At 36.6% G+C, this 60,948-nt stretch overlaps 3 protein-coding genes and 2 long non-coding RNA genes across 6 annotated transcripts; all 5 read left to right on the plus strand.

The window, feature by feature from the left end:
• Window positions 1-6,669: 6,669 nt before the first annotated feature.
• On the plus strand, window positions 6,670-11,686 carry LOC149962859 (uncharacterized). The gene is made up of 6 exons (XM_090180231.1): window positions 6,670-6,786; window positions 7,644-8,005; window positions 9,888-10,037; window positions 10,765-10,857; window positions 11,362-11,427; window positions 11,516-11,686. Exons 1-6 carry the CDS (start codon window positions 6,735-6,737, stop codon window positions 11,570-11,572), a joined length of 780 nt encoding a protein of 259 aa, XP_090036357.1. The 5' UTR covers window positions 6,670-6,734; the 3' UTR covers window positions 11,573-11,686.
• Window positions 11,687-14,854: 3,168 nt separating this feature from the next.
• LOC149962860 (uncharacterized) lies at window positions 14,855-16,432 on the plus strand. Its single transcript, XR_016480166.1, has 2 exons — window positions 14,855-15,020; window positions 16,216-16,432. It is a non-coding gene; the product is annotated as an uncharacterized LOC149962860 (long non-coding RNA).
• A 7,591-nt stretch (window positions 16,433-24,023) lies between these two features.
• On the plus strand, window positions 24,024-38,808 carry LOC149962861 (uncharacterized). 2 transcript variants are annotated; one of them, XM_090170380.1, is made up of 7 exons: window positions 24,024-24,150; window positions 29,928-29,987; window positions 31,371-31,510; window positions 34,412-34,570; window positions 35,049-35,138; window positions 38,524-38,607; window positions 38,676-38,808. In XM_090170380.1, exons 1-7 carry the CDS (start codon window positions 24,102-24,104, stop codon window positions 38,736-38,738), a joined length of 645 nt encoding a protein of 214 aa, XP_090026506.1. In that variant the 5' UTR covers window positions 24,024-24,101; the 3' UTR covers window positions 38,739-38,808. The 2 variants fall into 2 exon arrangements, with proteins under 2 accessions (XP_090026506.1, XP_090026507.1); XM_090170381.1 differs by lacking the exon at window positions 29,928-29,987 and having other exon boundaries at window positions 24,026-24,150.
• A 3,173-nt stretch (window positions 38,809-41,981) lies between these two features.
• On the plus strand, window positions 41,982-44,157 carry LOC149962862 (uncharacterized). Its single transcript, XR_016480841.1, has 3 exons — window positions 41,982-42,078; window positions 42,154-42,186; window positions 44,111-44,157. It is a non-coding gene; the product is annotated as an uncharacterized LOC149962862 (long non-coding RNA).
• Window positions 44,158-57,562: 13,405 nt separating this feature from the next.
• On the plus strand, window positions 57,563-59,192 carry LOC149962863 (NAD-dependent deacetylase sir2B-like). Its single transcript, XM_090164464.1, has 2 exons — window positions 57,563-57,715; window positions 58,890-59,192. Exons 1-2 carry the CDS (start codon window positions 57,563-57,565, stop codon window positions 59,190-59,192), a joined length of 456 nt encoding a protein of 151 aa, XP_090020590.1.
• Window positions 59,193-60,948: the final 1,756 nt, after the last annotated feature.

Here is a 60,948-nt window from a genome sequence, read left to right on the forward strand (position 1 = left end):
CGACAAACCGAAGCGCGGGTCACTTGGCATTTGAACTCAATATGATGTTCCCTATAAACTAGTGCACAGCTCAGATATCTATTTATTTTATCAATATTCGAAAAAAAAAACTAAACTGAAGCTTAAATGTGCTTAAATTTCGATTATTCAAAATATTTGTATTGTTTACAAAATTTAGGCAATCATAAATAAAAAAATTTGGAACTTGGTCATATATACATGTTTAACATATCAGTTTTCCAGTTTTAAAATATCTGTGTATTTACTTTGAAAAACTTCAATTTTGTCACTAATTTCTATAGGCTAACAGAGAAACTTGTGAACACTTTGGTACGCAACATCTTGTTTTCGAGTCGTGAAATAAACAATGTTAAGTTAAAAGGAACCACCTATGGACTGCATTGTAAAGGATTATGTAATTAGCGAATAAGTAGATTAGTCCATTATGAAAAGGGATAATAAAGCTAAACCCTAAACAAATTTGAAGAAATTTAAAAACTTACTAATAGCTCGTACCGATAGGTCTTCGAGCCAACAAAAAGACGCGAATCTCGGACCAAATAGATCTTCGAGTGAAAAACTAAATTAGGGTCAGTCCCCCTATTATCGGACACTCCTATTATCGGACAGAATTCTTTTTAATATTATACAAAAAAATCCCGTGAAAGAAAAACCAAACAAAATACATTTTTCTATAGGTTGTATCTCCATTTATATTTCAGAATAGTTAACAGGGGCGCCGGCCCCTGTAGCAAGAAGAAAGCAGCATCGAACCGGGGTCACTAAGTTTTCTTTGTTTTAAATTAAGAAGGGGGAGAGGAAATTACTTTCCCTCCGGTTTTTGGATATTATTTTCAAGTGCTTAAGTAGTTGTTAATTATACATTCTTGGTATCAATGAAAAGACTGAATATTTCACTATAAATTTTTATAGTAAAAATGGCTTTGCGTTTTCTTATTGCAAAGAAACAATTCGATTACGTATTGTAATTAAAACCCTATTATCGGACACGTCTTACACTAATTTTCGGATTGCCTGTGAGACATCTATCATGAATATTAGTTCAGGGAAATAAGGATTTAACGTAAAAATATTATAAACAAGGGAAAATAAACGGGAACCGATTCATTAAATAAAGTTAAATAAGGGGGGAGGACATTTTCCGACGTCAGAGGGGTGAAACCCCCCAGATAACGACCTCCCTCTAGAATATTTGGTCTTTGTTTAACTTTAGGACACTACCATGGCACGAGAGATATTGAAATTCACGAAAAACCTAAACTCTTCATGTGGCATAGCTCGCTTAGGGGGGCACTGAATAACGAAAATACAATGACCTTGAACCAAGTCGTCAAGGTCATTAAAAGTTATTACTAGAACGATTAGATTAGTTACAACTGAGAAGTGTGAACCAGATCATTTTACATCGAAATACCTGTAATCCGAGGTGAATTATCGAGGCTCGATGATGTCTAGGGGCCAAAATATAGGACCGATGCCTTCTAGAGCCCGTAACGAGGTTAATTGATATCTGGGGTTGGTAATTAGGTTTGATGCTATCTGGGGCCCGTAATGAGGTTTGATGCTATCTGGGGCCCGTAATGAGGTTTGATGCTATCTGGGGCCCGTAATGAGGTTTAATGCTATGTGGGGCCCTTTACGATTTAATTGATTTCTGGGGCCCGATAACAAGGTTCGATAAAATCTGGGGCCTGCAACGATGCTTAAAGCTTTCTAGGGGCCCATAAAACGTTCTGCTGATACCGGGGCTCGTAACGAGTTCCCATGATATCGGTATGAAGAGCTATTATTAATAGGGCCCGCAGCGAAGCCCGATGTTGTACAGGGCCTTAAAGAAGCTCATTTATTAAGAGGACCCGCAATGAAACCCGGTGATGTCTAGGACCAGTATCGAAGCTCTATTATTAACAGGGCCCGAAACACGCTAGATGAAGTCAGAACCAGTGGAAATGTAGACAATGTCCGGTCTTAAGGGCCCTTTGTCCGGTTGAAAGTCACCGGTGTCCGAAACTTAAGTTCATGTGTCCGGTTCTTAGCTCCTAGTGTCAGAACCAATTTTCAACCAAACGTACATCGTCCGATAAAAGGACCAGTGGTGTCCGATTCATTATCCAAATGTCCGATAATAGGTACTCGTACTAGCCAATTAATTTTTCAATTTAGCACTAATTTACATATTTTTTTAAAAACAATTTCAAAAGCATCTAGTCAATAATGTTCCATATTCCATAGTTCTGAGGTTTAAAAAAGGCTCTCTGCTGTTTACCTTAGTTTAAAAATGAATTTTATATAAGTTGTCCGATAATAGGGGGACTGACCCTAAATTAAATTAAATAGCCAGAAATTCCACCGGTAGACCGGTTTCGTCCTATTTGGGAGTCGTCAGTACCGTGCGGGAAATCTTGCTTGCGACTTTAATACCGATATAATCATTTACAATGCAGTCCATAGGTGGTTCCTTTTAACTTAACACTGCGTATATACTAATCTCCACCACTCTCCCCCTATTCGGCTTTCCGTTGCTATGCAACTCGTTTTGAAATTTTTAATAATTAGGCTAAGTTTCTCTATTCGGTGTTATAGTCGCGAGCCAGATTTCCCGCACGGTACTGACGAGTCCCAAATAGGACGAAACCGGTCTACCGTTGGATTTTCTGGCTATTTTATTTTATTTTATTTAGTTTTTCTCTCGAAGATCTATTTGGTCCGAGTTTCGCGTCTTTTTGTTGACTCGAAGACCTATCGGTACGAGCTATTAGTAAGTTTTTAAATTTCTTCAAATTTGTTTAGGCTTTAGCTATATTATCCCTTTTAATTATGGACTAATCTACTTATTCGCTAGTGAAATAAACAAGTTAACCTAAGGGTTATATACAAAATCTGGATAAAAAAGTCGGTTTATACTCTTATAAATGTAAAATCAAAATTATCGCACTTCGGACTATATTAATTCACGCATCGAAAACAAGTTGGCCCGTTAGGGTTAATGTTTCATGCGCTGCCATAGGACCTTCCACTCAATATGTTAGTGAGATACTCTACGCTAAATTCGTTACAAGTTATTTGGAATCTCGACTCTTACTAAATGTAATCTTTTGCGTGGAATTTGAGAGAATGAGTTAAATAGATAATGTTGGAGATACAAATAGTTTTTTTAGAGATAATCATAATAATGTTTTAGTGAATAGTTCTTTCTATAGTTGGAAGTCGGAAAACTACCAGGGCTTTTTTCCCGGAAACGTTTCCGTATTTTTCCGAAAAAAGAAAAGGGTTTTTTATTCTATGATTAGCCTAATGTTGTTCTCAAATTTAAATTTCGTGGAATTTTCACCTAATTTTTTCGAATCCAAAAGATTAACTAGAAAAAAGACCCTTAAAAAGTAATATATTTTTCATTCACAGCGTGTTTCAAAAGGTTATGCAAAACGTTTAAGGAGTTGTAGGGGGTGGCTTGAGAAGTATGCATGTTTTTCCCCATTTTCCTGGGATGAGTTAAAAGAGTGCCAGAGAGCTTCAAAGTGTGGCCTACTAGCCCCTGGAAGTAGGCTGCAACAAGCGCAAAACCAAGCAGCAGGGAAATGCGGATTTCCGGGGTACGATGAATTTGTTCTGTAAAACGAACAATACGTTTGTATCGAACCAGTCGCGGAGCAGTTCAAGTAAAAAAATAAGTAACGTACCTAGATTGTGCCTGTCTCACGTAATCGAAGATGTACATTGGTAAAAGTCCGTGAGAGGCGGATGCGCCGGTTCGGGTACCTTTCCTGGTAGAGACGTTGAGCAGCCAAAGCATCTCCATCCGCTAGTCCATACACGAAATGAATATCCGCCAGTTCTTCCGAAGTGAACTAAATTGTTGCAGTTTGAAAGAACTTTAAATACTGTTTAAGTTTACTTTTTTACGCTCGATTTGTTTACAAAGTCCTTTTTTACCTATCACACGAACCCAAAACTTAATGACCGCGTTTCCCTGCTGCTTGGTTTTGCGCTTGTTGCAGCCTACTGCCAGGGGCTAGTAGGATACACTTTGAAGCTCTCTGGCGCTCTTTTAACTCATCGTAGGAAAATGGAAACAGGCATCAACTCACCCTTATAACTCCTTAAAATTTTTGCATAACCTTTTGAAACACCCTGTATGTATTATTCCTCTTTAGGATATTTGTCAAAGAACTGAAAATACAAAGGAGCTTGTTGCCCAGACGCATTTGAGTGGCATCGGGGTTGACAATCTCACTCACAATTAAAAGTGTCGTTCGAAAAGCTTCCCGCTGCGTGATACACAATTTCCAGTAACCTTCCACAATATTTTTATGTTAACACAACCAATCAACTGGTATTTAAAGGACCGTATAATCGTTTAAATTTCGGAATATAGGGCTTGAAAACTACTAAATTATCACGCGTTAGATCTGCTATCACGATGTACGAAAGGGGCGGAGTTACCTGAAATTCGGGCTGCTTTAACAAATGTTTCTGTGCCCCTTTAACTTACTCCTTATTAGAATTGTGTTAAAAAGTGGAACATAGTTTTTTACTGTAATACTCATTGTTACTCCTGTTGAACTAAAACCATAAGTTTATAGTTATGTTTCACCCAAGTGTTAAGTTTTTACAACGACCACACACTTTCGATGAGACTAACAAGGAGACATCCCGAGGTGTTTCTCCCCGATTTCTTTCAAACTCGGGGGTTGAGTAGACCTTCATGTATGTACCTTGAAAGCTCCTAAAGGGAAAAGTTTTAATGGCCATTCGGTTTTTCCATGCCAACCAAAATGCTTTTTCACAACTCAAGTTAAACTTTATCTACGTAAAAACAAGGATTGTAAACCCTTACGATTTTATCGATTCTACCCATTTTTTTATCGATTTTAACCAATTTTATCAATTTTACCCAATTGTTTTGCCAAAGTTTTAGTATTTTAACTTTTTCGGGAGGGGGGCATGTGCCCCCTGTGCCCCCTGGCTACCTCATGGTTATGGGAATCAATTAAAGATCTATGGTAGAAACTTCTGCTGCATGTTAGTCTTACATTTTCTCTCGCATTTTCTGTACGCGAATGATATAACTTTTCCTTTTACTAACTGCGCCATTGATTTTCTTATCTCGAATGCTCAGAAATCCGATGTAAAGTTTACTATCACTAGGACGATACATTTCGATAGTATTTAAAAAGATTCAATTTCATTTGAATAAACTTCAATTGCCAGTGAGGTAATTTCTTCCGTTTTCCACGTCTATGATGATTCATTTCAATAAATAATTTACGTTTTTATTTAACTAATTCCAAGTTATACCTAAATTTACGGTTAAACGATCATTTGGTCAAGCTTTTATTTATAATAGAACGATCAGATTACTTAGATGGTGCCACCTAGGAGCAACAAACGCAAGGAGAACGCAGCTTGCCTTTAAACACGCTAACGCAGTGTTGTGTACAAATTTCATTGGACGAACCTTTACGCTGAACGTTTTACGGGTGGGGGGGGGGGGGAAGACAATTTCCGAGTTTTGCCCTTCCGACGTCAGCAGGCGCTAAAGCGTCTAACCAATGACAACTGTACACAAGAAAATGCACGATTTTTGACGGGTTGCGTTCACCTTGTGTGTGGTGCTGTGTTTGTTGCTCCTAGTTGGCACCAAGAGCAAGTGACTTTAACTCCACGTTACATAGGGCTATCAACATTAAAGGGATCAATCCCTCACAATAGGGGAAGGCACAGGGGTCACAAAAAAACTGGTTTTGAAGCATGCTGCAAGCCTGATTTTATGTTACCCCTATGCCTCCCCCTGTTGTGAGTGAGGAATCCCTTTAATATTCCTAATCTACCGCGTTCTTTTTACCAAATACTAATTTTGAACACCGTATTACGTAGCGCACCCAGAAAATATTTTCCAAGTAATAGTTTTTGTCACTATTACCATAAGTGTATAATATTTTTACTGAGAGCTTTTCACAAAACAAACTGCTCCTAGGTGCCACGTGCTCCATGGAGAAACATGATATAGTTATTTTTTCTCAGCGATAGGCATAAATCGGTCTCTGCGCATGCTCAAATACGAACCAATCCAGTGTTCCCTCCCTAGCTAGCAGTGTCAGTGACGGTTAAAAATCCCACCCCCATTTATTTTACCGTCTCACAGTGATTTCGAATTTACGGTACGAGTGCCTTATTATCTTTGATTATATTATTAATTAATATCTATGCGAAACAAAACATTTTTAATTTACATTAACAAGCGTCTTTGGTCTTGTATTAGGAAATATCACCAGCCAGATCAAACAGGCAGAAAAATCCTTGAAGCTTAGGCACTGTTAAAATTCATTTTTAAATCATCTTCGTATTTGCATTGTCCCCAATCACCGAAACATATGGCACCCAATTGTTCCGTCAATAAAATTGATAAAACTCAGGTAACGTATTTTATCGACGAAAACAACTTGGAGCGTTCTACAAAATATTTCAATGGCGCTCTGTCTATCGCAAACCAGACCTGTCGACAAAATATCAATGGGGACTGTCACTTAAATCTATGTCCAATTGCATTCGGAAAAAAGAAAAATTGACAGTAATTCGAAACACATTAGACATTTATTAATAGCCATTTCTTACATTTTTTCGTATATAAGAGGGTCCGTCGGGCATTGAAAGTTCCAAACCGAAAGTGTTCGCAGTTTCTCAGCTAATTACCTTACTGCTCTCGCTTCGAAATGCCGAGATTCACCGCAATCTTCGTTTTGGGGCTAGTGGCTTTGGCTTTGTGTGAGTAACAAATATCTATTAGCCTTTCTAGAATTGTGTAAAGTGGTTTAAATTTAAAGCTTTTCGGGTAGGTTTCAAACGAGCGGATTAGTCTGTCGTAAAACCTTTGTACAGCAGATTACTAATTTTCGAAAAATATTTGGTCGTTTTCAGTTATTTTCATAATGGAGCAGGGAAAAGTTTGAATTTTGAGGGTGGGGGTACATAATCACGTGTTTTGGGAAACTGGGGCTATGCCAGAGTTTTATTTTATGTTCGAAAGTTCTAGTATGCCTGAGTCACGTGATGGAATGGGATGGGCTATCTGAAATGCGACCCGAAATTTCCAGTGGCGTAAATAGTGCCCCCGCAGACCCCGCGGTTTAAACTGTCTGATTTGCTTTCGGTTTTAAACTGTCTAGTTTGCTTTTTAATGCATATCCACTAATCTGGTAATTTGCGGATTATCTGAAAACTGATCTATCGTAATTATATCCTCCGTTCAGATAACGGAGATCTGAGATTGGGTTCGCAGCACTAGCCCGGATATCCTAGTTTTCCCGGAAATTATCATTTGCTCATCTCAGTTTGTCGATAATATTGGTCAGGTTCGACGCATGTTTGACCAAATAACTGGAAACAAAAGATTTGCTTACTAGGAGATAAACGAAATACTAAGAAAATACATTGGATTTTGATACGCAAAATTATATTTAATCTAATGGTTACAAGGTAAATATTTTATAATAGGTGTATTTTTTGGATAGTGATTTTGAAGGTGGAGAGCACCATTTTGAAGGTCACGATCGACATTTGCTTAAGATCGACCATTTGGGCACCGTGGCTTTAAAATAACTAATAATTTCTGTTGTAATTAGGTCAAGAACCAATAAACCCGGAAACCACCCAAGCTTCATCTTCCTCGGATGCCCAGACTATCACAGCTTCATCTTCGTCGGATGCCCAGACTACCACAGCTTCATCTTCGTCGGATGCCCAGACTACCACAGCTTCATCTTCGTCAGATGCCCAGACTACCCCAGCTTCATCTTCGTCAGATGCCCAGACTACCCCAGCTTCATCTTCCTCGGATGCCCAGACTACCACAGCTTCATCTTCGTCCGATACCCAGACATCCAAATCATCAAGCAAAAGTCCTAGTACAACAGCAATCCCCGATGCCAAGAATTCAACGGAAATCTGCCAAAGGAAATACCCCAACAGCGTTGTCCGAGCAATTGTAAATAATAATAATAATAATCAGCTAAGCTAGTCCCCAAGGCACCAATTTAGGCCTAAGTCATCTAACGACTTTTAATGCTTATAAACAGGGGACCGGGTTACAATGCGTAGGAGGGTGGTGGCCAGCCCTTCATGACACGCGAGCCAACAGCTTCCTACACTAACTATTACCGTTAACCTCAACAAGTTTTTATGGAAAGGATAAACCCTTTTAACCAGTAGGGATAGAACTTGCAAACTCAACGCAGAATGAGTGGTTCCGAGTTATCACCTAGTTCCACAAGCTGGGATTGAATCCGGCTCCTCTTGCTGCCAGGCGAAAATGCTAACCACTCCGCCACCCCAACAAATACCTTTTGAAGGTTAATCGGTCATAGAGGCCGTTCAGTTTAGTTCTTGAAAACTATATGAAATTATACTAACGACCAATGTTGAGGAGCAAGCTTTTGACCCAATATTTCGCCACATTTTTCAGCCTAAATGCAATATACTGGAGTTTTATATTATATTTAAATTTAAAGCACTTTTCAAATTGAAATCTGTTGTAGAGCAATGGCGTTCAAACATTTTCTATCTGATATAAAATCCGCGTCTGGAAAACCAGTTTAAGCCAAAAACAAATGATTTATATAGGTTTGACGGATTATACAGGGTGTTTCCAAAATGGTGGTAGGACCGAGCGTCTACGGGTTCTACAGATTATTTTAAGTCGAAAATGTTCTATGGCATTTTTCCGATTTAGGCCACCGTTTCGAAGTTACGAAACAATTGATGTATGGACGACCCCTAATTTAACAATACATTTTAATACCTTAACGTAAATTAGCCGTTTCATTCATAAACATCGGCACGCGGCCGAAATTAAAAATCTTTCTCGGCGAACGTAACTTCTTATGAATGAATAAAAAATTCACGCGCTCACAGTGACTTCTAAATCATTTGATTGGGACGCGAACGCGCTATTTTTTCGTTACCATGGCAATTATCTGATTTGATATTAATAGGTTTAATAAAGTTCATTTTCAATTATTTCTTAAAAGATTACAGTTCAACAGATAGAGTTGTCCATTGTTAAATAAAAATATTGGTGCTAATATTGGTTGGGGAGTGGGCGAAAAGACGGCGGAGCAAACGATGCTATGAAGGAGGGGAAGAAGGGGAATCAATGGCGCAAATAAGGGCGCGGGTTGTTCCCCGACGAATAACGTGCCTCCAATAGATTCAGGAACAAATAGTCCTCATAACAGGAATGGACCCAGGAGAGATCCGCGGGTGGGCCTCAGAGACGGGTGTTTTCACAAGATAGATGCCATGGAATTTCAACCCACTGACCTTTGGAATCAACTTATTGATTCCAACGATTTTCGATTGCTATAGAGAGAGCAAGATAAAATGTTCCGTGGAGGAGGCTAGAAAGAAAGGGCAAGATCATTTGATCCAGGCTCCAATAGGAGGCTAGAAAGAAAGAGCAAAACCAAATGATCCCGGCCCCGAGACGAGGCTATAGGTTAAGAGCAAGATCATATGATCCAGGCCCCAATAGGAGGCTAGAAAGAAAGAATAAGATCATATGATCCAGGCCCCAAGACGAGGCTAGAGAGAAAGAGCAAGATCATATGATCCAAGCCCCTATACTGGGCTAGAGATAAAGACACAGATCAAATGATCTAGGCCCCAAGAGAGAACAAGCTCGAAAGTTCTTCCAGAGACAAGGCTAGAGGGAGCATGATCCAAAGGGTCTTAGCAAAGCCAATATGGCCCGGGTGTTAGTTAATCCGCCACTGTAACTGCCCATCAATTTTGAAAACGCTTTCTAGTCCCTTTAAGTGAAATAGGATTTGAAGTGACGATGATGTTGAGCATTTTCTATTTGCATTTAGCAAATGTCTGGATTGTTCGGAGGCAAATGTACAGCCAGATGCGCCTTAGTCAGGAAACTAAAACTCTTCAATTTTAAAATGGATTTCATCAGGTATATTGACGACGACTACTTCGCTATGTTCGATGGAGAGAGCTGCGATCCCGAAATGGTAAGTAAGACACACTTTTCGGGGTTTTAATCAGACGATCCCACCCTCTTGGAAGATTAACACACGGGAACTGAAAATTATGGTGCCATCCCTAGAGCTATTGACGAAATATTATTTTCAATTTAGCAATGCTGACAATCAGACCACGAGTATCCAACGCTGCCATGGGGAAATGCGGATAATTTTTTAAATGTCGAGTGATCTGTGGTTAATTTCATTAAGTTTTGAAAACGCTTCGTAAATTACTAATTAGTTAAAATATTTAATATTATAATTATTACTAATAAGAGCGTTTTAAGGTATTGATAAATTAAGTTTAGTTTAAGTATTAAATATTTAAGAATTATTATGCATAACTATATTAAAAATGTATCTTAAAAGCTTACGTTAACGGACAAATGATGGGGCCGCCTAAATATATCCGCTGTCGTAAGTTGACTAACAAATTTAGTGTGCCGTTACGAGTCCATTTGCATGTAAATGGTCTGAGGCTTCCAGGACACTAGAAAGAGGCGTCTGCTAGATAGTCATTCAGCAAGGAATCTCGAGATGGCAATATTGCATTTATAAAACTTTCGTCTGCTATCTGCTGTTGAATCTCTAGTAGAATTTTAGCAACCTTGTGGGGAGTGGGGTTAGCGTATTGAAAGCTATAAAATAGAAACGTGAAGCCAGTAGGTTTCAAGCTTGTTGTCGCGTAACCTTTACATTAAATTGTCCTTTACAGCAATGTTTGAATTCAAAATGCACCAGCAACCAGGACATTGAAACTTGCAAATCGAAAACTTCCAAGCCAATGTCAGAGATTAAAAAGTCAGAGGTAAATTTCCAATTAATCATCTTGTTACTTGATACTAGAAACATCGTCACTCTTGAATTTTAAAAATCTTACGAGTTATGGCTTTATACTATTTTAAAAGTTTTTAAATAAAAGTGACAAGATACTTCATGACTAAAAATTGTTTATTTAGTAAATAAACCACTTTTAGTCATGAAGTATCTTGTCACTTTAATTTAAAATCTTTTAAAATCGTCACTGTTTTAAGAGTGAGGTGATCTTCCCCACAATGCTCCCCTTTACCAAGGAAAACTTTTAAAAAACTAGGAATTTACAGACCTGGATTTAGTTAAAGATATTCTATAAAGAACCTATTGTATAACCACCACCCAGGTCAGGCGTAAAGCTCAGCGTAGCCTAAGGAATCGGTTGGTTGTTAATCGAGCTTTTTGGTAGGAGTAATTTTCAATAATGAACCAAAATAAAAAGGTTTAAAATGTAATTGAACATAATTATTAGTGATAATAATGTGTTACTCCGTTACAGTGCCAGTTGAAATGCAAAAACAAAGATGGTACGACCGACGTTGTGAACAGGAGTGGTGGATGCGGGGTAAGTGTCCCGACTCCCAAGTTGTATTAACTTTCAGTGTTACAATTTTTTTTCGCTACATTTATGACATTATTTGTTTATTTAACAGTTGCTGGGATATTGCGAAAATGGCCATTGCCAGAAGCCATTTTGGTTTAAGAAGTAAATTGTTGACTAGTCTGTCAATTCTCTAAAGTATATTTATATATAACATACATAACTATATTAATTTTTAAATGATTAAATACTGTTTCAATAAATGGAATTGTTTTGAATGAAATTTATCCGATTCATATTTTATTTCTATATTTGAAAATCATAGCTAATATTAATTACGCAATCGATTGTGGGTTCATACTCCAATAGGCTATTTCGGATTTGGTAAGTTACAGATCGAAAAGTAAATTATTAACGGTTCTGTAAATCTTAAATTACCAACTTAGGTTAGCTATATTTATGCTACAACAGGTCAGGTTAGGTTTAATTAGGTTATGGTAAAAATAAAGACATATCGTTTGTCTTCCGCGTGTAAAAATTCCTTTGCACAAAACTGTAGCGTTGGTACTTTTGAGAAAAATAAAAATTTAAATCCAAAAACGGACAAGATTTAGTATTCTTGGTATTTGGAAATTTTGTAGATGAATTTAAATTGTTAAGTAACAGAAAAATAGAAGATATTTTTGTAAGTTTCAAGTTTATTTTGATACAAATCCAATATTTCTTAAGAAAATTAAGGACCGTCAGGCGCGTAGGAACGTTTTGGATTTAGGGGGGTACAGCTTGGATGCTAAATTTGGCGCCCTCCTAATCGACCGGCTTTTTGCGCTCTTTTCCAATTTCAAGGGGATATATTGTACCCCTGTACCCCCAAGTGGCGTAGCTAGCATGGGTGACACCCGGGGCGGATATCATGGTGGGCTACGCCACTGAGGACCGTAGTTTAATAATTGCCCTATTAAGCCGTTCCTTTATTTCATAAATTTTTATTACATTAGTTTCCACCCCCAACAAATTGTTTGGGAGGGGCAATGCACCCTTGCCCCTCTCCCTGTTCCTACGCCCGTGGCACCTTGGATTAATTATTTGTTACAAATAATTAATCCAAGGTGGCACGAGAGGATGATTGACCAAGGAATATTGGGAGCCGTTGCTATTTTAAGTCATACGTCGGACTAAAGACCTCGCAGAGGACCATCAGGACCACACGTTGCCCAGTCTCTGGGACCACCGCTGATTACGTTTTATATGCTATAGTGACACTTACTCTATTAGTACTCTAGTGCACCTCGAACTAGACGGAAGCTCAACATAAAAATCGGTTGTTTGATGATATTTAACTGAATAGTTAATTAGATATGACGTCATGACTGAAGGCTATGAGACCGACATTGTAGCAGACCACGAGAGTAGTTTATTAATCAATAGACTAACGTGTGAGTTATCAGTAGCCAGATAGTCGTCAAGAGGTATACAGACTATTTAAAATTTCACAATGGTGAAAGCTTTGGGAAGTCAAAGCTACTCTCAAGAGAGAGGTTAATACGGAAACCTCCCTCCGTCTACGCTACTTTGATAATTATTTTTAATTAAACTCTGGTAGTTGGAGGTTCGCGTAACATTGAAAACAAATTTATTAAAATTAATGTATGTACAGAAACGATTAATATTTCTAATACAACCAAGGTTGCAAAACATTTAGTTAAAATTTCCATTTCTAATTTGACATGATTCGGTAAAACCTCCTTCTGGTGCGATAAAAATGAATAATTGACTTTTAGTTTAATGAAAAATATGAGTCGTTTGTCTTTTCTCAAGAATTTGCGGCTCTTTTTTTCCAATCGACTATGCCTTATTTTCTGGAACAACACGCTTTTATGTTAGAATTATTATTTTCGGATTGTAGTTGTAACCAGAGATGGGCATTTTTTGCCTTTCTATCTTTTTACCTCTCAAAATCATCGAGATGGCGCCAATATCACTATCACGATCATTTTTTTAAACCCCGCAACGTTTAAATATCATTTTAAAACCAAAGATAAAAAACGTTTTTCGAAATTTTTTTATCTCAATTTTTTTAATATAGCGACACTATCACAATTCCGATCAATTTTTCTATCAATAAAAATCCGTGGAATCACAACCAATCAATTTTTTTCCGGTATTCTGAAACCTTTCAAACTCATTTTTTTTTATAGAATTTTTTGGTTTAAAAATCGTATAAAAATTGATAGAATTATATGGTATATTTCTGAAATCGATCAAAAAAAGTGTCAGATTCAAAAAAGATATGATAGTGCGAATCTTTGGTTGTAACGCTATTCCAGTTAGGTATTTGCAAGACGCTATCGCAATAGCAGACAGACAAACAGCACCATTATACAATTAATGTCAATCCAAGGATTTGTGGTCAGGGGCATCGAAACATAGACGTGAGTACATCGTGGAGTTCCTTCGATTAGTTTATGCTTTTTTCCTGGAAAGTCATACATCGTAACAACTTCCATTTGTATGGTGCGAACCCATCATCAGGCACTTCGTGATGAAGATATTTAACGCCGATATTAATTTTGTGATTGGTTCATGTTGTGATATGCTATATCATGCTGATATCTGTACCCCTGAGGGAAGAATTATCGTACTCCATTTGTAATGGTTAATTGTTTGTTTCAATAAAATATTTTTCATAAAAAAATATTTTGTTAAACATAATAATTTGCATTTTTGTAATTTAACTTTAATTTGGGTAGTATTAACTTCTCATGTCTTAAAATTTTGGCTACCACCTGGTAAAATAAATTATCCGAAACTACGAATTGGTTACTGATTTACCTAAAATTAACCAATGAAAGAGTTCCCTTAATAATAAATATAACCTAAAAATTCCATATCTTTTGAGAAAAATGGCCGAACTTATGGGACTAGCCCAATGGTTGGTGGTTTGAATCCACCTCGAGGCAGTTGAGTGAAAAGTAGATCAAAAAGCTGATCAAATTGGTAAGTTATAGTTGAGTAGTTAAGAAGATATATAATGCCACCGAAAAATCTCGCTCGTGATCACTAACTCTTTTGATGGCATAAAAACTAATGAACTAAATTAAGTTTAAAAAATGACAGGACAATGTATTAAGATATTTTGTCTCTGCTTTATCATTATTTTTCTATGAGTATGTGAGACGGGAGCCTAATTTCAATAATTATTTAAAATAACGTTTTTCCTACAATTAACGCAAAGTGAACAAGTATATTCATTGCGTGTTTATGATAATATACGGAAGAGTATCAAAGTATAAACAATCATTAGTTACGAACAGCTTTCAATTGTCCTGTCAAAATAGTTATCCATCTCAGTAACTGACTGTGGTAGAGGGAAAATCAGTACGGGCACTTCTAGCACAAACGAATCATTTGTCATTTACAAGAAAAACTAATCAATGCTCCGAATACAGTCAAGCTGAAAAGAGACAGTTTTGTTTGCTGGGCTATTCACAGGTATCAACCATTTGGCTTCCGAGACTAACTAGAAACAAATCTAGCGGCCAAATATCCCAGAATGAGGCATCTGTGTCGTCTAATTATCCTTATGTTCGTTTTGACAGTAGTGCCTTTGTATAGAAGTGAGTAGTAACTTTTATAACAAATTTTTCGAGGGATGGATAACTTTACTCTGTGAGCGGCTCAATAATTACGATTAAAATGTTAAATGTATTAATCACTGGAATTAGGATTAACTTATCCTAATTTCGAGGCCAACATTCGTATTAAGAAATCAAACCATGTTAATAATTTTATAGCAAGGATTTTATGATTTTCTAACAATTATTTTATTATTTTCTAACAATGATTTTATGATATTCCAATAATGATTTTATCATTTTCTAACAATGATTTTATCATTTTCTAACAATGATTTTATCATTTTCTAACAATGATTTCATCATTTTCTAACAATGATTTCATCATTTTCTAACAAAGATTTAGCCGTGATTAATTATTTTTTAAAGTGTTTCCAACCGTATCTGTCATACGCCCAAACACTCTATTTATAATGTAACACCTTTGATTAGAAATTCATATTAATTTTGGCAACAGTTTTTTGCGAGGAATAGCAATTCTACTTTATGAGCGATCCAACAATTATAATTAAATGATTAAAGTTTGATAATGATTTAGTTATTATAGTTAAGATGTAATCATTCAAAATTCCGATTCCAAAATTCTAATACAAACCTCAAACCATTTTTAATTGCAATGTAACACTACTTAATAAATGATTTAATCGTTTGTGAATAATGATCAATTCAATTCAATCGTAATTTATTCCATTCAACCGTGCCAATGATAATAGTAACAAGCAATAATAACACAACTGACCGCTCGAAAGCGAAAGTTTTGGGAACCTCCAATGGGATTATTCACGTTTTTTATTCTTTATGAAATTTAGAAATTAGGTTTAGTCTGTCAATAGAATTTGGAAAACAAAAAAGGTGTTAACTGCTACTAAATATTACCAAATATTAAATACTAAGCAGACGATGGATCAACTACTTACGTGACGTCACGGAAATCCAAAATTTTATTGCTTACATTTCAAATAGACATCTCCCAAAATTATACACTCCCATAGGGATGTATGTATATACACGCAATTCCACCCATACATTTCGCCCAGGGCCGCGAGATTTCTAAGAACGACCCCGCACCTACCCGATATTAACTGTTGTTCAAACCACTTACTTAATTCCCAATTAGCTGGACAAATTTGGTGACAAACTAATTTTCTTTTAAAGGTTATATATTTTTGTTCTTCAGGGCAAGATGTTCTCGCAGAGCCCAGACGATGGATACCGCATTTGCCATGGGCGGAACCATACCCCGAACCATATCCTGAACCATATCCATGGCCCGAAGCATACCCTTGGGCGGAACCAGAACCATGGGCGGAACCTGAACCATATTACTATAAATGAATTTAATTTATTTCAAATGTATTGCGTATCAGCTTCAAAGTTGTTGGAATAAAACTGTAATTTACAACTATCGCAATCTTGTCACTAAACCAGAAAAATGTATTTGGATCAGCCCAATTAGTACCCTGCAGCTGCGAATTTGGCGCCATCCTTAGACTCATTCCTGAACTATTAATTAGCAAAGTTCCCGGGATTCTAGAAACTGGTTATTAGGGTGGTCCTTATTTTATTTATTTCTTAAATATTGAATTCTTACCCTCTAAATTAGTTTCGATATAAACCAACTTCTTGAGAAATTTGAGTTTAATTGAGCAAAATTTAGAGGTAGCTCAATGAGCATGAAAATTCCCCATATTTTAGCATTAGAAGAAATAAAGATTTTTCATTCTTATAAATATTTTGCGAGAAAGTTAGGGGTTGTCACTTGTGGCTACTTTCTCTAAAACTGATACATCCCAAGTAATTTAATATATCACTAATTTCAAACAACCTTTTTTACTTATGATAATGGGTCCAATAGACTGGATTTATTTAATAGTTGTTTAAAGCATGACTGATACTTCATGAAGTATCAGTCATGCTTTAAACAACTATTAAATTAATATTTTAAACCATGGTAAATAAAAATTTTAACTTATACAAGACTGGATTTAAATATGTAGTGATATAGGAGAAAGAGGCACAATACTAAATTACACAAGGCAGTTTGAAACTAGATAATTTAGTGGAATTTTTCAGTTTTAGATAAAGTAGCCTTTACTCGAAAAAAAATTATAAGAATACAAAATCATTATTTCTTTTAATGCAAAAATATAGGGAATTTTAAAGCTTATTGAGCTACCTCTAAATTTTGCTCAATTTAAACCAAATTTCTCAAGAAGTTTGTTTATCTACATTGAAACTAATTTAGAGGGTAAGAAATAATTAAAATAAGGGCCACTCTACTGTCGATTACTATATGACGGTTCAACAACGAATATCAAGATCGTTGTAGTGTAAAACATTTTGTCAGCTACATATATGACAAGAATTTTGAAAAGATTTAATTTATTCTAAATTTTTACCAACCAAGGGTGTTTCAGCACTAATAGAGATTAAGCAGGACGCTCTAGAAGTTTGGACGACAACGTCGGAAGTATCTTGATGTTCGTGAAAATAATTGATTTAAAATTAGTACTACTACTAAAGAAAACATTTACAGTAACTTACAATATAATTATAACACATTTTAGAAATATTTGCTAAACCCGTGTACATGACGAAACTAAAAACGTGTTTAACCAATACTAAAACGCGTCTTTGAGCATTTGCTTAAACACAAACATTTGTTTTAGTGTACCCTGCTTTACTTTAAATGTCTCCGATTTCGCCTACATTATACAAGGCCAGGAGAAAATAGGGGGAGTAGCTCTTTAGAATGGTTTAACGAGGCGTCCCTTTCCAGAACAGTTCGCGCCTTTTTAGCTCGAGATTTTTGGCGGGAACTCGCGGGTGAATACAGCTTTCGAAAGAACCAAGTGTAAAATGGCAATTGCCGTCTGCTACACGCTCGTATAGATCTAGGCTACTTGTTATTAGATTTCAAGTTATTGCAATGTAGGAGGTGTAGTAAAATGATTCTTTTTAAAATGAAAATTTCAAAAATCTTAAGTTATTGGTTTTTATTATTGAAAAGTACGGGAATTTTCTGTATTCAGAAAGTAAACTTTTAAAATGAACGAAGCTAATTTTATGACTACTGAAGAATTCAAGGCTTCTGGTTTAGTTTGAACCGATTAACTTTTCCCTTAAACGAAATTTGAATTTTCTTATCACATTTTTCTTTATAGTTTAAATCACATTGCATAGAAATATTAATTTTCCGACTTAAAACCCTCGAACGAACTTACTAACATAATGACCAAAAATCCGCCAATATACGCCGTAAACACTCCCGAGTAGTTCAAATTCTTTTCACTAGGTTCCGAAATTGAACGTACTATTTATCTCAACCAAGATCTCTTTCTGAAGTTCTGATTGGCTAATTTCAGTAGCGTCGCCAGGATTTTGGGGGAGGTATGCCAACCATTTGGAGCCCCGCCCCCCCAAAAAAAAACAATTTTGGAGGCCCCCCCACCACAATTTTTTCAAATCCGTCCACGTAGATTTTTTTAAGCAAGTGGTGCAATTTTTGGGTAAAATGGGTACGTGACGAAACGATTAGAACTAATTATGAATTTAAACCTTACTAAAAACAGAGTGTGTGTTGATCCTTTTTTGGGTACCGATAACAAATGAGTGGTTATTTTCTAATTTTTACGACTTCATTCCAGTCTATCAATTTACATTCATTCCTTCGGTACTTCCCATGTACATCCCTTACATCAGAACTTACAACTTTACGAAAATGAATGTACATAGGTCGCTCGACATAGGTACACTAACAAGTAAGTAAAGTAAGTTTAAGAACCATTTATTTGTAAAGATAAAATTAAAGATACAATTTGTATTTAGTAGCGCTCGCGAAAAATTAATACTAAAACATAAACTACTGTCAAAGAAAAGTGACTCGTACCTTTGAAAGGAATAAAAACAGCAGTGTAGTTAAGCGAATCACTCGCATTGAATATTGAAAAATTAATAAATAAATAAAATATTTCGCAAACAAATTACAGAATTTTCTGATATTAAATAATTTGGAGGCCCATATATTAAATTTTGGAGGCTCCTTAAGACGACATTTGGAGGCCCCTACCAAAATTTCAAGTAGGCCCAGGCCTACCCCGGCCTGTTGCTGGAGCCGCTACTGGCTAATTTTAAATATCTTTGGCGCGAACGGGTTTTCTAGGGATAACCGACGCGACGCCTTGTACCAAAAGTGGATATAAAACAGAAAGTCCGGGAGGAAAAGGGTTCGTTAGCTTTCCCAGTGGTTTCCTTCAAAAATGAGGAGCTGTTTCCCCTATACAATGATTGAGCCAATCAGGAACGACTCTGTTACGTTTGGCCTATGTCTCATGACGTCACGGTCAGAGGAAATAGTTCAGATGGGCGATGCTAGCTAACCTAGCGGTAAAACCAAGAAGCATATTCTCCTTGGTAAATCTCCCGAAGACGTTGTCTCGTTGGTTAATTTATTCCTTTTTCAAAAATTTGCCTCTGTTAAGTTCAAGAGTCACTGACTCACTGTGGCTCAAGCTCGTAAGAAACATACACCAGAAGAGTTAGCTTTAAAGCCGAAAAGTAAATTTAGTCAGTGTAATTTATTTATAAAAGATTTGTATTCAATTGGAACTATACAAACCAGTGAAGATTTAAACCAAGGCTTAACTAAAATTCCAGTAGATAGGGTCTCATGTGCCATAAATAAACCCCCGTTGTTAATTGCCTTCAAAACTACAGGGATTTTATTGAGGTTTTTTTGCCAAGCTATCCAATGTACTACATTGGAGAGTTCATTTGAATATATTGGGTCACAAATTATAACTGGGTCAATTCCTTCAACATTAAGTACTAAATTGTATACCCAATTATTCCATGCGTACAGAAAGCCACTATCCTCCTCTTTCTTCAGAGTAATGCGAATGTAACAACTCGCGTTGAGAGCACATCTTCTAGTAGTTCTTTTAAAGTTCGATTGTTTTTAAATTCGTTAAACACTTTAAGCCGCCTACCATATTCAAAAAAAACAAAAACGTTTTTATCAATTATCTACCTAAGCCTTGCCAAACGTGAATTTTCACAAAGAGCAGACGCACCAAATCCAGCCCAAAGACTATATAATCAGGTGGATAAGGAACTGAAGAAGAACTATAATATATCAGCCGATTTACGCAGGTACATGCGAGTAAAGCGCCATTTGTAATGCTCCGCCAAAGGGGGTAGGTACAAACTAGGGGCATGCTTGGGGGATCCTCATTTTTGATGGAACAGGGCTACCGGGTCCTCCCAGACTTTCTGTTTTATATCCACTTTTGCTTGTACTAGCCAAAGCTAGACTGAGCTACTCCCCCTATTTTATCCTGACAAGGCTTAACGCATTTCAGTTTAAACCAGTACTTACGATAGCTAAAACACTCGTTTCTAGAAAAGGAACTACCGGCCATAATTATCTCTCGATTTGTTGAACAGTATTTTTATTTATACGCAGTAGATATTATACCATGTGTCACATTAGCTATATGGCATATAGAGATATGAAACTCTCTATATCTACAGCCAACAATTTTTTATTTAAATTTTCGGCGATCTCAGAGCCGCCTGTACGCGAGGAGTAATAATTTTCGGACATCCGGTTATTTTTATTTTGTTTGTTTACATCATGAGTTTAGGGCTAATATAAACGACTAAGAGACCACGTTAAAATTAAATTTAACTACTATATTACCATAATATAAATTAAATAAATTAGTATATTTAAAATGTCGTTTTGTATATTCTAGGCCTTGTTTCAGCACATTAGGGACTTGGCAGTGCTACGTCACAGTTTTTTTCAATAGTTTTTGTCGTGGGGAGAAAAATATGACCACAAAAAGCGAGGGGCTAACCACTCTTAGAAAATATGTACACCGGATTACGCTTAGATTAGAACTGTCAAAGGCAGGGACTTCAAAGATTACGCGTAATCCCATTAGTACAGTCAAAGGTACGGCTCTGTACACCGATTACGCGGAGGGATCAGCCCCTCGACAAAAAGCTACGGAGTGCCAAGTCTCTATAAGGAGTTTTTTGGATATTTGGGTACACAAATGATAAAATCCAAGGATTTGCAATAAAATTTTACAATTAGTAAAAAAAGGGTGTAAATATCCCTGAAGAAGGATGTCAAATAAGTATTATAGTGAATTATAATTTATTAATTAGTTATTATTTAAATTAATGTTGCACTTTAAGCAACTTGCGATCAAAACGTTTCTGGACTTAGTTATATTTGTGATTTAGATTTTGTATGATATAACCAGATATGTACAAGGGTATATTTTGTTTTCCTAGTGTCAGGTTTTCAACGAAATTTTTACAAACTTGAAAGTTTCCTTCTGCCTTTTTCTGTGCATACACCAGGATAATAGCTATTATAGGAATTATTATTTGTGTTTTGAATGATTCAATGTTTAGAATGAATTCTTCCATATCATCACAACAATTGACATTTGATGGTTTGAGAAGAGAGTTAACGGATGCTTTCCTGTAAGAATCTCTGAAGTGGAGTGGTCTCGACATCTTTCCTTCAATCTAATTGAGCCCAATAAATTATCAAAATGCATGGCACATATTTTGTGATTATGATAAAGATAATCTGTATCTTTCTCAAGAAAGTCGCATCTCCCTAACTTTTCTAGCCATTACTATGAAATTGTAATTTTGAAAAACGCACTGGAAAAATAAAGACCTAATGTTCTATCCAACCGTCCTTTATATTTGGAAACTTAAATAGAGAAATACCCTTTTTTCTTTAGAATAGTTGCTGAACAATATTCTCCAGGCATTTTATGTAATTAAGATTAAAAAAATGAAAATGCGTTAAGCTTGTTTTCCACTAGCGCGCGTCATAATGTTATTTTCTTTACGCGCGTAAAAACGTTTGAACGTTTCAAATCTGAGAAACGCGTCGGTGCGCGCGCCAGTGGAAAACAAGCTTTACTTTTTGCGTCTAAAATGCGTTTAAACTTTTTGCGTCTAAAATGCGTTTAAACTTTTTGCGTCTAAATCTTTGGTTCAGAATTCGCGCTTATTCCTGGCCGCAGGCCGTCGCTGATGCTAGGATTTTTCTTGTCGTGTTTTCGGAGAAGTTTCATATGCCAGAATCTCTGGTATAATCGTGAAAAAAAACCCGTAGAGAATAATCACGTGACTCTCAACGTTGTCGTTCGAACTTCTAGAGCACTCTGCTTAACCCCTCTATGAAGTAATTATATTGCTTATGGATTCCGGATGAGAGTCATACTTTTACGACTAAAGCTAAACCTAAGACGAAGTAGTCGGTGACGTAGCCAGAGTGTCTTTACTTAATGTAACCATTTCATTAGCTCATTCTAATTGAGAATGCGGCAAATAATTTTAAAACGTTTCAATAGTTCCTTACGCCTAGGAGCAACAAACACAAGGAGAACGCAGCTAGCCTATAAACACGCCAGCGCAGGGTTGTGTACAAATGTCATTGGACGAACCACTACGCTGAACGTTTTACGGACGGGGGGATATAATTTCCAAATTTTTCCCTTCTGACGGCAGCAGGCGCTATGGCGTCTAACCAATGAAAACTGTACACAAGAAAATGCACGACTTTTGACGGGTTGCGTTCTCCTTGTGTGGGGTGCTGTGTTTGTTGCTCCTTGCTTTTATAATCTAATTATTTCTTAGTGATTGTGGATTTTGTATGTGGCTCAACAGACAACGTACCCCAAGAGGGACTTGTATCGCGGATTGTAATTTTTTTTTGTCTGTAATGTGATGCGGCTTTTTGAAGAATGCGCCATCTCACGGCAAGTAAAGGCGGCTTGACGTGAACTAGCTCTTTTTTAATAGATGTCGCTATCGTTGAAATATAAAAGGCGGTTTTTATAGGTACCCCTCGCGTTGATTGGATCGTTTGTAAATTGGTCAATAAAATAATTTACAGCCAATTATAAATAATATTTTTACATAAATAATTTGGGTTAAAGCCCACTAAATAGAGTATATAAGTTGTCTAATTATAATACTCTACAATGGATTTCTGACGACGTTATCATTTGGCTAATTTGAATTTTACCTTCCTTTGACATAAATAGATGGCACCACTATCTCTAGTAAAGTCAAAGAATGGCCTTCTCTAATAACAGGGACCTTATCATAATACAGGTCGCAATGATAAAGCCGCCACTTGCTTTAAACTCTATAAATCATGACGATTCAAACTTGCATCTCGTATTAAACACAATTTTTAATAAATCACGTAATATAGTGTATATAATTATATAATATTCTTCGAGCATTGTACTGACAATACGTCAGTATTTTTGAAAATGACAGAAATATATTCTCAAATAAAGATGTATTGGTGGCCTATACACAGACATGGGCAAAATCGATAGTGATATTCACTCTCACTCAAGAGTGCGAGTGGAACTAATTAAAAATGTACCCTCTTTCTCACTCTCGCTTTTCGTCACTCGCCGAGTGCACTCTTCCCCAAAGAGTGATATTAATAATAATAATAATCAGCTAGGCTAATACCCAAGGCACCACCTTAGGCCTAAGTCATCAAGCGACTTTTGAAGCCATTAATTCAGGTGGCCGGGTTACAATGCGTAGGAGGGTGGTGCGTCCTCGGAAACAAGGGCATTTTTTGCTTATAAAAGTTTTTCCAGTCGGTTTTTTTGAAAAATAAAATTTAGGTAGTCGAGAGTATAGTTCAAGGCACGTGTATATTAATTTTCAGAGCTGTATCCCAATTTCGAACAATTTATCACCATGCGCTCTCACTATAGGGAGTGGAGTGAGAAAAGTGTGGGGTGATACCACTCGCCAAAATTCACTCCGAGTTTTGCCCAACTTGGCCTATACATCGTCCTATAACAACAATCGATTTTGTTATCGGTAGGAAATAGCAAATCTAACTGACATCTGAATTTATTTAATAAAGTATTCCGCGTTCCTATCTTGATAAAGAGACAATTATGCGCCGACAGATTTGCATAAATAAGAGGTGTGCTGGTCAAGACGGTACCTGGAATTCCCCTGTCGTTAACAATACTAGCAATTAAAGTCATGAGGATGCTCGCCATTCACTTTTTGGTCGTTATTGGATTTGTCAATGGTAAGACAATTTACTATACTTCCTATTTTACCAAAAGAGATTGGCGTTTGCGTTTATTTTAATTATATTTAACTATCTCAAAGCTTCATCTGTATTAAAGGTGCACTTACAAGGAGACATCCCGAGGTGTTTCTCCCCGATTTCTTTCAAACTCGGGGGTTGAGTAGACGTTCATGTACGTTGAAAGCTCCTAAAGGGAAAAGTTTCAATGGCAATTCGTTTTGCCATGGCAACCAAAAATGTCTTTCACAACTCAAATTTAATTACCTTAATCTACGTAAAATAGCATGGAAAAATCACGGCTTGCGTTTTATCGATTTTATCCAATTTTATCGATTTTGTTCAATTTTATTGATTTTACTGAATTTTATCGATTTTATCCCATTTTATCGATTTTACTGAATTTTATCGATTTTATCCAATTTTATCGATTTTACTGAATTTTATCGATTTTATCCAATTTTATCGATATTAATGAATTTTATCGATTTTACTGAATTTTATCGATTTTATCCAATTTTATCGATTTTATCCAATTTTATCGATTTTACTGAATTTTATCGATTTTATCCAATTTTATCGATTTTACTGAATTTTATCGATTTTATCCAATTTTATCGATTTTTACTGAATTTTATCGATTTTACTGAATTTTATCGATTTTACTGAATTAATTAAATTTGAGTTGTGAAAAACATTTTTGGTTGCCATGGCAAAACGAATTGCCATTGAAACTTTTCCCTTTAGGAGCTTTCAAGATACATGAAGATCTACTTAACCCCCGAACTGGAAAAAAATCGGGGAGAAACACCTCGGGATGTCTCCTTGTTAGTATAAGCAGAAGTATACAGGGTCTTTTTTTTTGCTCGGAAAAGTGTTTTTTTTCAAAAACTATTTATAGTACCGATTTCAAATTTGGAAGGTCAATTCTCTATACCGGGGGACATCAGTTTGAGAAATTTGAGCGTTTTCGGTAATGTTTTTCACCAATTTTGAAAAATTATTTTTCGACCACTAGGTGCGAGATAAAAAATTTCTATTATAAAGTTGTAGGCCGTCATCGAAAACCCTTAAAAATTGTTCACTCGACGAAAAACAACTTATTTATCAGTGAAAATTCGAGCTTGAAAAATTTACAAGTTGGTGAAGCCAAATTACGATTGTTTGAAACGATAATTGAAAAGGGAACAAGTCTAATACAAACGTAGTAGAGTTTTCACACTTGAAAAAATGTACACGTTTGGTTTTTAAATGCAGATATTTTATTCACATAAATTTTTACAAAACATTTTCAATAATATCACCATTGGCTGCAACACAGGTTTGTGCGCGGACAATTAAGTTCTCAAACGCTTTCTCTAACATTTCTGGTGTGACGTCTCGGCAAGCACTGATTATTCGTCTAATGAGTTCCTCCCTAGTTTCAATGGGCGTGGCGTATACCTTTGCTTTAACGAATCCCCAGAGAAAATAATCCAGCGGTGTTAGGTCAGGTGACCTTGCTGGCCAATGCACTGGACCATTTCTCCCTATCCACCTTTCAGGAAACTCGTTGTTGAGGTGCTCAGTTACTTGCCGGGAAAAATGCGGAGGGGCGCCATCTTGCTGAAACCACAACTGACGTCTTTCAGCCAATGGAAGGTCGTCGATTGCGTCACTCAGTTCGTTCTGTAGAAAATGTAAATAACTTTGGCCGTTGAGGTTCGTCGGCAGGAAAAAGGGACCAATCAAACGGTTTCCAACAAGTCCAACCCAAACATTGACCCGTTCAAATTGAACCTGGTGATGATATTCAAAACCCCAATGTGGGTTGATGTCAGACCAAAGATGGCTGTTTTGATGATTAAAGGGCCCATCTCTAGAAAATGACGCTTCGTCGGAGAACAAAACATGGCGCAAAAATTGTCTATCTTCTTGGACAGCATTTAGTAACCAGTTGCTAAATTCATAACGTCTTTGATGGTCTCCGTCAATTAGTCCTTGGTGGAGCGTAGCTCTGTATGGGTGATAGCGATTCTTACGAAGAATTTTCCACACACGATTTGCAGAACAACCCAAATCAGCAGCGGCGTTAGCGCAACTGTGACGAGGATATGCCACAAAGTACGCGAGTACATTGTTCTCGAAGTCTAAATCCGGTTGACCCAATCCGCGAAACCTAGGTTGCAAGTTACCAAATTGATTGAAATCGTGAATTGCTCGTCTTACTGTATTTACAGATGGTGCTCCATTTGGATGTCTTTCTGCGAAGATTTCAGTCACTCTTCTAAGGTTTTGCGCTGCTTCTCCATAGTAAATGGCAACTATCTCGGTACGCTCAGCTACTGAATAACGAGGCATTGTTCGAAATATTATCAAACACTAATAATAATCTCCCAAAGTTTTCCTTTAAATACCCAATGCATGTTTAGGATTGACCTATAGCCTCGTGTTTTTTAAATCCGGTCGTTTTTTTAACCAAAGTTTCAACTGGATTAGGTAATTCGGTTTCAATTATCGTTTCAAACAATCGTAATTTGGCTTCACCAACTTGTAAATTTTTCAAGCTCGAATTTTCACTGATAAATCAATTGTTTTTCGTCGAGTGAACAATTTTTAAGGGTTTTCGATGACGGCCTACAACTTTATAATAGAAATTTTTTATCTCGCACCTAGTGGTCGAAAAATAATTTTTCAAAATTGGTGAAAAACATTACCGAAAACGCTCAAATTTCTCAAACTGATGTCCCCCGGTATAGAGAATTGACCTTCCAAATTTGAAATCGGTACTATAAATAGTTTTTGAAAAAAAACACTTTTCCGAGCAAAAAAAAAGACCCTGTATAAAAATTTTAATCCTTCAGAGGCTCAGCTTTATTTTTCAAAACACGTTCGGGAAGAAAAAAATAGTGCTAAGCGGAGACCGTCATATATTAATTTATTAATACTAATTCATCAGGAAAATATAGTTTATCATCTCTAATAACAGGGGTCTTTTCATTTTACAGGTGGCAATGATAGAGCCGCCACTTGCTTTAATTTAATGCCATTTAGTTGAACAAATTCGGAGGCAATTTAACTAAGTTTCAGCTCATCCATTGTGGCACTTTACTAGCAGCTAATCTTTCTATAGCAACTATAGCTTGAAAACAAGTTGTCAGTGCGATTTTCTCTGAATTTTATCGGTTAAAACTGGTATTAAAGCTACCTTAAACTGGGTTTTAAGGTGTGGTATGATCAATTGACCATGGCTTATTAGATACAGTTCGAATTGACTTTTGACTGCTAAGAAATCAAAGAGGCGAAATATGGCAATAATTTTCCACTTCAAATGTTATTGTAGAAAGCTATTGAGTTTTAAGTTTGATAAACACCTCGATTATTACGCATATCATCCTTAAATATATTAGAAAGAATGAATTTATTTATACCTAGGGAGAATATCTATGTCGAGACGGTTTTTAGCCCTTCTCTCAATCCACCCGTTGGTCCCCCCAGTACGCTCCTCCGCTTAAAATAAAACGAATAGTCCCGGTATTTCATTGGCTGCTTAAAATTTACGTTTAACGTGCCCGGCGATTGTCGCAACATAATCATTCTTCCTAAATATAAATAAATACATTCTTGATATTAGACAAGATAGAAAAGACAAAAAAATATATTTTGAAATTAAAATTTTGTCCAATTGTTTACGTTGTTTAGCTTCAAACTACTATTTAAAAACCCTATTTCCGGAAAACGTTGAAGGAAGTGTGTGTCAAATTTAAGGCGCTGTAATAACTTTGGATAGACGTCGCCAAAAGCTACAAGGTCTACTAAAATTGGGTACTGATTGGTGCTTGGTAAATGACGCCTTAACATAAATTATATCATAAGTGGATAACAATCATTAGTATGCCACTTCCTATTCACCCAATGCAATTTTTTTTAATGATAGTCTGTTTCGCCTATGAAAACGTAAACCATTTATTACCGACGGACTGACAACTTTTCGCGAACTGCTCCTAGTATTTGGAGGATGCCCGGAAATCGGCGACGGTCCTGGCCGGCAGCCTTTTCGACGGACCAGCCAAGGCCTATTGAAAATGCTTTCAAAAGTGTAAATAACGCTTACTTTTAGAAAATAATGATGAATCATTGATCTGAACATAAAAATAACTATTATAAACATTTCAGAAGTTAGTTTCTTCGAATTTAAAACCTAAACGCGTGTACGCTCGTATTTCTCGCCATCAAACTAAATAAGTATTTTGTCAACGGAAAGAGTAGGAAGGAGTCATAACGCGAACAAGTAAAGAGACCCAGAAGTGGGGGAGAAAACTAAGCTTAATTGGGGAAAAATATGCGGTACTTCGGCCGATAGGCCTTCAAGGTGAAAAACTTAATCAAGAGTAGGAAGGGACGAGTTCCCTGTTCGAAACCTTCCTATTTCGCAATCACTCTACGACAGACTATCATTAACCGAATTTGTTCTGTGCAATACTTATGTTTATTATCCACTTATCATTATACTAATAATAATAACATTTTAATATAGAAAACATAATGAAGGATAGGCTCTATTTAAATTTTCAGTGTAGCTAAGAATGGATTTATTTATACGTTAGGCAGAATGACTCTGTGTTGAGGTTCTAGAATTTTCCTCCAGCATGAGAAGGGTGAAGGAAAACAATCACTAGGATGTGCTTCAATCGCGTCGCAAGACGTCAGTCTTAGGCAGCCAATGACATACCGGGCTGATTTGAGTTGGTTTATGGGGAAGGAGCAACGCTAAAAATTGTCTCAACATAGCCATTGTACCCAAGTAGAACTAAATGCTTAGGTTCTTTAACGGTTCACAGAATGGTTGGAAAAATTCGGCCCGAATTTCGGGTAGCTCCTGACTTCCGTCACATGATTCAGACCTTTCCGCATCTCAGAACACGTGATTATGTGGCCTTTATATAGCATATTATCGGGAGCTTTTGTTATTTGGATATTCTGCATTTTAGAACGTATTGCCACCATTAGATGGCAGACGAAGCGTTTTTCGCTTAGAATGGCCATCTATAAGCACTTTGCGGAAGCTTGCTGTAATTTTATAAACGTTTTTTTCGCACGTTTTAATATTTTTTTTTTTTACTCGTTATGAGCCATTGTAACGGGTGGGACAATACAGTCCGCTCGTCTATTTGATTAATCAGGTGCGAGATATGTGTTACGGCCACGCCATCGGGGGATACTTGGGGATAGGGTTGGGACACCCGTGGCGGAAGTATGACAACCACCCATTGGGGGATTAGTGGTCGTCCTCACACGGCCATCCACAAACTCTGCCTCCCGGACGCCTGGGATTACAGGAGTGAGCCACTACTCCCGGCCGTTTTAATATTAAAGCAAGTGGCGGCTCGACGCAAGTAGCTCTATTTCAATAGATGTCGCTAGCGTCCAATTAAAAAAAACCCCTTTCGTTGCGTTGATTGGATCGTTTGTAAATTGGTCAATAACATAAATTACAGCAATTATAAACAATATTTTACACAGGATATATAATTTATGTTAAAGCCCACTAAATAGAGTATAAGTTGTCTAACTATAATACTTTACAATGGCGTTATCATTTCTCTATTTAAAATTTTAGATTCCTTTGATATAAATAGATGGCACCACGCTCTCCAGTAAAGTTGTGTTTTTCCAAGAATCGGATAGATTAATGGCCATCTCTAATACGGGTGGCAATGATAGAGCCGCCACTTGCTTTAAGGAAAATTGAAATGGTCAGATTGGTTATTTTTTAAAATTGATTAAAACTTCAACAGGGTACCTAGAAAATCAAACTTCAGAATACGAAGATTATGGCTCTACGGACACAACCTTAAGTAAACCTTCTTTTTTTTAGAATAGAAAAGAAACAATTTAAAACGTCAACAAAAACGAGGTAACTTAGCGCCCTCTTTTAATAGTTATAGGTGTATTTCCCCGCAGGCTCGAAATGTGACATTGTTGTATTATTTTTCAAATTAAAGTTAGTTAGTTTTAAAACGAATGAAAAGTTTTATAAAACTGCGAAAGCGTTTCCGGAATGGGCTTCTAAGTAAAGCACCTTCCAGCAACTCAAAGACAAAAGCGACTTCTTCTGCCATCTATTGGTAAAATACAGAATATTCAAAATAATACAGTCCCCCGAAAATCTTCATAGAATATAATAAATAAACAAACTATATACTATAATAACAAGTTAAATATCACCTCAATTATGTTTCAAATAAAGAAATACGCTCTAAAGGTCCATGCTGAAAAATAATATTTTCATCTTTAGACAGACATTGCAAAATAAATTCCAACTGGATGTAAACTAAAAACGATACAAGACCAATAACTCTAAATATATTAAGGTAGGAATTTCAAACTTTCAGGACACTTAGAACGTTGTGAGAGTAACTTGACAACGGAAATTTCCATGACCTTGAACCATGTCTTCAAGGTCATTTAAAATTTATCTCGACAACCATTAGAGATACAAAGTTAGTTTCAATTAGAAAAGTGTTCTACGTCACATTCTAGCCGTCAACTTCACGTCGTATTTTCAGCGGGGAAATTTCCACTTCTCTCATTATGCTCATTTTTCAGCGGGGAAATTTCCACTTCTCTCATTATGTTCATCTTTCAGCGGGGAAATTTCCACTTCTCTCATTATGCTCATTTTTCAGCGGGGAAATTTCCACTTCTCTCATTATGTTCATCTTTCAGCGGGGAAATTTCCACTTCTCTCATTATGCTCATTTTTCAGCGGGGAAATTTCCACTTCTCTCATTATGTTCATCTTTCAGCGGGGAAATTTCCACTTCTCTCATTATGCTCATTTTTCAGCGGGGAAATTTCCACTTCTCTCATTATGTTCATCCTTCAGCGGGGAAATTTCCACTTCTCTCTTTTCGCTCATTTTTCAGTGGGGAAATTTCCACTTCTCTCTTTTCGCTCATTTTTCAGTGGGGAAATTTCCACTTCTCTCTTTTCGCTCATTTTTCAGTGGGGAAATTTCCACTTCTCTCTTTTCTCTAATTATTGAGCAGGGAAATTTCCGCTCCTGTCATTTCCATTTTGTTCTATTTTAAAAATATATTTAACCAAAACCTCTAAAAATGAGAGGAGCACGCCCATCGCGGTTCCCAAAGTGAAATACGTGGTGGAGCTGCAATAGCCTTCTAAAAACCGAAGCTTTTGATAGCGTAGGGAAACTATAGCCAATTTCCAAATTCCAGGTCAAGGGACATCGACACAACGGTCCACTGTCACAACACCTTCCTCCGGTAGCTCCACGAGCCGCGCTATTTCGCCGAAGGAGCAACGCAAACGAGAATGCAAAGTGGCGCACCGGAACATGGCAAACGTCACTGTCCAAGTACGTCTCTTCTTACTATGAATTCTTTCCATTCCAGACCATCGGTAGTTTGAATTAACTCTTCTTACTATGGTCAACTTTTCAGCTGGTCATTTATTGGGTTTCCATTCGATTCTCTGTTAACAGTTGCGATATCTGATATCAGATTATCCGCATTTGCGCTCAGATTTTGCCAGATCAGTTGATACGGGTCAAATAAATTATACATACCCCAATTTAAACACCTTTTGTTTTTTTATAAAAAAAAATCTTCGACATTTTTTAATATTTCATAGGGGGACCCTTAGAATCTCATGTTAATAGGCGCTTAAATAAATCATCCTCCAAGGAAATCGCCAAGAAGTAATATTTCTGAGAGCCAGGACCCAAAAGGTATTGTTTATAAAGTGTTTGGGGAAATAATGAAAACTTTTCACCTGTAAACCAAACGTCGTGTTTTTGCCAAGCCTTAATAATTAAGTCAAAAAAGCTACCTGGTTAAAAGATAACGTTTGTGGCTGCCGTAAAGGTGAAAAAGTTTCATTATTTTAACAAGCACTATATAAACAGTGACTTGTAGGTCCTGGCTCTTGGAAATATTACTTCTTGGCGATTTCCTTGGGGGATGATTTATTGAAAGAAAAATGTTATATTTTAGTTGTCAAAAACCTTTTTGGTTGCCATGGAAAAAACTCAAGCCCGTAGCAGCTTTTCCCTTTAGGGTTTTTACCTCTCCGAGGGGACAAAGTCCCCTAGGAGGGGTTATACAACGACCGTGTCTGTCTGTGGGTGGGTCTGTGGGTGGGTCTGTGGGTGGGTCTGTCTGTCAGGACTGCGAACGCGTTCGCATTTTCGGTGCAAAGTGTAATCACTGCGTACGCAGTTTCTCAAAGGGTTGGCAAAACCACCGTGCGACGGTGAGCGTTAACGGATGCATTTGCGGTTTGGTTTGGATGGTGTTTTTTCGCTCACCGTCGTGACGGTTTGGTGTATTACGTTTTTGTAATGTTTGTGCGTAGGTTGTGAGTGTTGAATTTGTTGTGTTTGTGTTCTGATGGATGTGCATGTTGAGTCTGTGGGTGTGTGGCCTGCGAACGCGTTCGCATTTTCGGGGCAAAGGGTAATCACTGCGTACGCAGTCGAACAACCGTTTCAGCAGTTTAAAGGTTGGCAAAACCACAGAGTGACGGTAAGCGTTAACGGATTGCATTGATTTTTTTTCGTTAACGTTTGTTATAAGTGCGTATTCTCCACCTCCTTCTTATTGACTGAGTGTTATGGCAACCTCTCAACTTCCAATGGCAGGGTTTCCACCAATTGTTTACGGTAACCAACTTAGTTTCAATTTGCGGTAGCATCGAGCGGGATTCGAACCCGAGCCTTCCTGCATGGCAGGCGAGTGCTCTACCACAGAACCACCGATACATGTTACACTTCACAGAAAATTATAAGCGGAAGCGTTTATTACAAATTAACAGAGTAATAAATTTCGGTTTTTATTAAAATAGAACGAAATTTCGTGTTCCATTTAAATTATTGCATCGAAGATATTATAATGTAGCGTCTTCTCTGTTGATTAAAAAAATGCGCCGCCCAGGTTTTGAACCCGAACCCTTCTACATGGCTGGCGAATGTTCTACCACAGAACCACCGATACATGTAACAGTTATTTGAAAATTATAAACTCAGCTTAGCGGCAGAGTATACTAATGGTTTTTAAAGTCTACATTTTTTACGTATGAAATTTTAAAAATCAAATCTGGTTTTAGCGCAGTCAGCAGAGATAAGAGGGTTAAAGGGTAGAACCTGTGGGTTTTTTGTTATTTATTTACGAGTTTTCTTATCGTCTTTAAAAAAGTTGTAATAATGCAAAAGCGTTTATTTAACGTGTATTTATGTAAGAGCGGTCGTTTCGTCAAGTGGCTCTCTGTGCATTGTTGATGGTAAGGTTTTTGCTTCTTGTTAATACATTTGGTGTGGAAATTTGGATATCTACGATTCCTAATGCTGTCGTTGATTTCCTGGGTGAGAAAATTACAAATACCCTCTGTAGATATTTCTTTCATTAAAATTTGCTTCGTATTATATTTAACTGATAAACTTGTTCTGTAAATAGGGTTAAATTCAATTGTGAATTGTTTTAGTACGTCTAACTCGCTGTTGTAACTACTTAATTTATATTATTCTGAATAAATTAAACTCGGTTGTTTGGTCTCAATTATTTAAATTAAAATTAAAATTTTATACCGGGCGGGATTGAACCGGGATTACGTTTTTAGTAAATAACTCTTGAATTGCGGATATATCTTTAAGGGTCATCTCGAGAGATTAATACTACTAGGGACAATTCTTCCGAGGAGAGGTATATTTTGGCTTGCCAACTTGTTTTAAGCTACACGAAGGTCAATTTAACACCCGAGATCAAACAAAATTGGTGAGTTAAAACGAGGGGTAAGACACTCTGCGAACTCGTTGTTCACTGCCGTACCTTTAACAGTGCTAAATGGAACTCGCGAACTCTTGAAAATATGTACCTTTAACCGTGCTAAATGCACGAACTCGGTGTACATATTATCTGAAACTGTCTTACCCCTCGAGTTAAAATTTGGGTAGTCTCTAGTAGCGTAGCCAGGATTTGGTTTCGGGGAGGGCACACAATGAAAAAAAGTAAAACAAAAAATAAAAAAATTATACATACAACCATACGTTTCGGGGGGAGGGTATGTGCCCCCTGTGTCCCCTGGCTACGCCACTGGTAGTCTCCATGTTAGTATAATGATTGGAGATATTATCAAATTGCGGCAATTCAATTTGATTGGAAAGTTGTATCGATGGCAATCCGCAATAGAGAAAATGGTTTCTGAGATATTCGCCCTGGATCGTTTTTTAGTGGACACCCTGTATATTGATGGTCCTTTTCAGTTATCGGAGCACGGTTGCCAGTCAGCCTGCGTGCAAATAGTGCAACGATGGGAGTACAATCCCGATACGGAGGCCGTGACGGAAGTGGAAGACATTCGCATGATCGACCCGCCGCACCGAATGCCCAATGGTCTGAAATGCGGAAAAGGCTTCGGAAAGGTGACATTGGCCCTTGCGTCTTAAAGCAAGTGGCGGCTCGACGTGAAGTAGCCATTTTTTCAAAATAGATGTCGCTAGCGTCGAAATCAAAAAGGTGGTACTTATAGGGACCCCTCGCGCTCATTGGATCGTTTGTAAATTGCTCAATAACAAAGATTATAGCAATTATAAACAATATTTTAACACGGGATATATAATTTAGGTTAAAGTCCACTAAATAGAGTATAAGTTGTCTAATTATAATACTCTACAATATCTCTCTGACGACGTTATCATATGGCTATTTGGAAGTTTAGCTTCCTTGGCCATTAATAGATGGCAGCACGCACGCCGGTAAAGTCGCATTTTTTTGAAGAATCAGATAGATTCATGGCCATCTCTAATAAAAGGGGCCTTTTCATAATACAGGTGGCAATGATAGAGCCGCCACTTGCTATTTAATAACCCCGGTTTTAATGGTCCATTATTAACGGGACAGGAGTGCTTGTCTGGGAAATGTGTCTCCTCTTTGTGGGTGGAAGAGTGCCGTGGCAAACTCACCGACTCCCCCTTGTGGCAAGTGGATCAGGTAAGATAATTCATGTCATTAGAAGTTAATTATAACTCTTACAATATTAAGTATTCATCTCCATATCTGCTAATATTATTATAAAGGTTCTGGATTTTTCAAAAGACTTTTCGACGGACTGAAATACGTCATATAGAGGTTTCTAAAAATACTACAGGGTTGCACAAATGGGTGATCTTTAGCAACTTTGATCACGCGCTGTTCACGCTTCAGCGGCCAACACATTCGTCGAAATTCTGCGAGCAAGGATTTTCCCCCTATAAACTGTGCTATAGTGTGTAGGAGGTCAGCACCACGCTCGGTTTTTATATTGGCTTCAATGTAAAAACTATTTAAAAAAAATAATCCGCAAGGGGCGCTCAAATCATACACATCTTTTGCCCATAGGTTAACACAGAAACGTCAACGAATGAGATGGCCGCTGTAGTGCGAGAGAGCGCGATAGATCAAAGTTGGCCGTGTCTTTAGTAAACGGTGATTTCAACCATACATGGGCATTTTTGAGCGGTATTTGAGCGCTAATGTAAAAAGACATTTAATCGCTCATCTACGCTCAAAATAACTAAGCCGCTCACGAGAGCTGCCCATCTCTGATTTCAACATGGTGACTTCAACCTTGAATTTACTATATCGATAAAATACGGTTTAATTAAGTTAATATCCACCCGCAATTTAATTTCTACATTTGGCGTCGTTAGTGAGGAATTAATCAAGTATGTATTCAGGTGAAAAGATAATTTTGTCCTCCACTGTCACCTCCTTTTTAATGATTTCCGGAAGATATTGTCAGCCCATACTGAGAGAAAGCCAACCATCATCCCAGAGTGGTTATTCACTTACCGCCACAAAGGGAAAAAGATTGCGCGATGAAAGGTTAATGGTGCTCAGTAGCGGCGCTAAGGGTGGGCTGAAGTGGGCTTTAGCCCCCCTGCATTTCTGAGAGGGGCCACATATTTATATTAAAAGGGCCACATATTCATAATTCAGAGGCCACATATTTTAATTTATGAATTTTCATTATCTCTAGAAATTTGTTTTATTACGAAGAAACGTTTTTCTGGAAAAAAATCTTTCAAAATCAATTTGTTTACTCAAAAAGGTAGTAGACCATAAACATATAGATTCTGGAGGAAGGTAGCGGAAATTGAGAAAAAGTTGAAAAGAAAGGGGCTTATGGGAATTTAGGGAAATATCCCAGGCATGCACGTGTCCCCCCCAGGTCAGATACAAGGTCAGTAGGGTGTCCAGAAAACGCGACGAGAGCCGCAACAATAAAACGACCTTGCTCTTCTCGCTTCCTGGAAAATTTTGGGTTTATTCGATTTCACCACTTTTGCGAAATATGGTCCATCCAAGGTTCCCGCTAAGGGCCACAACATTCTTAGGGGCCACAAAATAATTAGCCCACCTGTGAAAAAACCTTAGCGCCGCTACTGATGTTGCTACCCAGATATTATCTGCTTACGTAAAGGCATTCTTGGTTTGGGTTCGTGTGATAGGTAAAACAAATCGAGGTAGCCAGCGCAAAAAAATAAACTTATACAGTATTTAAAGTCCCTGCTGCTTGGTTTTGCGCTAATTGCAGCCTACTTCCAGGGGCTAGTAGGCCACACTTTGAAGCTCTCTGGCGCTCTTTTCACTCATCGTAAGAAAATGGGGGAAAAACAGGCATACTTCTCAACTCACCCCTTACAACTCCTTAAACCTTTTGCATAAACATTTGAAACACCCTGTAGATAAACACCAAAGATGCGCGTATTTGAGAGGATAAGCACATAGAGATAACGTGTAGGGGTAGCACGTGGCACTAAATGTAGTTTTCTAGAGAGGTTTAATCTTTGTAATATATCTTTTTAAGTATTCATCTTCCATTAAATTTATCGCTTTAATGTTATTTTGAAAAATGAATGTACTTAAATTGAGTACTAAGTTTCATATTTTTTATGGATTACCCAATTTAAACATTTCTGCCACCATTTTTAAGATAAGCTTCCTGTAACTGGCACTAGTTACGTCAAGTACAACTGATCGTAGCGCTGGATAGCACGCGATTTTTCAATTTGGAATCTCCGCCTTTTAAATTATGGCTTTAGCTGTGCTTGAAGTTTACGAATTTACCCACTCTAGACAGGGAAATCAGACTTGGAAAGATGCGAGAATATGATTAACCAGATTTACGAAGTACGGATGAGGAGGAGCTATTCGTTTTTTAGACAGATTTTTCAAACGCCGGTGTGGCCCTTTAAAGGGGAACGGCCAAGTTTTTCCAAATATGGCCTTATTTCCGTATCAAAAGATTAACAAGACGTTCAATATACTAACACGTACCTTTCTTTGTCTTGAAAAAATAGCTTTTGCCCCAAAAAGTTGAAACGAAAAATAACGACAGGTGTTTGGGTTTTAATTTTCGCCGCCATCTTAGGGGCTGCCGCCAGCGCCCCTAACCCCGTATGAGCGATTTGCGAACTATCCTAACTTTTAAAATCGCGCAATTTAGGCTTAGGTCTCTTATAAATGGAACGCGCCGCGCGTGCAAAACAAATTTTTTGCGTCTTCAGCAGCGCGCGCTTTTACGTTGTTTTTGTGTCTCACCGACTTCTCACCAGGTGTCGCGGCGGACGCGCGCTTTTCGTTTTCCCGAAATATCTTTATTTTATTAAAAATTAACCACTCAATATTTTTGGATGCGGTTTTCGCCATAAATTTTAGTTTTTAATGGGCTATGGGCCAACTAACTGGTTAAAGCTTGACCGTTCCCCTTTAAGTTTCCGATTCTTTTTGAAAGTATGCTTTTCTCACTCCCTCTTCAATAGAAAACTCTGACTTTCCCCGACTTTTATGCGGGTTAAATGGTGGATTAATCAATATAATTTTTACATCGTCCAGTTTGGTAACGGAACTCGGAAAAATTTAACGTTGATTCCGTCTACTCTTCAGTGGTTTCGCACCTTTCAACTTACGCAGGGTCGAGTTGAGAAGCCGTAACAAATAACGGGGGCCCGTGCATCCTAGCTGGGGCCCCAGGTTGCAACAAATAAGGTGCCCTTCTGAACAGTTTCGCCTCGAAATCATATGGTTGCCTACAGTGATAACGGCTCTCATGTAACCCCAAATTAAGGTTTTTCAGGGGACCGGACCCGCAATCGGCCACTCCGTACATACTATGACAAGTTTTTATGGAATATCACTTAATTTGTGAACAAGCCCTGAAGCCGTCATCTTTAACTGAACTAAAATTTAGATTATCTCCATTGCTCGAAATTTAGCACTTATTCTGAATCCAAACGCAACGGTTCCCTCTAAAACGAGCAGATCGTGCCCATCACTAATTTCAAAGTATAGTTTAGCTTTCCCAACTTGTTTTTTTCCCTTTTCTCGCATGTAGGATGACTGTTCCACGACGTGTCGAGGCTGGAATCGACGTGAGATAAAGGCACCAAGAAACGAAGGACAATTCTGCGGCCCCAATGTACGTCTCACTCAATTGATCTTATTTTCATTTGTTTTCGAAAGTAATTAATTGATGGGGGCTTGTAGCACACTTGCCAAGAAGGTGAATGCGAAGAGGTGCTCGAAGAAGACTCGAATATTCCAGTTTAATACAAAAATTCAATCCCGGAAATGTATACCGCGTCGAGAAAGAAAATATATATTAAACATTTCAAATTATTTCGACGTGTTTTTAATCTTACGACAAACGCGTGGCAAAAAATAAAAAAAATCTATCAGGATTTTTTTACGAAGATGTCAGAATAAATGCCTAGCAACCAATTGACCACAAGCGTAATAGGAATAGTACATAGACGGTAAAATATCATTGTCTCGTCACGCCATCTAACGACCACTTACAGAACTAATATGATTTGTGTTATTTATAGCAGAGAGAGTAAAGACTGTACGATACGCCATCTATTGAATATTAAAAATTTGGTATATAACAATTGATTATTAAATATTAGGACATTTTAAAAGAATGAAGAGCAGAAAAATGTATTGATTTCATAAAATAATTTGATTTATATAATTTCTAGAATGTAGTTTAGGGTATCAATGTAGAGCCAAGTTACATCGAACCACGGCCAGCGGAACTAATATGGTTTTAATTGTGTAACCATGGACCAGGAATCTAAGGAGACCTTCTTTTCAGGTTTTAAAAAGCACGCGTTAATACTCGAATAGGAAAATCACGATTAATTTTAGTTCAATGTGGACAAACTTGGCGTCGCTGAAATCGATTTCCGACGTAGTTTCGTAGAGAAGCTGGAGCGTTCATGTTCAATTTTGACAATATGACGCCGTTGTTGTTGGTTAAATAATGAGGCTTAGTAAGAATTGGACCTTTTTTTAAATTGGTTCTTTAAAGCTAGTCCCCTGAGATTCTTGGTCCATGGTGTAATTTATAGAAGAGTTAATAAAGACTGTACGATAGCCATCTATTGAATATTAACAATTTAGTATATAACATAATATACGATAAAATTTTAGGGCACAAAAATGTTCATGATACCATAAATTTCTTGGTTTTTCATAATTTCAGATATCTAGTTTGTCGTACCAATATAGATGGCGCAAATCAGCAAATTGAGCATTTTTCTCAGTCTGAAAAATAGGAATGAACTGCGCAAGAAATTAAGACTGCGTTAGCCTCTCCGTAAAAAACCCTTATAATATTAACACCAGAGCCATATCCTGCTAAAAATTGTAAGTCTATTTTGTAATCGGTTTCCATATTCTACTCGCCATTATTTTACGCGTAAGTGAAGCTGGTAGCAGAGGACAATCTACCAGAACAAAATAATTTATTATTTTGTCAGCAGGTGGCTATGGTATCAATATAAGGCCCTTATTAATAATTTATCAAGAAGAAAACTTTCTCGCCATTACGAGAAGAACGTGGGGCTAACCACTATCTAAAAATTGTAAACCAATTACAGGCACATTAAGCAAGTGGCGGCTCTATCATTTCCAGCTGTATTATGAAATGACCCTTGCTATTAGAGATGGCCATGAATCTATCCGATTTTTCGGAAAACGTGACTTTACTAGCGTGGTGCCATCTATTTATGTCAAAGGAAGCTAAATTTTAAATAGCCAAATGATAACGTCGTCAGAGAGCCATTGTAGAGTATTATAGTTAGACAACTTATACTTTATTTCGTGGACTTTAACCTAAATTATTTATCCCATGTAAAAATATTGTTTATAATTGCTGTAATATATGTTATTGACCAATTTACAAACGATCTAATCAACGCGAGGGGTACCTATAAATACCGCCTTTTTGATTTTGACACTAGCGACATCTATTGAAAAAAAGAGAGCTACTTCACGTCGAACCGCCACTAGCTTTAAGCTAAGTTCAGCCTTCGGTTATGCTAAATCTATAATCAGTTACGTAATCCCTTTAGAATAGTCAAAGCTATGGACCAGGCGATAAGGGACTTGTACACGTAGTACAGGAAGTGAAGACGCCACGACAAATAGCGTTTTACATTTGATTACTCGAGATTCGCTCCGAATTTGTCTCTTATGTCTTAGATCTTGCCCCAATCGACTAGAGTAAAACCGCAAATGGAACATTCCCGCGCTTTGTTGTTTTTCGTCTGCTAGTTATTTTAGTTATCGCTTCTTGGTCTGCCATTTTGCCAAAAAAATCTAAAAGGAAATTGCAAAAATTTGCACCGATGTCGATCCGTTGATCTGTCGAAATCGGCAGATCGGAGCTCCCGAGAGCGGGAAATGGAACACACGAAACTTGATCGAAGGAGGTCCGAGCACGCAAATGGAACATAAAATGATGATCAAAGCGATCTAGAGCGCTCAAGAGCAGTCAAATGGAAAATGCTATTAGATTTAGTAATATCCTTGTTAAGTTATTTATCGCTAACGCCTTTGAGCAATAGCTGCCATCTTAATCATGAAACTTGTAAATACAGTAAAATTATTGCTTCCAACTGCCACCTGGTCGTAATTCTCGGGTATCTGAAGATATCTCAGTTTGACGGATAAGGTGAATCTTTTATTAACTCTCCCAAGCGCTGCCTACGTTAATTAATTAACGTAGGCAGCGCTCCCAAGTAACCGATATGTTATAATTTATTTCAACAGATTCAGTTAGCTATGCAGACATCTGACTAATACTTTTAGTATATATATATATATATATATAATCTTTTGGAAAGCAAATCAAATGAACAAAATTTAAAATTTCCAAAATAATTTAATTAGGGGGATATATAATATCGATAACTGAGATACATTTTAAATCAGAACACACTTAATTCAGATTAGGCTCGGGTTTTAATTAACTGATTTCTATTTTGACTCGTTGTAACTGATCTGATAATAAATCAATGAAAATTCGGATAACATGTGATAATTATTTTCTAGGGTAAGGGAACGCAACTGTTATTTGAGAATCGGGGGAAAGCGCTAAGTAAAATTGCGGTTCTAATTGACTTTACATAGATAAATACACTATTTGAACTTAAACAGAGCCACCTACCACGAGAAAGAGTAAATTTTACAACTACACTATACTGATCTGTTGTAAGAAAATTCAATGATCTGAAACACCCCCCAGCTGGTACTATCTTAGTGGAAATCGTGTACAAACTACGTGCATTGTTCACTATTGTGAATTTATGAATTTTATTGAAAAAATATGTCAAAAATTTAAATAAACCTTAGTAAAAGAAAAAAAAAATAACAAAAAACTTCAACTAGAGAATGCATTTTATGAAATAAATTTAAGCCTTTGTAGGGTCAGCTCTAACAAACCCCACAGATGACAAAAAAGATTACGTGTGATTTAGATGTTATATCTGACATTAGAAACATTCTAGCATTCTGGGAAGAACATTTGAATGTGTCATAATTTTTGGAAATTTTTTGGAAGGGTGACATACACAATTCCATGATTCGGGATAGTGCTTATAAAGTAAGTGTCCCGGCTTTCGCATTATCACAATGCAGCCAAATATGGATCCATTAAGGACTGGAGCTCTCTTGACAGTGCTCATTTGTATGGCAGGTGCTTGTGAAGTCGGTAAGTTTCCTAACTTTCTTTTTTGCCGAGTTTTTCTATTTCGAGAGATAATCTCCAAGTATTATAATTATCCTTTTACAAGGCGACCACCCGAGGTGTAACCTACCGATTTGGTTAAACTTGGGAGTTAAATTTAACTCTAGACCTTCGTGTAACTTAAAAAAAACCCTTAAATGAAAAGTTCCAACGAGCTTTAGTTTTGCCATGGAAACCAAAATCTTTTTGACAACTAAAATTAAAAAATTAAAAAATTTAAAAGATTATTTTTTTTATAAAAAAGACAAGAGTGTTAAATTTGGGTGAATATAATTAAATTGGGTAAATATAATTAAATTGGGTAAATATAATTAAATTGGGTAAATATAATTAAATTTGAGTAAATGTAATTAAATTGGGTAAATATAATTAAATTGGGTAAATATAATTAAATTGGGTAAATATAATTAAGTTGGGTAAATATAATTAAGTTTGGTAAATATAATTAAATTGGGTAAATATAATTAAATTGGGTAAATATAATTAAATTGGGTAAATATAATTAAAATGGGTAAATATAATTAAATTGGGTAAATGTAAATAAATTGGGTGAATATAATTAAATTTGGTAAATATAATTAAATTTTGGTAAATTTCGGTAAATGCAAGTGAATTTGGAAAAAAATTTCGAAATTGACAAAATGTATATAAATTGAAATTTGGGTACATTAAATTTATATTATATGTCTAAATTTGGGTAGAATTAAATTTTTTATAGGCTAAATAATGTAGATTTGGAAATTTTTTGGGAAAGATATAAATTTATGAAAATTTAGGAAAATTGATAGAGATTGGTGAAAAATTAAAAAAATTATGTAAATTGTAGAAATTTTGTAAAATTCCATAAATTCGTGTAATTTTGGGTAACCTATAGTAAATACGTGTAAATTTGGTAAATTAATGTTCTACTTAAACAAAATTGTTGAGTTGCACCTCGGGCAGTTTCCTTGTTATTGAGAATCTATATTTCATATATATTTTATGCACAGGGTGTTTAAAAAGGTTATGCAAAAATTTTCAGTAGTTGTAGGGGTGAGTTGAGAAGTATTCCTGTTTTTTCTCATTTTCCTACGATGAGTTAAAAGAGCACCAGAGAGCTTCAAAGTGTGGCCTACTAGCCCCTGGAAGTAGGCTGCAACAAGCTCAAATACCAGCAGCAGGGAAATGCGATTTCAGGGGTACGATGAATTTGCGAATACGTGCGAATTGAGATAAAAAACAATTGTTCACTTTGTTCTTCTGTGTTTAATTAAACTCACTGCACATTTCATATTTACTCATTTGTTTTTTGTTACGTTTTGCCTCAGGAAGATGGGTGGGTTTTTCCGGCTATTTTGACTGATTTATGAGTTGGGTTAATACTTCTAATTCATACACCCGTTACGATCAAATCATTATTGTAGTAACTTTCTAAAAGAAGTATATAAGAAACATGGTTTAAAATTACGTAATTAATGTCCCTTTGTTGTTAAATTTTTATATTTTACGCGGAAGAATATTAGAAACAGGCACGTTTAGGCGGAAGTTCGTGCTCATTGTAACCTGAGTAGAAATTGCGAATGTTTCATTTTTTGGTCTAAGTTAGGTAATTTTGTCGTGAAGAGATATGTTATATTCTTTCGGTATTATTTATCTGGAAGTACTTGTAGCAAAATTAACGAGTCGAGATAAAGTACTGTCCTATAAGAATTTGTGTAATAGTTAGTGTAGGGAGCTGTTGGGTCGCGTGGCATGAAGGGCTTGCCACCACCCTCCTACGCATTGTAACTCGGCCATCTGAATTAATGGCTTTAAAAGTCGCTTGATGACCTAGGCCCTAGGTTGTGCCTTGGGTATTAGCCTAGCTGATTACTATTATTATTATTATTATTAAATTTCTAACTTTAAGAAAACGAATCGAATGACAGAGAAAATCAGATAACAGATGGAATTGGGAGCACAACCATCACTGAGAAATCAAAGTGGTCTGGGGACGTAAACGCCACCGTGCCAGATCAAAATGACCATACAGATAATGCAACTACAGACAGCTACACGAAGACGGACCCTGGGAGTACATACACCTCGTCTGGGGACGGAGATACCGACTCCTTTACAGCAGCTACAGACGGTTACACGCAGCCGGACTCATGGACTAATGACCGGTCTTGGGACAGGGATGAACGCGATAACAATAACAACGAAATCGACGGATACCGCGAAGATAATGATTTCGAAGAGCGGTGGAAAAAAAATAAAGAGTTGTTTAAACATTTCGACCAATTTTGTTTAAAAGAAAGGTATCGCTATACAATTGTAAGTTTGAATAAATCTCAATTTTTGCGGAAGAAATATTATCAATTTCGTAACAGTATCAATTTATAATTTTTCTTTTGCCTAGTTTAATGTGACGATTTGCAAAATTGGGTGCTTTGAAGTCACGGCTGATTTTGAGGCAAAGTTCGTTGCCCAAAGCGATATTCCTGATGGAAATCAGTGCGGAATCAAATCGGTAAGTACATAGTTGAAGCTAGGAATATAATACTGCGTACCTGGAACAGAAATTTGTATTCCCCCATCACGGACTCGCTGTTTTAGCTTCGGCAACGCGAGAGCTATACAATTTCGGACATACGAGCGTAGCGCCATCGTAAAAATAGGCGGAATTTTTTGTCTCTATAAATTTGGCCTACTTTTCATTCTATTCACAAGGATTTTTTGTACAAGTTGAAACACGAATATTCTACCTGGATTCTACGAAACTAATTTCGGAGATGTTTATTTAATTTGAAGACAAAATAAATTAATCTTTAACACGATTTTAAAACTGGCACGCATTTCTAACCAAGTCCCAACGAACACGCGGACGAAATTTGGACTACGATGTCCGCTAGGTGTCTCTAGTACCTTATGTCCGAATTACCCACATTGCCAGGCCTATGAATCCCATATTTCAACTCCAGTATTTCCATCCTCCTAGGTTGAAGATTGCGATTTGAGTATGTATAGGATTTCCTGCCAGCTAAATGTGTGAAGAAATAGCAGACGACTTTTCGATTTAAATATTCCGGGGCTGAAACTTTCAGCTATTGTACATACATCATTTTGAATGAGCAGAAAGCTTTCACGCATTCAAATTAAAATACGGTTTTTGGGTGGCGATACTCGTCACTCTTTGATCACGCTACCCTCCATTGCAATGGCAAATTACATCATCACAATTTTCTAGCCACTATTTAAAGTGGTATCTGACACTAGGCGGAGTGTTACGATGAATTGAAGGTTCGCAGAATCGTTTGAAAACTAGAGACAAATTTCAGGCGGCTCCTCCTCTTCCGTCACGTGACCAAGATTTCAGGTGGCTCCTCCTCTTCCGTCACGTGACCAAGATTTCAGGTGGCTCCTTCTCTTCCGTCACGTGACCAAGATTTCAGGCGGCTCCTCCTCTTCCGTCACGTGACCAAGATTTCAGGTGGCTCCTTCTCTTCCGTCACGTGACCCAGATTTCAGGTGGCTCCTTCTCTTCCGTCACGTGACCAAGACCTACCTATCCACTTCCCAAACCCGTGATTACGTTACCCCACTCTAGAAATCCCTCGCCCGAAATTCAAACCTCCATCAAGATGCTACATTAAAGGAGAACTGTCACCACCCTAAAATTGGTTAAAAACCATATAAATGGATAGAGGACGTCCGAAAATAATTATACAAAATATTTCATGTTAATATGGCCAGTATTTGATTTATTATTAGCAAACAAATTTCGTGTTTTATCCCCCCCCGACTCGAGAATCTTGAACCTACCTGAAGCGCCATCTCGTGAACGAAATATTTTTCCCCCGGTTTTATCGTTTTTCGTTCGGAACTGTCGTCTGCTACGACATTCTCCTTGGCTTTTTAACCTAGTTATAAATCGGGTTTTTAATACGCATTACACGCCGCCCTTTCTCAAATTTTTGCCGCTTCATTCTTTTGGCGCTGCACGTAGGTTCAACCGCGATTTCTTAAATTTTTTAAGCCGTTTGACGTAGGTTGCGGAAAAAGTAGCGTACATTTTTCAATAACTATAAAATTTCAGGGACATAATTATTAATATATTTTCTATCTTTCTGTAAAAAAACCTCGTAAATTTGGGTTTTGGTGACAGTTCTCCTTTAATGATAAAAAAAACCCCATGATAAATTCAAGTGGACACCTTGGGTGAGGGTATCCGTTGGACTCTGCCACTCTGGGGGGAAACCCTGGACAGCCCCTGTTGTTGCGCTCCTGCAAACGATACTGTGATCCTTTAACTTCTGTCGGACCACAGACGAACTAGCAGGCTTCTAAAACCTCAACTTTCAAACTTTTCATATCTCGGTGGTAAAGAAAGTGAATTAAGTATGTTAATTTTCCAAAATAATTAAATGCGGAAAAAATTCCGGAAAATTATTCCACACAAATATTAACAATTGAAACATATTTTACTTTTTGAGGGGTTATTTAGACTAAAAAAAATGTGGTGAAATTTAAATTTGCGAACAATATTTGGCTAATCATGGAATGAAAACCTATTTGTTTTTCCTTTTTTCGGGAAAATACGGAACGTTTTCAGGGAAAAAGGTCTCGGTTATTTTCGCACTAAGACTTTACAGCCTTTCTCAGACCAATCTCTTACAAAGTTGTCCAATATTTGGTTTTTAAGTTTTTCGCCAATGTTTAGAATTTCTAAATTTAATAGTTAATGAAAATAGGGCTAACTATGAAACCTAGGGGGCGCATTGTTTTACCCGTTCTTAAAAAAACCATTCTATCCTCCAAAATGAATGACAAATAATTAGAGGTGTGCAAATACCATTTTTTAAGGATCAAATCAAATATCAAATATTTTTTTCCGAGGCACGTCAAATACCAAATAAATTATTTAAAACGTCAAATAATTTGGTCGAATGTTTTAAGGCAAAACTCCAAGCCAGTTAACTGATCAAATTCCAAACATAGTTTAGAATATCAAATAATTCAACGTTTTTTGTTTTCAAATAACCAAATAGTTTGCATATTTGTCAAAAAATTCAAAAACATTATTGTTATCACGGCAGTAATTGAAAATATGTCCAAAATATGTCAAAAAAAATTAAATCACGGGACGTTTTACTTGCAAATAGAAAAATAATAAAATAATTTCATTTGGACCTTTGGCTAAAAATTTGTGCTTCTTAATACCTTCTTCAGACGAGGCTTCATGCGCCCGTCGGCCTTGATCGACAGATAAAACATTTATTCGCTAGCGCCTTCCCAACCGACCTGCTATCTCAGTTGGAAGAGCGCTGGATTGCGAGTTCAAAATTATTTATATTTAACTAATAAAGTTTTTCCCCTTATATTACCCAATTGCTTGGAAATTTGCATTGATTTAGGCGAAATTAATGATGCAATCACGAAAACATTTCTTATAAATGTTTTGTTAACGCGGGTTTTATTTTAGGAGCGAAATTGATAGTGTTTTGGTTGGGTTAATATCGGGTTGGACAATTCTTGATGCGTAAGGCTTGGTACTGTTTAGGTTGCGGTATAGAAGGCCCATTGTGATAGCAAGAATGGGGTTGGGGTGGCGCCGCGCGCCCCCAGCGCTCGAGCGAAGTGAGTGCGCGGCACCGTCAGGCGCCAATACGGGGAACACTTGAATACTCGGTGCAATGCTCAAAAACATAGGGAACAAAGGCTTAACTTTAAATTTCCTTAAGTCCACGAATAATTGTTTCCGAGAAAACATTTTTGCACCATTGAATCCCTAGCATCTTAACCTTTTTTTTAGATAAAAAAAATAAAATTGGGCTTAGGGACCTATAATTAAAAAATCCCTACCTTACAATAATATAGTACAATTTATTATCTTTTGTAAAAACGTAATTCAATAATTTATTAAATAAATTCAGAAATTCTTGACTTACCATTCAAAAAGTTCAAATTGTAACACAAAATGCACTTTTCAAACCACAAAGTTACTCCCGGTTTGGTTTTAGGCTTGGTTTTAGTTTTACTTTTTTATTCTAGAGAGTTCCAACACAGAAAACAGCGCACGCCAATAATCTAGCCAATAGGCGCTAGAATAAACCAGTTTTAATACACAGAGTATGAACGCGCAAGGTAGCTTCGCGTAATAGGTGAACAAGCCCTTACCTTTGATTGTACTAATGTCTGTACCTTTATCAGTGTTGAGTACGGGTAATCGTTGTACAGGTTATCTGACAATGGTTAGCCCCTCGGGTAGCTCTTACCAGTCTTTGCCGCTATGGCTTAAAGTGGTGACAGAAAAAGGACTAGTTCGGAATTTTTATTGCGCTCTCCTTTGATGGCCTTGAAACTCAACAAATTAGAAAAATATCCGCGGTTATTCGACCAGTTTGCTATTTGAAAATACCAAATACTTTTTCCCTCCCTTTTCGAATATTCGAACTATTTGATTAAAAAAATGAATATTCGCGAACTTTTCCAAGCGCTATTCGATTTGACGAATCGAATTTTCGATTTGGTAATCGATACACTTATTTGCTCTCACCAAAGATTTTGCACACCCCTACTTAGCAGCGAAAAGCCAATTCTGACTTTATCTAATAGGCCATGGTGATACTACTCCTTAAAACCCAGTTTAAGGCAGTTTTTATTCCAGTTTAAACCGATAGAATTCAGAGAAAATCGCACTGACAACTGGTTTCAAGCTATAGAATTTGTTCAACTAATTGTCAGTAAATTAAAGCAAGAGGCGGCTCTATCATTGCCACCTCTGTTATGAAAAGACCCCTGTTATTAGAAATGGCCATGAATCTATCCGATTCTTCGAAAAACGCGACTTTACTGGAGGGCGTGGTGCCATCTATTTATGGCAAAAAAATCTAAAATTCAAAATAGCCAAATGATAACGTCGTCCGAGAGCCATTGTAAAGGCCTTTAAATATGAGAAAACGCCAGTTTCACAGTGTTTCACCTTTACAGGAATGCTGGAAAGGCCAATGCGTCTCCAGCAGAGCGCTGACGTATTGCAAAACCGCACAGACTTACGACGATTATTTAGTTGACGTAATATTGGCAAGTATTTCAGTGTTCATTTTAATCAAATATTTCTAAGAAACTGAGTACCGCACTAACCGTTTCAGTATGATGACTGCCATCTCTATTGCAAATACGACATATATGCCTCTCGAAATTTTTACGCCCCAGATGGAGTATCATGCGTAAGTGTACATTCGTCAGTGATTTATGTAGGTTATATCAAAAGTAAATATGGGGAGAAAGTCTATCAATGCCTTCAGATTTTACCTTCCACCATGCTTGACACCCTTTTTGAAGAGCTAGTGATCACGTGATATTTCTAACCAATAAGGATAGCACATTACGCGCGAAGTAGTGCATTTTTGGTATTCCGGTCCGCGCTCAAGATGAAAATTTTGAATTTTTTTCCCTGGCAACCATGTCACCACCTCGCGATTTCAAATAGTCTCTCTGTCAAATGCTGACCATTATTTCCTTCGATAACGGTTGATTTTAATTAATAATTACTATATCAATTGTAAAATAAACAAAAAAAGCTCGTAGCTATAGATATTATTTCAGTTAAACTTGCCAATTGTTAGGCCTTAACATCGTAGATTTACCAATTAGTCCCAATCTCTGCTCTTAGATGGCGCCACGCTCTCCACGATTTAAGCGAGTGTTATTCTAGTTACGGTTTATTTCTTTTCAAAAGTCATGTTATTATTTTTAAAATGTCGCATTTTAGTTTCTATGATATATTTACTTTATTTAGGAACTAAATTAACCAAATTATCGAAAGCAAAAGTTTAATATTAACATATTTTATAGAGAACTATTTTTCATCGTGGCGGAGTACAACCGATACCTTTGTGTCCCTGTAAAGAGGCGAGGGGGAAGTCATTTCCGAAGCCCAAAAATTTTACCCCCCAAATAAGACGTCGTGCGGTTGGACCCAAATGCCAGACTTTCTCCCCCTATTTATTTTTGGTTATATCCGGAGTCGGGCAAAACTCGGAGTGAATTTTGACGAGTGGTATTACCACACACTTTTCTCTACTTGTAAGAGTGGAGTTTTCAGTTTTTCGTCACTCGCCGAGTGAGCTCGCGCGAAAAGAGTGAAGCTAGTCAAGGTCAGCTTTTTCACTCTTATCGATTTTCAAGGCTATTAAAAGACGGCGGGAAATTTGAATTTTTATTTAATTTAATGACTTTACTGGAGAGCGTGGCGCCATCTATAAGCGGTGAAGAAGGCTAAAATATACTTTTGGGGCCGAATTTAAATTTCCTGCCTTAATTTTCAAGTTTCCAAAAATCTCACTCTTTGGGGAAGAGTGCACTCGGCTCGTGACGAAAAGCGAGAGTGAGAAAGAGGGAAGATTTTTAATTAGTTCCACTCGCACTCTTGAGTGAGAGTGAAACTCTAAATATCACTAGCGGTTTGGCCCATGTCTGCTTATATCCCATACAACCGAATTCCCACCAATACTTAGAATACATTGCACGTTTTATAAGTCAAACCGACACTAAAGAAATAGTATAATGTAGGGTATAGTATAGGGTATAGTTTAGGCTATAGTATAGGGTATAGTCAGCGGCGTAACTATACCATCTGAGGCCCGTGGCAAATTCTTTGGATGGGGCCCTCCCAGTAAAAATCGTCACAGGTAAAATATTTTGTTAAAAAAGTTAGGCTATTTATGAACTCGCGGCCGCTTGTGCCGGGGCCCTCTCGGGTCGGGGGCCCGTGGCATTTTGCCAGCTCTGCCGCCCTATAGTTACGCCACTGGGTAGTCAAATTCGTAGTCATTCTCCCCAAGTACCAGTCAATATATTCTTGGGCTATCCAAATAAAATTTCAAATTATCAAAATAAGTATAAGAAAAGTCCTACAAGGACGTCACTTTGACGTCATACGTCGGTGACTGATGACGTCAGATCGTTGCGAAAAGTACCGCCCCACAGCAGCTGATTATTAGATAAGAACTTTTATCTTATTTTAAATATTTTCTTTTTCTACCATGTTTAAAATTTTGTAAGTTAAAATGTTAAGATGAAGTAGCAGATGTTTTTTAATTTAACACTTTAACTTAATATATCTTATTGTCTTAAAGCCTTGAAATTCCAGATTAGCTCAAGGCTTAAAATTGATTCGAGGTACAAAACATTATATTATTCCAACCAAATGTTGGCCTAGTGGAAACCAGCCTTAATAGGCTTTTTGCGTATTTAAAAGAAATGCAGTAGAACTCACGAAATCGGTAAATTTTTATCTCTTATATGAACTGAGCGCACTATGCAGTATTCTATTTAACAAAATGCAAATATTTAATGAATTTATTTCAATTAGAATTCCGGAAAAGGTGCATGCCAAGATGGAAAATGCATCGTTCCAAGCTACATGTATGAGTATTAGGAACGTAAACTAATAATATTTCGTCATTCAAAAAAAAAGAATGTAACCATTGTTAATTAAAATAAAGTTAAAATAAAAATTAGGCCTAGTTCGTCACTATTGACTCAATACTGAAGCGAATTAAGGTAATTTTTAAACTTGAGCAGTACTAATGAACGATTTAAATGGTCATAATATCCGCATCCAATTGCTCAGCTGAAATCGATGGTTACTTTGAAATACAGCTTCAAGACGTCGTTTTGTCCGTAAAGGTGGCATTGCAAATAGAAATTGTGGAACACAGGAAAATAGGTGCACGTTAGGTTTAAAGTATTTCAATGAAAGTTAATAGAATCTGATTGAAATTTATGTTATGGCAAGAAACCAATTTTTAGCAAAAATTGAACCCGAGGCGAGTGAAAATTCGGCACCCCCGAAATAAGCTTAAATCGCTTGTAGCCTAGAAAGAATATATTTCGGCGCCTAGCTACGGCCCTGGGCTTACATAAAATGTCTTGAAAATTATCAATATATTTAACGCGAGTTGACTAATTATTTTTGTAGGTTGCCATAGACTCGCGTGTTATACACTTCGACCTTAAATTTCGAAATGGTTGACATCATTGCTAAAAGTGGTGCCAAGTAATACCTACCTTGAGCCGAGGGCGCAGTTAGGGGGGGTCCAAAAACGGAGTGGCTTTTCGATCAAAAAGGGGTGCACAGGTTTGAACCCCCAACCTAAATGAAATCTTGAAAACGACTTTTCAAAAAGTCAAATAATGATAATAAGGGGAGAAGAAAAATTAAAAATGAGCGATACCTTTTGGGGGGAAATTGTTTACTTCGAGATAATAAAAAAAATATCGTTCAAGAATAAAATTGAAAAACAAAATGGGTCCCAAAATCCTTCTAATGGTTCCCAAAATCCTTCTAATGGGTCAAGAAAATATAAAATTATTAATTGCCAAATATAGATCCAAAGGTACTATCTGCAAACTGGCTCCCAGGGTAAAGAGTCAATTGCGCCTAGTCGTTGTATTTTCTAGGAATACGGAATAAATATTATTACTGTGCTTTTTCACGAAATGTACAGTTTCAAGATTGTAGATGGCGACAGAATCGACGGAGGGTATTTTCCTTTTTGGCATCTTGATTGTTCTAACATTCGACACGACACGACGTACTTGAAATAGACCCACTTCCTTTTTTTTTGTATATTCAAAATAATTTTAACAATTGACATCGCGACACATGCGTGGCGCTGCGATCGAAATAGTCTACCGAAAGACCCTCGAGTATTTTAAACTAACCTTGCATCCGTCATTTTGGCAGAAGTAAATCTAATTGAAAATTGCTTCGATTAAAAATGATAGGTTTCATCTTTCTAGAGTGTAAACGGCGTGTACTCTGTGGTCGCCACCTACTAGCCATCTTTTAAACTACCCATGGAAATTATCTTTAAAACTTTTAAATACAAGAATCAAATCATATTTCTCCCCAGAATTAGTTTCGAAATATTAAATCAGATGTCGCTATATTTATACGCAAGATGACTATATTACAGCATGAACGAAGAATCAAAACCCACTCGCTGTTCTACCTTTTTTAAGGGGTAGTAGTGGCCTAAATCAGAAGCGCTTACAGAATTCCGTTCAACTATTTTTACGAGTGGTGGCCAGAAATCGACTACAGCACAGCAAATTTGTTTGAAATTGATTAAGTTTTTTTGAGTGGATTATAATTTTGGATCATGGACCTCCTATACTGTGAATACAATGTTGTTAATGTAAACGTAATGTTATGATATACTTGCGCCACCTGTCAGTGATTGGCAAACTTTCTTAATCAATTCCTCATGATTATACTTGAAGTATATAATAAGCGAGTTTCAATAACCGCACCGCCATCTATCGGCTTTAAACATAACTATTAGGATAGAACTTGTTACAACAAAGCCTTACAAAGGGAAGCCTAAGCCGACGTCATAGGTCACCGAGGTCACTCTGAGGTATGACGTCAAAGTACCTCGTCTACTTTTTCGTCTAACAGCGTATGTGTCAGATATTATTGAAACCTCGCTTTTTATATTATAAAATGAAAAACGTAATTAAATCTAGAAGTGTTTTCCGAGTACTGTGATCTTAAAGGGAGTAAAATCTAAATCGAAATATAGTCTGTTAACACAAACTACGTCTTGTGACTAACGTAATTAGAGCCACTCTCCTAATCTTATGTTAAACCTTGGTTAAACCTGGCTGCAGGATTATGAAATTCATATCCTTCATAAATATGCATCTTTATACTCCCTTTAAAATAAAAATATATTGTCGTCAACTTTACATATACGACTAATCTCCCTAATCTTTGAACCTTCATAAATATGCATCTTAATACTCCCTTTAAAATAAAAATATATTGTCGTCAACTTTACATATACGACTAATCTCCCTAATCTTTGAACCTTCATAAATATGCATCTTAATACTCCCTTTAAAATAAAAATATATTGTCGTCAACTTTACATATACGACTAATCTCTCTAATCCTTGAACCTTCATAAATATGCATCTTTATACTCCCTTTAAAATAAAAATATATTGTCGTCAACTTTACATATACGACTAATCTCCCTAATCTTTGAACCTTCATAAATATGCATCTTTATACTCCCTTTAAAATAAAAATATATTGTCGTCAACTTTACATATACGACTAATCTCCCTAATCTTTGAACCTTCATAAATATGCATCTTTATACTCCCTTTAAAATAAAAATATATTGTCGTCAACTTTACATATACGACTAATCTCCCTAATCTTTGAACCTTCATAAATATGCATCTTTATACTCCCTTTAAAATAAAAATATATTGTCGTCAACTTTACATATACGACTAATCTCTCTAATCCTTGAACCTTCATAAATATGCATCTTTATACTCCCTTTAAAATAAAAATATATTGTCGTCAACTTTACATATACGACTAATCTCCCTAATCTTTGAACCTTCATAAATATGCATCTTTATACTCCCTTTAAAATAAAAATATATTGTCGTCAACTTTACATATACGACTAATCTCCCTAATCTTTGAACCTTCATAAATATGCATCTTTATACTCCCTTTAAAAAAAATATATATTGTCGTCAACTTTACATATACGACTAATCTCCCTAATCTTTGAACCTTCATAAATATGCATCTTTATACTCCCTTTAAAATAAAAATATAGTGTCGTCAACTTTACATATACGACTAATCTCCCTAATCTTTGAACTTTCATAAATATGCATCTTTATACTCCCTTTAAAATAAAAATATATTGTCGTCAACTTTACATATACGACTAATCTCTCTAATCCTTGAACCTTCATAAATATGCATTTTTTATACTCCCTTTAAAATAAAAATATATTGTCGTCAACTTTACATATACGACTAATCTCCCTAATCTTTGAACCTTCATAAATATGCATCTTTATACTCCCTTTAAAATAAAAATATATTGTCGTCAACTTTACATATACGACTAATCTCCCTAATCTTTGAACTTTCATAAATATGCATCTTTATACTCCCTTTAAAATAAAAATATATTGTCGTCAACTTTACATATACGACTAATCTCTCTAATCCTTGAACCTTCATAAATATGCATTTTTTATACTCCCTTTAAAATAAAAATATATTGTCGTCAACTTTACATATACGACTAATCTCCCTAATCTTTGAACCTTCATAAATATGCATCTTTATACTCCCTTTAAAATAAAAATATATTGTCGTCAACTTTACATATACGACTAATCTCTCTAATCCTTGAACCTCCATAAATATGAATTTTTTATACTCCCTTTAAAATAAAAAATATATTGTCGTCAACTTTACATATAGCCCTACGACTAATCTCCCTAATCTTTGAACCTTCATAAAAATGCATCTTTACACTCCCTTTAAAATAAAAATATAATGTCGTCAACTTTACATTTACGACTTATCTCCCTAATCTTTAAAAAATAAATCACAGTACCAAGATTAGGAAGTCAACAACATCGATAAAAATTAGTCAATTTGATACGCGTAAAAACGATCATAGATAATTCAACGACACCCTGCGGTACGTGTATTCAATTCTATAATTTGAAAACTTTGGCAATCTATCAAATCGGCTAGAACAGATAATTTTAGATCTCGGGCGAATAAAGGCGAACAATAATTCAGTCTGGTAACTTTCTTCTCTCAACCAACATCAAAAAATGAAACTATGGCTGCAGTACGTGTTCCTCTCCTTCGCGGTCCATTTCGGCACCTCGGTCATGCTACTGACCTACTCCCGAGATTACCAGTACGCCGGACTGGACGACAAGTGGACGCAACTTCACCTGTGCGCGTCCCTCGTCACCTTCTTGTACATATTTAGCATGTGCTCCTTCTGCATGTACTCGCGCTGCAAGAAGAAGAAGAAACGAGGCTTCTCCAAATGGCAGATCGCGATCTCGCTGCCCTTGCCCACCGCGGCTTGCGTCCTGTCCTTGTGCGGCATCAGCGTGTGCTGGCACGACCAGGAGGACATGCCGCATCGTTCGGAATTGCTGTGGACTTACGGCGTTAACGTTATTCTCATGTTGCCCACTTTGTGCATGGCCTGGGCAAGGATTTTGGAAAGTGTTAGTGATATTGGAAATGAAGTATGAAACGTTTTCGGCCATTATGGTCCACGTGTTTTTTATAGAGAAATGTAAACATGTTTTGCACGTTTTGGTTTTCGTAGATTATTATTTTTTTGGCTAAAGTTCCTATACATTTAATAAATTCGTCTTCTTGTTTTTCTAAATTTAGAATAATTATTTATTTTTAATGATATAAAACAATTATTTTTCTTTTAGTATAATTATTTATTTTTAAGGATATAAAACAATTATTTTTCAATATTTAGAATAATTATTTATTTTTATGATATAAAACAATTATTTTTCTAAATTTAGAATTATTATTTATTTTTATGATATAAAACAATTATTTTTCTAAATATAGAATTATTATTTATTTTTATGATATAAAACAATTATTTTTCTAAATTTAGAATTATTTATTTTTCTTACAAAAGAATCCTTTTTCTTAATTAAAAATAATTTTTTAATTAAGAATTTTTTAATTAGAATAATTATTTTTAATTAAGAATAATAATTTTTTAATTTAGATTAACCATTTCTTTTTTAATTTGGAATAACCATTTCTGTTTTAATTAAGAATAATTATTTTTAATTTTTTTAATTTAGAAGAACTATTTTTATTTTCTTCATTTATAATAATTATCTTTATTTTTTTATATAGAATAATTATTTATTTTTTCTTATTTAAATATATTTTCGTTTCTGATTTGAACAACTATTTATGTAACTTCATTTAAAACAAGAAAGTGATGGTTTTTGCCCTGCAATATTATATATTTCAAATCTCCTTTTGAGAAAACAGCGGCAAAATACGAATGTACACGTTATCAACTAGACTAATAGCCTTAGGCTGAAGTCATCAAGCTGCTTTTAAAGCAAGTTTCGACTCTATCATAGCCACTAAGCCACCTATGATGAAAAGGCCCCTGTTATTAGAGATGGCCATGAATCTATCAGATTCTTGGAAAAACGGGACTTTAGTGGGAGCGTGATGCCATCTATTAATGGCTAAGGAAGCTAAAATTTAAAATAGACATATAATAACGTCGTCAGAGAGCACAAAACAACTAATAATTGCCGAAGCGTTGCTTAATGCGGGTGCAGAGATTTAAGTGCATCGGATGACCATGGTGTCACTCCTTTGCACGCGATGCGGCGGAGAGGGGCTGTTATATTACGCAGATACTCATTGAAAAGGGTGCTAATGTGAAAGCTACTGACCATAACGGGCTAGCTCTTCTGCACGTCGCTTGTGAATTTGAAATGCCAATCAAGACTTAGAATGGCAAGCGAAGTAGTACAAATAATTAGAACAGGTGTCGGAGAATGGGGCATAGCACTTGGATGGAGTAGTTTGGTGGCGTCATTGCTTTGCCTGATCAAGACCAAAACAAATGTCAATGCTCGTGACAAAGATGGCAGGACACCGCTGCACGTACTTTCGCAAATTATAATTTATTACTTATAAGCGATGTTTTGGGTTTACTTTTAAAGAATTTGATTGACCACGGCCAATTTTGATCTCGCGCTATAGCGGTCAACCCATTTGCCGAAATTCCGTGAGCCAGCTATAACTCAAGCCCAGTTCACACTATACAATTATTTGGGCCACATAATTGTATCCCAAGCAAAAAAAAAATTGTATAGCGTGAACAGAAAAATTGTATCAATAGTTCCCACTTTTTCTGTTCATACTATACAATTTTCTAACTTACAATTAGTTGGATACAATTAAGTGGCCCAATTAATTGTATAGTGTGAACTAGTCTTTATACAGTTTTTTATATTGGCTTCCTTGCAAAATCTAAATTCTAAAAATAATATTCCGCTAGGGGCGCTCAGCTCATACAGATATCTTTGCTCGTAGGTTAACATAGAAACTTCAACGAATGGGTTGGCCGATATACAGCGAAAACAAAGTTGGCCGTGGATTGACAAAGGGGCGGATATCCAACATTCGCCAACCGTGGTAAAAATGCCTTACACTACGCCTCCAAGTTTTGGATGCGTGAAATGGTCAACATTTTACTGAAAAACGGAGTTAGCGTTAACGCGGTCACAAACACGAAAAAAACCACTTTTCATTGCGCTACAAAATCAATCACAGAGTTTGAAACTAGTAAAATGACTGCGGTAATTGAGACGTTGCTTGAGCACGGTGCCAACATCAAGGCTATAAACTCACAAGGAGACTACCCGAGGTGTTTATATCCGATTTGGTTCAAACTCGGGTGGTAAGTAGACCTTCCGGTAGCTTGAAAATCCCTAAAAGGGTGGACAAGAATGGGCTTTCGTTGCGAAAAACATTTTTGGTTGCCATGGCAAAACGAAAGCCCATTCTTGTCCACCCTTTTAGGGATTTTCAAGCTACATGAAGGTCTACTTACTACCCGAGTTTGAACCAAATCGGATATAAACACCTTGGGTAAGTCTCCTTGTCAGAAGGCCGAACGCCGCTGGTCAACGCCAAATTTCATTACCGTTTTAAAGAAATTGTCCCGTTTGCTTTGTCCTGGAAATTACGGCAAGGCACGATTGACGGAGATAAGGAGTCACTCTAATGGATACTAGTTCAAGGAAGGAATGTCTATAAGATCGGCAAGAACTAGTTGCTGGGGAATCATGCCTATTTGGAAAGCGTTGCCATGAATGACCACGAGAACATAATCATTATGTTCTTGGAAAAAGGGGTGGGAGTCAACTCGGTAGATTCCGGCAAGAACACGGCTCTTCGTTGGGCTGCTGAGAATGGTCATCTCGCCAGCGTACGATTATTGTTGAAGCGTGGTGCATCCTTCAAAAGACGGAATACTCTGGGTCGGTCGCCACTTGACCAGGCGAAGATTCAATGGCACCAAAATTTAGTAGAGCATATTGAAGGCCGGCAGTGGGATCAGCTCTATCACAAATGATACGTATTTGAAAACAAAGATTGACAATCCCAGTCAAACGTTGCCTGAAAAAAAACAAATGTGACCTCCTGCGACGAGAACAAAAAATTGCTGAGTTTCAACTTGAAGAATTTTAAACTAATATGGAAGCTGTTCGCCAAATGGAACCAATGGTAACGTCAATTAAAGAGCTCGAAGTGGCGAAATTTTCACGGATCATCAAATTTCACATGGCAGATGAACAGGAGATAATTGCGGTTAAATCTTTCACACCGCTTCATTCATATCTGCCACTGACAGTTTCAAGAAAAAATATTCGCTCCTTGAAGCCATTACGGTAGGTGACGATTACTTGGCAAGAGCCCCGACTTGAACATGAGATACACCATTGTTCGTCACTTGTAACTACAACCGATACGACATCATCTTACAACTGATAGCTCGAGTTGCTGATGTCAACTCAACCCACTGAAAACGGGTACGCCAATGTGGTCGAGTTTTCGTTAGAGAACAAAGCGAACGTTAATGCTACGACCAGAAACGAGTCAACTTCTCTGTAGGCAACCGCTGATAATGGACACCTATTGGTTGTGGAGGCCCTGTTGAAGAGAGGTGCCCTCGTCAATATCGCCACGAAAGGCGGTTACACTTCCTTGTATTTAGCTGCCAGGAATGACCGCCAGGAAATGGTTCAAATTCTTTTGGAACACAGAGCAGTCGCAAATATCTCGTCGGACAAGAAAATGAGCCCATTGCACCGCGCCGCCATTGGGGGTCATCGTGAAGGCACTCAATTGCTCTTGGAGCTGCTGTGGACGCCTTGTGGGGTGGCGGAGTGGTTAGCACTTTCGCCTCGCAGCCGGGTTCGATCCCAGCTTGTGGCACTGGGTGAAAACCTGGAACAACTCCTTCCGCGTTGAGTTTCCAAGTTATCTCCCCACTGGTTTAAGGGGTTTTTCCCCGAGCTCTTCGGTTTCCCCTTCCATAAAAAATTGTTGATGTTAACGGTAATAGTTAGTGTAGGGAGCTGTTGGCTCGATCGCGTGTAACCCGGCTACCTGAATTAATGGCTTCAAAAGTCGCTTGATGACTTAGGCCTAAGGTGGTGCCTTGGGTATTAGCCTAGCTGGTTATTATTATTATTATTTAACGACCAGAAAGACAACCCTGATTGTTCAGCCGAACAACATGGTCAAGTTGAGGTCCGCGATTTAATCGCGTCTTGGAGGAGCATGATCCAATCAGAACGACATGGTTTATTTCCAGATAATCATATTTTTATTTTATTTATTTATATTATATATATATATATATATATATATACATTTTTATTTTATTTATTTCTATTATATATATATATTTTTTTTATTTTATTTATTTCTATTTTATATATATATACATTTTTATTTTATTTATTTCTATTTTATATATATATATATACATTTTTATTTTATTTATTTCTATTTTATATATATATACATTTTTATTTTATTTATTTCTATTTTATATATATATATACATTTTTATTTTATTTATTTCTATTTTATATATATATACATTTTTATTTTATTTATTTCTATTTTATATATATATATACATTTTTATTTTATTTATTTCTATTTTATATATATATATACATTTTTATTTTATTTATTTCTATTTTATATATATACAGGGTCTTTTTTTTTGCTCGGAAAAGTGTTTTTTTTTCAAAAACTATTTATAGTACCGATTTCAAATTTGGAAGGTCAATTCTCTATACCGGGGGACATCAGTT

This window comes from Leiobunum rupestre, chromosome 1 (genome assembly GCF_980474605.1).
Source record: "Leiobunum rupestre chromosome 1, qqLeiRupe1.1.hap1, whole genome shotgun sequence".
Classification (NCBI taxonomy): Eukaryota; Metazoa; Arthropoda; class Arachnida; order Opiliones; family Sclerosomatidae; genus Leiobunum; species Leiobunum rupestre.

What these genes read in the sequence shown, in the direction of transcription:
- LOC149962859 (XM_090180231.1), top strand. Translation starts at nt 6,735, where the DNA reads ATGCCGAGATTCACCGCAATCTTCGTTTTGGGGCTAGTGGCTTTGGCT. An exon ending in GCTAGTGGCTTTGGCTTTGT is followed by an intron (nt 6,787 to 7,643) that starts GTGAGTAACAAA and finishes TGTTGTAATTAG; the next exon opens with GTCAAGAACCAATAAACCCG. An exon ending in AGAGCTGCGATCCCGAAATG is followed by an intron (nt 10,038 to 10,764) that starts GTAAGTAAGACA and finishes TGTCCTTTACAG; the next exon opens with CAATGTTTGAATTCAAAATG.
- LOC149962861 (XM_090170380.1), top strand. Translation starts at nt 24,102, where the DNA reads ATGAGGATGCTCGCCATTCACTTTTTGGTCGTTATTGGATTTGTCAAT. An exon ending in CGTTATTGGATTTGTCAATG is followed by an intron (nt 24,151 to 29,927) that starts GTAAGACAATTT and finishes AAACTTCAACAG; the next exon opens with GGTACCTAGAAAATCAAACT. An exon ending in TGGCAAACGTCACTGTCCAA is followed by an intron (nt 31,511 to 34,411) that starts GTACGTCTCTTC and finishes GGTCCTTTTCAG; the next exon opens with TTATCGGAGCACGGTTGCCA.
- LOC149962863 (XM_090164464.1), top strand. Translation starts at nt 57,563, where the DNA reads ATGGCAAGCGAAGTAGTACAAATAATTAGAACAGGTGTCGGAGAATGG. An exon ending in ATGGCAGGACACCGCTGCAC is followed by an intron (nt 57,716 to 58,889) that starts GTACTTTCGCAA and finishes GGCAAGAACTAG; the next exon opens with TTGCTGGGGAATCATGCCTA.